General features: G+C 38.6%; 5 protein-coding genes across 7 annotated transcripts in view; 3 read left to right on the forward strand and 2 right to left on the reverse strand.

The window, feature by feature from the left end:
- Positions 1-694: 694 nt before the first annotated feature.
- LOC119724488 (germinal-center associated nuclear protein-like) lies at positions 695-21386 on the reverse strand. 3 transcript variants are annotated; one of them, XR_005270647.1, is made up of 20 exons: positions 21247-21386; positions 20643-20808; positions 19300-19449; positions 18688-18942; positions 17597-17793; positions 16312-16503; positions 12955-13158; positions 11798-11977; positions 11244-11550; positions 10703-10888; positions 9671-9901; positions 8809-8970; positions 8131-8257; positions 6754-6855; positions 5446-5533; positions 4648-4811; positions 3064-3193; positions 2004-2210; positions 1266-1537; positions 695-1188 (listed from the first exon to the last, which is right to left on the reverse strand). XR_005270647.1 is itself a non-coding variant. In XM_038195567.1 (19 exons), exons 1-19 carry the CDS (start codon positions 21339-21341, stop codon positions 1330-1332), a joined length of 3348 nt encoding a protein of 1115 aa, XP_038051495.1. In that variant the 5' UTR covers positions 21342-21386; the 3' UTR covers positions 695-1329. The 3 variants fall into 3 exon arrangements, 2 of the variants coding, with proteins under 2 accessions (XP_038051495.1, XP_038051494.1); XM_038195567.1 differs by having other exon boundaries at positions 695-1537; positions 3064-3190; XM_038195566.1 differs by having other exon boundaries at positions 695-1537.
- Positions 21387-23770: 2384 nt separating this feature from the next.
- Positions 23771-28954, forward strand: LOC119724489 (SLIT and NTRK-like protein 4). Its single transcript, XM_038195568.1, has 2 exons — positions 23771-23959; positions 27356-28954. Exons 1-2 carry the CDS (start codon positions 23957-23959, stop codon positions 28688-28690), a joined length of 1338 nt encoding a protein of 445 aa, XP_038051496.1. The 5' UTR covers positions 23771-23956; the 3' UTR covers positions 28691-28954.
- Positions 28955-39051: 10097 nt separating this feature from the next.
- On the forward strand, positions 39052-42501 carry LOC119724490 (vasorin-like). Its single transcript, XM_038195569.1, has one exon. The coding sequence runs from the start codon at positions 39470-39472 to the stop codon at positions 41447-41449; it is 1980 nt and encodes a 659-aa protein (XP_038051497.1). The 5' UTR covers positions 39052-39469; the 3' UTR covers positions 41450-42501.
- A 9587-nt stretch (positions 42502-52088) lies between these two features.
- LOC119724491 (chondroadherin-like) lies at positions 52089-62882 on the forward strand. Its single transcript, XM_038195570.1, has 3 exons — positions 52089-52267; positions 57432-57615; positions 59164-62882. Exon 3 carries the CDS (start codon positions 59204-59206, stop codon positions 60977-60979), a length of 1776 nt encoding a protein of 591 aa, XP_038051498.1. The 5' UTR covers positions 52089-52267; positions 57432-57615; positions 59164-59203; the 3' UTR covers positions 60980-62882.
- Positions 62883-64758: 1876 nt separating this feature from the next.
- Positions 64759-66735, reverse strand: part of LOC119724492 (germinal-center associated nuclear protein-like) — a 15830-nt gene continuing 13853 nt past the window's right edge. The window contains exon 11 of the mRNA XM_038195571.1: positions 64759-64990. Within this exon, the coding sequence (XP_038051499.1) occupies positions 64780-64990 (211 nt within the window). The 3' untranslated portion in view covers positions 64759-64779. The remainder of the gene's footprint in view (positions 64991-66735) is intronic.

Genomic DNA, 66735 nt, shown 5'->3' on the forward strand with positions numbered 1-66735 from the left:
CTTACATGCAGTTTAATGCTTGTAGAAAATTTATACATTGTAAGTACAAACAGTGTGCACTACTCACAAAATGCTCAGGTAGTTAGGACTAGTAAGTGGCATGCTCACCTACACAAGCCTTATTGCAGGCAATGGAATATTCACTGTAAGTAGTATAGAGATATTTCACATTAACATTGAAATGGACGGCTACAGTGCTCTCATTTTTGGTTAGGATTGAAGAAGGAAGAAATTCCCAGTCTCATAGTAAGCACTGCAGCCGCAGCTTGGTTGCTTGTTTGAAATTCATCTATTGATGCTGGTAGTAAGGGAACCCAACTTCAAAAATAAATAGCACATGACTTTGCCAGCAGTTCAAAGTAAAGGAGCACATCATGAGTGAATGATTTGAACCCTTTGGTCACTCCACTATCCAAAACTGCTCAAGATGTTGGGCATCAAGGTAATATACATGTACATGGTAGTTTTGGGTGGTGCAGTGGACTCGGTGTATCAACACAAATCATTACAGTTACTTAGGGGGGTGTGTGGCCTAGTGGTTAGGGTTCGTGACTCATGATCCGAGGGTCCCGGGTTCGAATCCAGCCGCTGGCCATATATTGTGTCCTTGGGCAAGGCACTTCACCCCCACTTGCCTCTCTCCACCCAGGAGTATAAATGGGTACCGGCATTAGCTGGGGAGTAATCCTGCGACTGGCATCCCATTCAGGGGGAGTAGAAATATTCTCAGTCGTTTCATGCCAAGGAAACCGGAGATAAACACCGGCCTGATGAGCCACATTGGCTCGGGACAGACTTTACTTACTTTTTACAGTTACTTAAGTACTTAAAGGCATACATAGGATCAGTCGCTTCTCATACGTTTTGTTCGTTTCCAATAAGAGCACCACTCAAAATCCGAAGCAGACTGTTCAAAATGTAACCTGTTGAAGTTTAAGCACAATGGATATTACACTTTTTGAGAAAACATTGAAAACATTTTCACAGCCTTTTGATCACGTAACAGGATTTTGTCCATATCACTCTTTATTTCCAAAAACCAGTCAATTGACTGAGTGGTTGTGCACATGTTTCTCTGTTTACTCTGTTTTCAGTTGTCACGGAGCTGTTATATGCCCCCTCTTAATATTTTGAGCAATTTGTGGCTCCAACTTAAAAAAGTGCACAAATAACATACGATTGTATTTCCTTTCACTGCAAGAACTTCCAGGATGATGATATTGTATGCACAGGGATCAGCTCAAATAATGACTAGACATGATTTCAATGGCAACATGTCATATCAATCAATGCATGATAAGACACACCCTTCCATAGCAAGACAACTGTTCAGAGACTGAGCAGACTTGCTAGTCTGAGTTCTGTGAGTCTAGCAGCTTGTCGTTCAGACTCCATAGCCAATGTTAAGTCTTGAAGACTTTGCTCCAAACGTGGTGGGCTTGCTGGGGATTTAGACGAGGAATCCGTTTCAGTCCTGCCATCTTGTGATGTCATTTCATTTGTGCCATGAAGCCACTGCTGTAGTAGGTCATCAAACCTTTGGGGAAAAGACCAAAAAGAATGTGTTAAGTCACATTTTGTTATGATATCAAATCATGAGTTATTAAAATGGCCATTTATTATAGATTCTTCACACAGATATGCCATATCTGTACACTGTGCTTTATTGAGTAGACATTCAGTTGGCAGCCAAGTGCATAAATTTGGGGGGGGGGATTAAAAAAAGTGGATCACTTTTAGGAAATAAATCACCATTTTGCGCACTGGTCTCAAGACAAAGTTTTGTTCAAAAATTCAGTGATGAACTGGTGTATTTTTAAACACTTAACTTAGCATTGAGTAAACCAGGTTGAACAAATTTGGAATTCTCAATCACTTGAAAGTTTGTGACAAAAATCAACACAAACTTTTTAGATTATTGAAAATAAATTGGCATCTGAAACTACCCTACTCAATAAAAATAACTCTGATTTTCAGCAAGACTGAAGGTTCAATGATCTTACATTTTGGATTCTTCTTTTGCAGATGACAGCACAGTCTTGACAGCTTGAGCTGACTCCTTGGCATCAACAGCATACAATGGCTCCCTGTCCAAGACACTGACTGCTGGTTTCCTGATGTCCTTCATCTCAATCATTGTTGCTTCCAGTTGCCTCTCCATAAACTCTGTCTGCTTTTGTTGAACTACAGCGGCTACCTGGGATGCAAATCTAGACAATATCATGGGCAAAAGTCATCATAATCCAGATAAAATATAAATCAAGGTTTTGAGAGACTCTGACTCAAAAGTAAGGTTATATGTCCCATTGTTCTATACATACAAGCAATGGTAACTGTCATGAATCTTAATTGCAAATAGACACTTTTAGTAAGTACGACTATTCATAACATCAAACAAAGTTTGTCAGCTTTTCAATAACAGAACTATTAAATATAGGGGTTGTGATTGATGGTAACTTTGTCATTTTGTGAAAATCCTGCTGTCTTAATATATATAATCAACGTGAATGCAATATAATCAATGTGCACTAGTGAATCACTTAATTACAAGCAAAGTATACAATTGTAAATTTTGTAGATTATAATAATAATAATAATAGTGGATATTTATAAAGCGCACGTATCCACCAGGACTGGTGCTCAAGGCGCTACATCATTATTACCCCTGCTCATTGGGCACATGAAACATTCCAAATACCATCTCAGCTCCCTGGGGAGTATACAGCTCGATGCAGCCTGTTAGGCGCAAGGAAGCTAATTCAATCGCAATAACCATCTCTGCCCTCACAGGTACCCATTTACTCCTGGGTGGAGAGAAGCAACGAGTGACAAAGTGCCTTGCCCAAGGGCACACGCACCATTATGACAAGATTATGACAAGCATTTTTTCATAATGGGTATTTCTTTAAAAGTGGTAACTGCAAACAATTGCTCTTCCATTATACATGTGTCATCTGCATGAAATTCCGCTCAATATATATCACTAAAAATCATAAATGTGATTAAAATGTGTGGGCTTGACCTTTTAAGGACATACAGTTTCTGACAAGGTTGATTTCCTACCTTGGAGGTTGAAGGAAGCTGTCTTCTGTCGTTGTATGAAGAGCTTCTTTCCAGGTCTGAGGGATCTTGAAACTATCAAACTCGCTCTGAATGTAGTAAACAGTCATTTGCTTGCCTTCATCACCGTCTGCTGAACAAAGTAAACAGTGAATTCTGGTTTGATTTTTGATTCTGCACTCATCAACACTTTTATTCCTCACCACAAAATACGATCAGAAGTTATGGGTGACAGATTTGAATATGTTTAACCAGTTCAATAAAGAGGTTCATTTTTAAATAAAAATATATCAAGATGAAAATTTCATTTCATTTCATATCATTTTTATTTTGCCAACTGATACAAACAACACAAAATATATAACAACAGTATAAAAATACAGTACACTAATAATACCAAAAAAAAACCCAAACAAAACAAATCAAAAACTGTAAAAACTGATACTAAGTACAAGATAGCAAAGTGACAAATGGGAGGGTGACAGCTGAGGAACAGTATACAAATATTGACTGCTTCGAGTGGTGCAGTAAAACTAGCCTCCCGAGGTGATCCATGAAGCATTCTTCGCCTCGGGAAAATAGAATACTCCATGGATAACAGAGGGAGGCTATAGAGCTTTACAACACCACGAGATAAAGCAGTCAATATTTGTTTTATAACACCTCTCCCACAGATTCTGCTTGATTTTACGCGATAACTGATTAATTTAATCAAAAATAAAATTAAAATGTACTTCAACTTGAATACGAAATTAGTTGAAAGTTTACTTGCAATGTTCCAAACTACCCCTTCACAAAATGTTTGAACCCAGCTCTGCAGCGCTAACGCTTGGGACAAATATACACGCAACGCACACACCCATGTATGCAATTGACATGGTGTACACTGCAAACGAGATGAACATAGATAAACAGCTGTCTGTTGTTGCTATGCAATATATGTGGTTACTATGCCCCAATAGACTGATCCACTGACCCTCCTATTTTAACAGTCACAGATAGCCAAAATGTCCTTCCACTTCCCCTTGTTATACTTTTAACAAAGGCTAGTCACCAGCAGTCAGATCATATGTCAAGCAAGCACTGTGACTAGTCAAACTCAGTCAACAGACCATGAACAGACAAAGCAGGCAAGTTGTGGTCACAACTGTTCTATCACTAACCTGGAGTTAATAGCTGTATCAAGTTACTTAAACAGTCCCAGCTACATGTAGTCAATCCTGCTTTCTGTAGGCTGGGAATTTTTAACTGTTGAAAACAGTCAGTTGATTAATTTTGACTGAAAGGACAACTTGAAACAGAAGTATGTTTGCATAGGAGGGTTAAGAGCCAGCCACTGTGCAAGTGAGTAACAACATGTGCAGCTATTCAATGCCACGCTACATGTGCCAGCCACGCGTGTCGTACACATGTGAATGCATGTCACATTGTTGTGTCACTGATCACGACTGTGTACAGTCATAATCATCTTCTGGCTTACAATACATGTATATCAGTCTATTGGGTTGCTGTAGAGAGGCAGACTTCAGAGGATTTGGGAAGGTTTCTGCCCAAAGTACCCACAGAGTCAGATTGTCTAGTACTTACTAAGGTCATGTGACTGTACAGTAGACATAACATAGTCGATACATTCCTGTATGATTCTTGTCCATGGTACGTGGCCTGCCATTGGCTCACAGCCTGGTGCATCATAGGCTAGGTAGCAGGTATCTTCAAAGCTACGACGACATTTCTCAAGTAGTCTCTGAACTCTGTCAATTACAAAAAAACACCCAAGGTACAACAATGTGCTATTCAGTGCTAGTCTATCACAAATCCACCGTAAGTCCAGTCCAAAGTCAATCATGAGTCAATTCACACGTCTGTTAAAACTAGCAGGGGAGGAACAGTTACAATGGAATGCTGTTGTCACAGTCCACATAAAAAACCTGTGATTTGACTGAGATGGACAACCTGTGATGGACTGGTGAGAACTTGTTATGGCCTCGACTACAACAATGGTTCAGTTTTTAAATATGGTGTTTAAGAAACAACTAGTTCAAAACAGATCTGTTCAGGACGTTGGTGTCTGGCCATCTGAAAAATTCATCTCAACATTTCTAAGGCTTTGGAGAAAGTAAAGAACATTTTATGTCATGCTAATACTACATGTACATACCACATGATGTAATAAACAGTAATTTCAGTGAAGATATACCGTTTGATAAACTTATAATAACTCCTTCACTTGACTTAGCACATTGTTACTGTAAACAGCCTACAAGCAAGAACCAAATGACTGAATGAACTTTGATGCCTGACATTTATTTGTTTATGATCGAGGCTGTAAGAAAACTGAAACAAGCACACCTTTTTTTCACATTTTTTGTTTATTTCTATTCTTACCTTGCGAAGAGAGGTGCTTTACCCCTATGACTGCCAGGAATGGTGGCAAGGTATCCATGACACAGATCACACACACGCTGCCATTCATCTGTTGAAAGTCAATAATGATTTAACATGTTCAGAGGTGTAGTCTGAAATTCCACAAACAGTTTATGGGATAATCAAGCCAATCTAATTTGAAATTCATTACTGATGTGATACCCACGCTTGTACAAATTATCTGAGATGTAGTTGAGTTCAACACAAGTCCATCACAAGTCCTGCAGTCCCAATTCAACTCACAAGCTAATCACATGCACTGTGACAAGGTCATTCCTTATTTATCGTTCATCCATTGTTACTTGTGACTGATCCATGAACGGACTTGTGATGGACTCAACTACATCCCTGCAAATTATAAGTGTGCATTCCATAACGCAGTCACACCTTAAAATTTAAGAATGCATGCTTCATGCACTTGAGCATGAGAGCACCCCAGTTATGGGGCACCGAAGTGTGACGTCATTTACAACCAGAAAATGTAGTGCAAACGAATGGAGTACGCGCGCGTGTTGGTTCATGTTCTAAATAACGCCCTTAATGTCTTTCACACAAATTTTGTGCGCGTGACCTATTCATTTCAGTACTCCATAGCTACAAAATGTGTTGATGAATAGTTTATAGCATTAAGCATTAAAAGTTGTTTGAAACTGGATAAATATATCCAAAAGAATTCTTGTCCTTGTCAGATACAGCACAGAAAGAGTTTTGCCTAATTTTACAAGTTTATATGAAAAATGCCACACTTCAGTATTTCGTAACAGATGATACTAAGTTAGTGAGGTTTTGTCATCATTTACTCTTTGCTAGCATATTCAGCATGGATCTAGCAGATACCCTGTGGTTTGTAATACTGCTTGTTTGGCCAATCCTGGCTTAACCCAAAGTCCATGTCCTGCCGGAAACCACCTTGCCTGTTACTCCTTATACCGCCCAAAATGGCTAACAGCACTCTATGGTATCGTTTCGGTTTGCGGTAACACCATGTTGTAATAACTACCGCTTAGAAGATATTAGTTCTGAGAAGAACTTGTCCTGCTTATTATCAACTTTGCTAAGTAGTTTTATTGTTCTGATAAGAATATCTTCTAAGCAGTAGTTATTACCACATGGTGTTACCGCAAACCGAAACGATACCGATACCCCACCATGCAAAGCCTCAAATCTTATAGCACTCTATGGTATTTATGAATCATCAAAGAATCTATACAGTGTAGTACGATGTAATAAAATGCTACAGTGTTAAGCAAGATTCATGTCTTTACATACCATCCTCATGAACCAATGGGAGAGCAGGGAGTATTAGTGACAGCATCCTATCTCGTAGTAGCTGCATGGTGTCGGAGGCATTCCAGTCAGGATCTGGAAGCTCTGTAAATCACATCAACGAGCCAGAGTTATAATGACTCCAGCTAACAAACTCACATGACTCAACTCAAGATGTAATTCATGGTGACTCATTCCAATACTTGACTTGAATCTCAACATTCAATGGTATGTTATGACACCATACTGAGCAAGTCTGGAAATTACTCAATCATATGTCATCTGGTTCTCAATCTATCTCCTCATTCCCTTCCATATTCCTTGTCATAAAGACAAAACATAATGCAAGATTTAAATATAGAAGTCCCCAATTTATTCTGGACTTTACAAATTCTTTTTCCACATGCTCTTCACTGATTATCAGGTTGGAAATGAGCTTTTAACAAGAAATTCCATGAAAAAAAATCATGCACACTATTGGTAACTCATTTGTACATCTGATGGGTAACATATTACAATAATTAAAAGGTTTAGCCTCAGGTAAGTTGATGTACCGTCCATGACATTTTAATTCTCCACCCAATCTATGTGGGGTGCTGTGGTCCAATGGTTATGGTGTTCGACTCGTGTGCCGTGGTACATGGGTTCGAATCCTGACCGTGGGAACATGGTGCTTGCGCTCCTGAGCAAGGCGCTTTACCATTATTGCTTCGTCCTTCGGATGGGACGTGAAGCCGTAGGTCCCGTGTGTTGTGTAATGCACGTTAAAGAACCCAGTAACACTTATCGCTAAGAGAAGGGGTTTGCCCCGGTGTTTCTGGCAGTGGCTGCTTAATGCGCCGCAGCACCTTGTAAACCATTATAAAGGTGCTACATAATGGTTCTCATATTTCTCATGTACCTGTCTCTAATAATAGACATAATTTCCAGCGCCTTGAGTACCTAATTGTTGGTAGATACGTGCGCTATATAAGACTTCGGTATTATTATTATTATTATTAGAAGCACAAAAATGATGGTTTAGATTGTTCGTTTAGTTATGGAATAATTACTTTATCACTTTCCAATTATTTTGCAGCCAGACAATAACGCAGTTCTCACAGGGTAGACTGGTTCTGGTCCCCTATCAGAATCAATAATGAAGGGAATGGGAACCAGTCTAGTAACAAGGTGGATATATTTATTCATAAGGTAACCCAAATCAAATAAAAAAAATTCAGAGGGCTGCAGACACTCAAAATAGAAATAAAACCTTTTCTTAGAATAAACATTTATGTGAAATTTAGTACAGGAGAAAACAAATCTATTTTGTTAAACAGCGCGGACATTACATCATTAAGTGATACAATTATCAGTATTGAATGTAGCACCATGCTGTACCTGTCTGATTATCCGTCTTGGTAAACTCTGTAGGTGGCCAGGAGAGAGAAGTCAGGGTACTACTGCTTGCTACATCAGCAAGGTGCCTGACTGTAGCATTGTACAAGTCAATCACATGATGACAACCCTTCATATAGAGAGAAACAATTGAAAATGAACAATTTAATGAAAATCAGCATCAATTACATCATGTGTAGGATTCATGGAACAGATTTGTAATGCTGCTGTGCAATGTAATGATTATTTATAGGTATAAATAATCGTTTTCACAAAACTTGATGTGGCTGTGCAAAGTTGATGGACAAGATTAATTCCAGCTTCCAAGAGCTATTGTTTTCACATCAGTCAAAAAGATAGTTTTGAAATAATTTCCTCAGAATTGGGTGGCATATTTCAAAATCATTACCCTCAGCACATAACTTTGTATTTCTTGCATAAACCTTTTAAATAATCACAATTCATAAAATGGTCCATGTTCAGTTTGCATATTATAACTTACACCAGCTAAAACATGTGTAAGGTTAAGCCAATGTTTAGCGTATCAGTTGTAGACTTGTACACTGTGCATCTTTTGTGAAACATGCCAAAACTTGTTGCACAATTGCATAAAGTTTCATAAAATTAATTGGCTGCAGGCTTTCTCATACGTGAGTTGTTACATATAACATCATGATGTACCTGTTCAGGAAGACCAGCATCCCGTCTTGTCCTGGCATCTTCATGGAGTGGTAAGCTAAAGAACTCGGTCATCCCAGTATCTAGGTAACCCTTGAGAGAGTCCTCAGATAGCTGGGGAGGCTGGGCACAACGTGAGGCAAGCCATTCTAGGCACTCACCCAACTGCAACCGTGAATGATGGACAGACATTTATTAACCAATGTCAAATGTCAAATGTTGATGTTGTAATCTGAAACTTGGTAACATGGTAAACCTTGCCACGGGGTGTTTTCCTGTGCATATTGTTTTATTCCCTATGGCTCATGGGGTGAACTGTCTTGTAAAATAGTGTTCATGGAGTTATGAAAGGATGCACAATACAAAAAGAAGCAGCTGTGATTGGACCTGCAACAAAACCCATTGCATCATTGAATTAGTGAAAGCAGTAACTGTGACTTGAATTGACAGCAGCCTTCATATATTGTCTCTGTTGAAAGTATAGATATGCACAAAGCGCCATGAGGTACGGGATCATTTGTTGTCAAAGTACCATGGGATAACAATAACAAATGAATGCCTAGTCACGGTTCATTTGAACAGCATGTGACTTGACTTGGGACTGGAGGACTTGTGATGGACTTGACTACAGCACTGCCATGGCCTGGTGTAGTGACACCCAGCCAAAATCTGTACAAATAACAGTCATGCACAAGGTGCCCTAGTTTTTTGTAAACTGGTCTAACTACAGAACTTTGATAAATTCTGCATTGAATTCAAAAAGCCAATTAGGCTTTCTTGTTGTGATAGATAGATAAATTAGGCTTTCTTGTGATAGTTGCAATAAGTGGCACTGACGTTATTATTCAAATGTGATTTACATTACCTCTTGGTTATTGACTGGATCCTCTACATCACCATTCAGCTGCATGAAGCAATATGAAGACACTAATCCCATCTGAGACAGCCTATGGAGTCCGAGCCTCTCCACACACATGCTCTGAGCATGCTCAGTAGCTGGCCAATCAAGGAGTGCGATGACTACTGGAGGAGGTGGTGATGTGGGCTTGGCTTGCAAGATGGAGTCCAGCCTGGATTTGGCTTGTTGCCAATAGTTCTAAGGTGGCAAAGTTTGTACATGATTTTTTAATAGAGTACCGAAGTGAATACATCACGTGCACAATTATGTGTGTAAAAGACATTAGTGGTGATTCAGCCCATGAACCAACACACACGCGTACTCCATTCGTTTGCACTACACTTCCCGGCTCTAAATGACGTCACACTTTGGTACTCTATAGTTAAATCCAGTTAAATATTTTGTAAGTTAAATCAAGTGACAACAGAAAGTCAAGTGAACAATACAAAGTACATAGGTTTTACTCAAAAATCTTTTTGAAAATATTCTTGTATGTCCTAAATTGTTTCAAATGGGCAATAATGACTACAAAATGCACATAAGAATTGAATTTAGGAAACCTGAATGACGTCACACTTTGGTACTCTATAGTTAAATCCAGTTAAATATTTTGTAAGTTAAATCAAGTGACAACAGAAAGTCAAGTGAACAATACAAAGTACATAGGTTTTACTCAAAAATGTTTTTGAAAATATTCTTGTATGTCCTAAATTGTTTCAAATGGGCAATAATGACTACAAAATGCACATAAGAATTGAATTTAGGAAACCTGAACATTTCTTTTACACTCTAGTTTCCCACAAACACCCCACAAAACTGATATGCAAGGTAAACTGATGTGAAGGGTTACATCATTATCTCATTGTTAACAGGGCACGCATATTGAATATACACAATTTCTGAGCGAGATTTAAGAACAATTCAGCAGTTCCAGCAAAGTATTGTTGGCCTGCACTAAGTAACAGGAATCTTTGGTTCACAGTTTTTTCCCCAACTGACCTGGTCTTGACTGGGTTGATCCAGTCCAAACAGGATCCCACTGGTTCCTAGCAGCTGATGCCGTGTTTGAGGCTGATGTGTTAGGTCTAGTGACCCTGCCATGACCTTTGTACAGATGCTGAGTGTGCATAGTTGGCTAGGTGAGATGTGGGGGACTTTGCTGGAGTATAGACTCAACGTCTCAACCTGGAGAAGAAATATCAAACAACCAATGTTATCTATAATCCAGCAATCCTAATTTCCCATGATAACATGGCAATAAAAGGAATCATGTATCACACTTTTGCTTTAATGTGATATCATGTTTTGGATCCTGCAATTCATTAGCCCAGAACAGTCAAATGTCAAATCTCTAGGAATTTGAATTTTGACACCAAGTTGAAGCTTGATGTTACCAGTTTTGTTAGGTAGGCCATTAATATTTGCAAACAATGGGATTATCATGCATAACCTGATGAAACTTTGTTTGGCCCTGCGCTCCACCCCCCCCCCTCCCCTTGAAAAAAACCCCTGATATGTTGATTCAAATTTTACCACATACCTGACTATTATCCTCAAGCTGCTTCTTGCGAATTCCTTCAGAAATTCTTCCTCTCTGTAGCTTTGCCGTCAGCCAATCACAGAGCACCTTCTTGTCATGTGACCTACCACTCGGCAAGGAAGCAACTAGTTTCCAATAATGATGCTGTTGCCTCTTGCCTGCCTGTCCAGATGCATGATGGGAATGGAAGGAGTTGCTAAGCATGCTGGGTAGGTCAAGGGGCGACCATGCTTGTTGTTGGCGAAGGTTCTTGAGGTAGTGGACTTTCAGAATGGATCTAGCGATGCTTTCTCTGCCTGTCACAATGCTAGTGGTAACAAGATTTGGGGGTTACACATTTATTGATAAATCTGATGACCACAATTAGAAGACATTACTTCATACACTGTGGCACATTTATGAACCCATCAAGTTGGGATGTCAGTGAAGTTCAAGTGCCCCTAAGTGGTTCTTACTGCTGGGCTGCAATGCGCTCCATACAAGTTTTGTGTAAATTACCAAGAATGACAAGCCTCCTCCCCAAATCCCATTGAATCCAGCCAGACATGTCTTACCCAAACGGTGAGTCCAGCGTGACGTCTCGTCGGTGGTGGCCTTCTGTGACCTCTGACCTCTCAGTTCTACCAGCCCATAGTACCTTCAGTTGCTCAGCAGCTGTTTGGTTGGGCGGTGCAGCAGGGAAGGTCAGTAGGGTGCGCTTGAGATGAATGCGTTTGGTGTAGACCCGGTACCACCTGCCAATCATACATGTTTACTCTATGTTAAAGGCATGGTGCACAAGCAAAAGCAAGTATGTGATATGGCAAAACATCATGTTGCAAATTTTCAATTCACATTTTGACTGGGGAATTGTGTAGCAATTATTTGCTCACAGAGTCTTATTTGCTTTGACCAGTGTCTGACTTACTTTGCTCAGTCTTACCTACTTTGCTCAGTCTTACCTCTATAAGTAGCTCACTGTCTGAACCCTACATTTAGCCAGTTCATTTCTGTAAGGCTGGACGTCTGGATCTATTATCTAAGAACTATTGTCTAGGTTTTTTTCACACATTACAACTACCTGGGAGCAAGCTAACAATAGACATAGTCGTAGCTCTGGAAGCCGTTTTGTGCACGACCTGAGTATCTGGCTATCTATGCCATCACCAATGTCCACACTAACTGTGAAGTATGAGATCCTGAGATCTGAACTTTGAACTATGAACTTTACCTTTGGCCAACCTTACCTCTGCAAGGCCATGTCTGAATCTCTTGTCTAGAGCATGGTCAAGCTGACAATAAACGTAGCCGCAGCTCTGGAAGCCTATTTCGTATACGGTCCAAGTATCTTGCTGTCTGCGCCATCAGCAATGTCCAACCAATCTCTTGGCTGTGAACAATGCACTCTGAACTATGAACCTCATTTTTGGCTAATCTTACTTTAGATAGAAGACTTGACCACATAATACATGTGTATACGGCAATCTCTTGCTTTTAATATCTTATTGGTTGCTATACAATGTGTCTTGGCTGTGATGCTTCCCATAGAGTTTGATTGGTCTACTTCTGCATACTCATGCGTCACGCTTAATGCAATACGTTATTGGTACACACATAGATTTTAAATTATAGGTTGACCCCTACATCACAAGTCAATCTGACAATCGACGCAATGGCCATAATCAGACGTTAAATGGCTGTCCACAATATACCATGTTGAGTCTGTGTTTACCTTTGTAAGTATCTGGCTGTCTGTGCCATCAGTACAGCTCTCTCACTCTCAGCCAATCGTTGGTCTCGTAGCTCTGTCTCTGACTGGATGACCTCAGCAGCTACATGGTGACATTCTGACATGAGGACCTCCTCAATCAGCTCATGATGCAGCTCAGATGTGGCACGCTCAATGCATTCCTGCTTCAGCTGCTGCTCTACAGCTCTGAGAGAGGAAAGGTTTGGAATATGCCAAGTAAATCACTTGGGAATAAAGTATACGTTTTACACAATGTTGTGCATATAGATTTGTATGAGGTCTACGTGGTCGATCTTCATACGCAAAACTGTGATTTCATGTTTAAACAGAAGCTTAAAAACACCCCTTGTTTCAGATTCAAAAGTTACCAGATTTTTTTTCTGTGCTCAATTCTTTTTTTTTGAAAGGAAGGGGGGGTGTTTCTTTACTTTGTTACTCTAGTTCATGTACATGAAATGTCAGTCAATGAGCAACCTTTGTGCACAAATATTTTTAATGAGCTACATGTTTATCACGCATTAATGCTCTGTACTCAAACGGCCTTAACTGTTATATGTTTATATGAGAGTGCTTAAAGTGACACTTAAAGCACCAAAAGCGCCCTCTGTTGTCAAGAATCATTCTCGGAATTTCAAATATTAAAAAACGTGAAGTGTGAACAAATGAATCAAAAAGGGTTGTCTCATTTATTTCGTTGTAACCAACCAACAACCAAGTTTTCAGTGAGTCCTAGACGTATGAGTTTCTAATTTATCTTACAGTAATTCACAAGTTTTTTAAAACAATATAATTTTAAGGCAATACGTTTTCATTATCAATCAAATTTGAGTTAATATAATTTTAAGGCAATATGTATTTTATTATAAATCAAATTTGAGTCAATTATAGTTTGGGTCAAGGTCCCGAGTATAAATTCCTTTATTTACTGGCCAGAGCACTTTCTTTTTCTTAAGTGCTTCCTTCAAAATCTCATGCATAAGAAGAAAATTCCCATCATGTATGTCCACTTTGCATTCAAACAACAGAGGGCGTTATTATGAATGTTCCTACAATCTGCTTCCCAAGGATAAAGATATAAATAGGTGTACAGAAATTACTTTAAAAAGCTCAACAGTAGAGGGCACCAAACCAAACATCGTGTTATTTACTGGAGTACAGATTTGATGTTCACTGTCTTATGACATTATTGGCTGAAATTGACACAGTTGTAAAACATATGAGGGGGATATGTCTTTTTCATCACAGAGGGGTGCAGACCAGTAAATCGGTCCGAAATTGCCTGCGCCGGCCAAATCACGATTTGCATGCCCATAAATTCTTTGGTATTTGAGCATGTTGTGGGCCATGAACTTGAGGTTTTGTACAAAATATGGGTGGAAGCTGTGCACAGGACTGCGAGCTCGTATTTCTGTGAAATGTGGATGATGATTAGGCCCTTAAATGGCTCTATTTTGCAATGGAGCGTAGGCGTCCATTTTAAAAATGGTGATGGGCTTCAGGACTGCTTTTAGGGGTGATCATCTTTGGATGGAATTTTCTCCCAAAAGTCATTGGTTACACCCCAGAAAATTGAACAGGAAATGAAAGATGATGAAATAAGCTTTAATTTGATGTATGTCTTGAATACCTCAGAGACTTGAGAGTATTTTTCCTGAATTTCTGAAGTGGGGTCATATATCATTAGGGTCTATGGAAACTTATTTACTGGTCTGCAACCAGAGAGCGTCATCATTTTAAACTTTATCTAAATTCATGATCTGAAAATTAAAAAAATGTTAGGTCCTCAGGAAAAAAACTCCAATGGTCAGTTTAGAGTAACGCGTACATCTGTAGAATTTTCAAATTAGCAAATAACAAATTAATTTACAATTTATTTACTTTATTGGCATGCCATTGTGTTGAGTAAACACCGTGTCCCATAAACACAGTGCTTTGAAAATGTCAACAAGATTAATGCAAACGTTAATAACTTTTTCTGGGGGAGGCATCTGAATACAATGCACATATAAACACACAATTCACACATGAATGGCTGTAACTTGTTGACAGATACTTCAATGTTAAGATACTAGGTGGGTTGATGAAAAATACAGAAGGGGAGAGGCAAAATCTGTTTCTTTTTGTTCATAACCATCCTTCCATCAAGCATATTTATAGCTGCACTGTACCTTGAAGCCGCCTACACATGGACATTGATAACAACTCGTTATGCAGGCCGAAATTAGCCAATTTACAGAAGTCGAACGATATACCGTTGCCAGATTGGACGGAGTCAAGAAAAGTAGACCACATTGTAATTTTATCGGAACTTTAGTTTTCAGTTAAATAATTTTAGAGTTGGGACAATTTGTCAAGATTGTACACACCAAAAATTTACCCAAAACACCCCAAAATTATGTATGATTTATTACAGTATCATTTATTTACTGTATGATTGTATGACTGTATGATATGATTGGAGCCATATGTGTATTCAACAATTTCAATTCCATTCTTGCAACAATGTTCAAAAGTTTTGATGACAACGGTGGCATATAGCTGTCTGCACACGTTACCTGGCCGCTGTGGGTTGTACCACTTGGTACTTGTTTAATTACTGTTGAAATGTCACATGAACAGAAGCTGTGACAAATGACAATTTATAGGGGTGGATCCAGGCTTAGCTGTCATGATGGGGTTCAGCAGGCATGTGCTTTTTATTTCTGTTAGTTTCCTTTCGTAGACCAAGAAGGTGGATGGTATGTGGGACGGAGGGAGAGCCTTATGTACACCTACATGTTTTTTTGCGGCCCAGGGGAGGGGATTTATCCCCCATTCTGTCACTTATTTCATTCACCTAAGTTCCTCCAAATTCCATAAATTTAAAAGGATGCAATACCCATGGCATTATGGGATTTTAATTGCCCACCAACCCTAGTAAGTTCAGTGGTTGAGTGGTAAGGTTGAGTGGTAAACTTGAGATGTTTTTCTTGTTATTTCTCACAAAAGCACTGAAAGTGTAGCGCCATTAATATAAACTGAAGTTGAGGCTCATATTAAAGCTATGCTCAACTTGTAGAGCAAGAGGTTGAATCCCTACATTACTAGACTGATGAACTAGGCCGTGTGTACTGCACATGTGGGGCAACAACACCGTACCAATAATGCAACACTGCATCTTACAGGAGTGTGCGCCATGAGCAAGTGCATGTATGTTGGACTTTTCTGCATGTTTATCGGACAATAATAATGGCTGTGATTGGCCAATGCACCAAGCGGCAGGGCTTAATAGCTTGGTCAATAGGCCCAGCCATTCATTTCAATTAGGGAGGGAGAGCCCCCCCCCCCATGTACACTTACCTAATCTCAGCAGCACTGATCATTCTAGATTGCTCATCTACTACTTCATCCACTGTCTCCTCCATGACGTTAGTCACGGTCCGTTCCAATCTCTCTTTCCTTTCCATCATGATTTGTCTTTGTCTCTCTTCTTCTCTTGCTTGTTGCTCCAGACGACGTCGATTCATCTCAGCTATCTGAGTCTCTTGATGTCTGATAAGATATAACAACTTTTTTAATAAACCACAAAGGGACTTTTTCAAATAAATCACAAAGGAAACCTGACTATGTGCGTTATAATAAATGTTTCAAAGTTGAACGAAGAAATTGACTGGAGTGGGTTTGAACCTGCATCCTTCGGATTGCCGTTCCGGTGCTCTACCAACTGAGCTATCCAGCGACTATGTTGGCGGTTCCCAAATTTGTCAATGTCTTTGTTCTAGGAGCGCTAGTCAGAAGCCATTTTAAAAAAAGGAACAACCTCAACATTAGTCTGATGATGTGCACTCATCAAGCTAAAACCTTTTCATTACCATGTTTTTTTCTCCCAGAACATTCCATCTAAACATCTCAAGTTATTAATGATAAAAGTATGGAGTTCATATAATTTTGACCACTGGAAAACAACACCCTGTGTAATTTGGGAATGCCAATTAAAAGCTGAAATCAATCCTCAGCCCAGTTCACATTGAGAGTAATTTAAAAGCAAAGTGGATTTGAAAATTATTATTATTATTATTATTAAATGGTTTATTTAAAAAACATCATATCGCAGCCTCGCGGCCGAATTGCACAATGTTTTACATGATTTACAAATATTGTTAAAAGACAATGCTTACATACAAATAAGAAACACGAAACTATGACACATACCAGTAAAAAACATTAAACATTAATAAATATTACATTTAAGGAAAAAAATACATAATCAGCCCTTGAGCTAAAATTATAAATTTCTTTGATAAAATTCAATTTAAAGAATCAATTTTGTATGAAGCAACCACAAGTGATGGTAAATAGAATGGTAAATGTCACAGCGTAACAAAATTTCATGCCATAACAAATCTACTCCTTTTATCAAATTTTTGTAAAAAAGTAAAAACTTGACGTTAAAATTCTGCTTATAACTCATTTTGCTTATAGCTTATATATAGCTTATAGCTTATATGTGCACTTTTGACATTTCATTATTTACAGAGACAGTGGGGGGGGGGGGGCCTCTTGAGACAGTTCGCTTTAAAGCAGAGAGCCCACATGATCTAAAATCGTCACAATTTGCCAAACTTTGAGGACCAGGATGCCCTACCTGTGTTGTTCTTGGTCTATGACGCCTTGTGCAATCTCCCTGATGGATGGTAATACTACTCTCTCGATAGTGCTGTGTAGAATCTCCACTGAACCAACTTGAATGAGACGTAGCCAGCCCAGGAAGCTGTTACTAAGATCTCGAACCATCTCATCAATCACCTCCAAGAACAAGCCTCGTGCAGCCTCTTTTATCTCCTGTCACAAATAATATTATGATCTTATATTTAACAAAACTGAGAAACAACTTGACACAGAACATCAAACTTTGAACTCGTTCTAAAAAGTAAACATTGAAAGGGGAAATTATGACAGGGGATGATATGACTGGTTATTGCAAACAACTAGCAATTATCTGAACTGGCAAAAAGTCAGTGTTGTAGTCGAGTACTTTTTTCCGAGTACCGAGTACTGTTGAGTACTTAGGTAGCCGAGTACGAGCTCAAGTATGAGTACTTGTACCTCTTGAGTACAAGAACAGGTCTCCGAGTACGAGAACTTGTACTTCCGAGAACGAGTACGAGTACAAGTACTGTACTTCCGAGTATGAGTACGAGTATTTCTGAATTCGGCCAACCGGCACATGGTTCATTGTGCGTAATTGCGGCCCAGGCCCAGTCAAACCGATATACAGACCATAATGGCTAGCTGTTTAAATGTGTTTGTCCGGACGTGCACAGAGGAAAATCAGAAAACTTTGATTTCTCCACAAGCCAATCAACCATTTCAAACTGAAAGTATCGATAAAATAAGGCCGTGGTATATAAAGTCAAGCTATACCATTCCCCCCCCCCCCCCCCCGAGTACCGCTATTTGAGTACGCGTACTTTGATAATCGAGTACAATTTCGACATGTCAAGTACGAGTACTTTGCTGCCCCAGTACGAGTACCGTCATTTCGAGTACGAGTACTTTGACATTCGAGTACGAGTACCAGTACGAATACTCCATAAAAAGCACTCGAGTAGTACTAGTACTCGAGTACGAGTACCAAGTACGAGTACTACAACACTGCATGAAGTGATCGGACATCAACCTCAAATCCCTACTTTGGAGATGATGTTAGTTCTATAGGATGTCGTGTCTTCATACCGTGCTAGGGTAGAGTACTTTAGTAGCTATCTGTGGGACGGCTGTCGGAATACTAGTTGGTACTGTCATGATCTGGTCATCTGCAGGTTTGAGGATGCTTTCTGCAAGCTCTGCCTTCTCTGGAACAACATCTTTGCTCTCTGGTGCTGCTGTTTCCGTAGTGACGACTGTGTAGCCCTTGTAGAGGCCATTCTCATCAAAACTTGACGAAGCTTTGTGGAGGACATCTGGTGGTAGTGGGCCGCCATTGACTACCTGTGAAAAGAGAAGATGGTTACTTGTAATTTGCTCATTTGAAAATTCTATGGATGTAACTCTAAACCGACCATCTTTTTTTTTCTTCTGAAGACCTCACATTTTTTTTTAATTTTCAGATTAAGAATTTAGATAAAGTTTAAAGTGATGACAAAAATAATCAAACTTTTATAAACTAAAATAAGGTTGATTTATCTCTTGGGCGTATGTAGTTAAAAGTCTTTTAATCTGCACTCTCTGTGATAAAACAGACAAGAAAAGTGAACTGACAGTGAACACACAATCAAGTCTTTAACTATCTGGCTATAACTGTAGGTTGGGGAAACTAGCTTGGGAACCTCTAGAATGAATTGTCACCTCTCCGATGGTCATGGTATTCTTGGCTTCAATGATCCTCAGTGATCTCTCAGGTGATGGAGTGATGTCTGGATGTTGGAAGGCAGCACGACTAAATTGAATCATCTCATCCTCTACAGCCAGGTTATGAGACAGACAGAACTCTAATGCCTGGAGGCAGCAAATATACAACCATGAGTGACATTGAGTACTTGTTTAATTCTAACAGAGGATTTGGATTCCACCTGAGTTTGGCAAAAAAAAGTATGCTCTTTAAAAAATGGAAATATATATCTAAATGAAGAATATAATGATGTACATAAATGCACAGACAACGAGCTCAAACAATATGGGTGCTTACAAAGACCCAATATAATTTTGTTGTCAAAGCAATTTACTGCTTGACTTAAATGCGAATACAAAAACACCATGGCTTCAATATTTCAATAGCCAAAACTTGCAGATATTTTGGTAACCATAATAATTTTTGTATAAAATGTATAATTTGATATATATCATAATTCGAGCCAAGGGCAGCGTGGAACGTTTTTGGTGAAAAGAGATGCATGCACAAACAGTAGATGGTGCTTTGTAACCAATGTCGAGAGCCCAAGTGCTGGTTTGCAAATGGGCAGCGCAAAGTAGGCACAACTTATTTTACTGGCCTCTTTGCATGAGCATCAGACATTATCAGCAATGCATTTGAATGTCCCTCCCAGTGGGCGCATGTCTGTAAATAGGCCAAAAATCCATCCACCGAGCTCATGAACAAAAGTTATATCCTCAAAATATCCTATTTTTGAGAGTTCTGAGAGCCATAAAATTGGGGAATTGAAGAGATATGGTAATGAACCTCTTGCCCGGACTTGGGGCTTCCAATTCTGAGCATTTTGGATGCAACCGGTATTGTGCTCGAAAGTGGTGCTATTTTGCCATGTTGTGCAGGGAATCGTTTTTCAAGATGGCTACTTTTCTGCTTTGGGGAAAATAGGGGTCGTCTTCTTTGGGTGAGAATATCTCGAAAAGTCAATGGTCAACCCACCAAAAAATGAAAAGAAAGTGAAAAATGACATGTTGATCATCATTTTTCTGGGCAGCTTGAAAACCTGAGAGAGTTCCGAGTATTTCTAAAGGAATTTTGAAGTATGGGCATTTAGCACTAGTGTCTAATTGTATTGCAGGGTTGCACCCCATTGGTTCTCCCAACTCTCCCCTTTGTAACCATTGACAGGGTCATTGTGCTCTCAGTCCATAGCCAAAAGTTGACAAAAGGTGAAGACAGAGGTAAGAAATCAAGAAAGGAGGTCTGTTCCAAGGTATTCTTGTATAAGTATTTGGTGGATTTTCAGCAGTTGTATGTTTACCTGTGATTGGTTATCAAACGCCAGTGTCGTTGTGATCTTAGCCAATGGGAAGCGAGATCCTCTGGTTTGGCTGACGGTGTAGGCTTTGTTCATCACATCTAATGCCATGTTCCGTACTTGCATGAAGTAACGATGCATGATGCAAGCATTCAGATATGTCGTAGATCTGTGGCAACAGCAAATGTTGGATATTTCATACAGCAAACAATGACAAAATGTATTACGTTATTACCCCTGAACATCAGGCTAATGATTATTTCCATAAAGTTCAGTAATTGGACAAGTAAAGCCCGTACAATATTTAGTGCATTCTGGGTTTATTCACTCCCAAGCTACTGAAGACAGAGAAGCTCCCATTATTATGCAGCCATAAAGGGGCTCATTCTTGTGTGTTAGCTCCAGCCAAAAAATAAGGATGAGATTGTTAATTTGAAAACTGTCTGACAATTGGACGGAAGATCTAAAAGATGCATTTCTTTGTATACTGATAATATCTTTCTCTCAGATTCAGAAAGTCTGCTTATAAACTTAAGTCTAAAAAACTTCAAACCTTATCCTGCTTGGCAGAGTGTGCTCCAATCTCTTCACATGATGATCAACATACCTGAGTAGTTTATAGAACTTGACATAGTTGTTGCTGCTAACAGCAGAGAAAGCTTTCAGAGCAAACTTGACTGGTTCAGAGCTCCGCACCTCCATCCTATATTGCTGCACTTGCCTGTTGAAAAAAACCCCACAATTGATGATGCAGAGATGATACTTTTACTTTAGAAGCTAAAACTAAGAATAGATTTGCTCAGTGGCAAAACGTTATTAAGAAAGACAAAATCATCCTTATCAATAGGTTTGTGAACGGACCCATGTAGCCCTACTTGAAAAATTACATTAAAAATATAATTTTGATACAAACTTTCAAGGTATGTTATACCTGCATGTAGGTATCAATGACTAAAAATAAAAATAAAATGGCACATTACAACAAATCACTCACTGTAAGGAAACATTGACAACCATTGCCCATACTGTATCAATTTCATTAGCTGTATTTACTCTTCATTGTAGAATAGCAGAATTTCTTTTCATTAAACCATTCGAAAATCCACTCATTAGCTGTTATGTAAATGGCATAAATATTAAAATGCATTTATGCCAACTGCATATGCACTGGTGTTTTTTACTGTTGACTGCAACATTGGGCTTTTTGCCCTTCACCAATGTATTTTATAAACACTGTATATTCAGTGTTGCCCCGAGTAATTGTAAAACAAAAATCACAAACTATTTGGCTGGGATTCAAACCCATGACCTCTTGCTTACTAGTGCAGACAAGTTACCACTCAAACACCGGGTTTGGCTGGCTGGTTGGCCAAATCTGATATAGCAGTGGGTACCACAACCAAACTATTCATAAGATGGAATATTGCCCTTCACCAATGCATTTTATAAACTCTGTATACTCAATGTTGTCCCCAGTGATTGTAAGAACATTTTACAAACAACTTGGGTGGGACTCGAACCAACAACCTCCTGCTTATTAGTAGTGCTGATTTTAAGAAAAAAATTCAGAAAGTACTTGGGTGGGACCGACCGACCGACCGACTGACTCCCCGACTGTTCGACTGTCTGACTGATCAAGTGACTGACTGATCAAGTGAGTGACTGACTGACAGACCTACTTTCATTTGAATATATTGTAGGATTAATACCCACTAACGCAAATGAAATGGGTAAATTAGGCCCACTTTGCAAGCCATATGCACGAAAAGATTTCCAGTGAATAGCCATTCTGAATTTTGTGCTTGCCTTGTCTTTCTATATATCCCTACAGAGTGATTATATAGAGCAGAGATCCTTCACTGTCACTATAAATAGCATGTACAAAGTATAGGCTAGAAAATTGCAGTTCAAAACAAAATTGATGGAAAACAGCATTACAGCTTTTTCACACAATTCAGATCCAAAGATCTTTGTAGACACTATTTTAATCGTGGGATTAACTCCACGACCCATTTCAAATATTTTTCAAATTTTTGAATCTTTTTATAGCATTGTTTGACGCTATTTTGTTGACATTCAGTCTGAGTGACACTCCTAGAGAACAATGCTAAGGGATTGGAAAAACCCGATCTTTACCAACAAATTGTAATGGTTTAAGCAAAAAGCGTAAACAACTTGTCAGGGCCAAAGAGCACAGTTTGACAAACAGATAAATTGCCAAAGTGCAATGCATGAATGGTGCCCAAATACGGAACCAGTAATAGTTAGCCGCAGAAGTGTTGTTGACATTCAAAAAGAAAAAGGAAAAACCCGGTAACGGTAACCATAACACATCGAAGGTGGGGATTGTTTGTTATATTTACACTACAGGATTGCCATGAACCTTAGTTGCAGAGCATCACCATTAACCTAGTTGAGTGCATCACTGGCTCAGATTCAACAAAACTCCTTCTAGGCTTGGGTATGTATGGGAAGATTGGAAAAATTCCAACAGCCACATGGGTTAGCTGGGGTGACAAAATAATTACCATACAATGAAACACTCTGGACATGCTCAGAACTTCTACTACTAGCTGCGTTGGTTCTTGGCAAGGTCCCAGATCCATCTCTCCACAATATTTACTTAACAAAGATGCAAAATAGGGATCACATCCAAGAATTCAATCTGTGCATGACTATCACCATGATCACTATATGCAACAGGGTACATAGTTTTAAAAATCCAACAAAGTCTGTAAAAAAAAACCATGCATTTTTATATGGTTGCCAGGGGTGGGAGGTAGGTTGGGTTTGTTATGTATTTTCTTTTTCTTTTTAAATTTATTTTCCTCTTTTTTTTGGTTTGACATTTCTTAATATTTTGCTCTGATTACAAGGTTCAATGCAACTTTGGAATCAAGACATTTATTACTGGTACATGAAGTAATTGCTATTTTTATATGAATTTTAGTACGAAAAAGAAAGTATTTTCATGCAACTAAATTTAATCATGAGTAATAATACCTGTGTACTCAACAATAAAAGCTCTGTTTTGATAAAAAAAATCTTTTTAGAAGCTACCCTGGATGCGCTGTGAACTTGGTAAACAACCATTCAAAGCAAGCCATTCAGCAAAGTGCACTTGAGCATAGGCAAAGTACAAGTATTGTTGAGATTGTACCACACACAAAGGAGGTATGAGCAATACGCCCATAAAAAACACCTGGAATTTCCAAAAACATGCAATGACCTGCAAGCGTAGGAGCACTTCAGCATTACTTTTCGGGTGTCTTCTGACGAATTTCTACCCAAAACCTGGATAAACACGGCAGCTGATCATGGTAAGATTTTGTCATAATGATGTCTTAGTTTAATAGTACGATGTGTGCTCTACTCAGCTACCGGTAGTAATGTATGAGTAAAATTGTCACTGCTACATGTACATGTATGTAGATTCCAAAGGAATACCAGATGTACATCTTTGTATTACTCTGTTAGCTACATGTAAAACTCTCCAGCTTTCAATTATAGCACCATTTCTTGCTGGAAAAAGGTTGAATATTTTATAATTTTTGGGAAATACAATGCAGCCAAACTTAAAACCAATTCAGTATTGATGCAAAGTAATACTTGCAATAAGTTTCAAGTTTTAAAGAGTTCATAATTAAATTTTGTTTCCCATGAACCACTTTAAGTTAAAGCCACTCAAAATTAACTCATGCTAATTTACTAATGGATCACATTAGATCACTTAAAGAATTGAAAGCCATATGATGTGTAAGGCACCGGTATTAACCAAAATGAAGGGAAATTATTAGGCAAAATAAGTTAATTGTGGATATGTGTTGACCATAATTTTGAAATGTTAGTGATAGAAACTTATTCCCGTATGCGGGTGTACACATGTACACTTCAGACTCAGACTTGCCCAACAGAAGTCTGTTTTTTATCCAAGCAACGCCCGTATTTCAAAACTTAACATGCATATGCATGACATCAGATTAGAATCTACATGTACAAATGTATACATAAATAAATCTTTTAATATTTAAATTTACATTTTACAATGAACTGACGCTGTTCAGCATAGTTGGACGTCATCAGTGTATATTTACATATTAATGAGCTGACACTGTTCAGCATGGTCATTGGTTGGACGTCATCAGTGTATATTTACATATTAATGAGCTGACACTGTTCAGCATGGTCATTGGTTGGACGTCATCAGTGTATATTTACATATTAATGAACTGACGCTGTTCAGCATGGTCATTGGTTGGACGTCATCAGTGTATATTTACATATTAATGAACTGACACTGTTCAGCATGGTCATTGGTTGGACGTCATCAGTGTATATTTACATATCAATAACACTGTATGCCAGTGCCACGCTATGATATTCATGCATGATACACCCGTAGTTGAACTGAATTCAATGGTTCACTGTAGAGTATAAAAGCAAACTATTTTTAATATCTGTACATTGTACCTATGGACCATATGTCACTCTCACAACAGGTGTGTCCTTACCTTCAGTGTACTGGGGAATATGCGTAATAGTGAAAACAATTATGTACTTTCACATACAATATTTCACATACACTATACCATCAAAGCTGCCAGCAACAATCCCTGGCATTGATAACATATCAGTAAATATCAGTCATTCAGTATTGCAACTAACAGATGCAATACTGTACTTTCCACAACAAACATGAAACATTTAAAGAAAAATCCCTACAGTTATTTTGGGGTTACTAATCCATTGCATCACCTCAGCGAAATGAAATTTATATAAAATCGAGATTGTTCCTAAAAACCACACATTCTGCAGTGTACATGTAGTTGAATGATAGCAATCAGCTGTGCAAGTTGTACAATTGTTGGCAATCCTCTTTCCTGAGATTTTCGTTGTTTTTATCACCCAACCATGAGACAGGTAACACATTTTGAATGTTCAGATTTAATTTCTGTCTACTCTCTGCATTCCTGCGGTCATCCTGCATTACTCACCATTACATTACTCTTACGTTGGGTTCTCTGATGGCTAACATTGATTCTACTTGTATGCTCATTGGAAACACTTCTGACATACACAGCATTGATAGTAATACGATTACCAAACTCATGCAAAATGGCAACAGCAAACAAAAGCTTCTAATTGGACCGAGTTCAGTGTCACGAATATTAACCCTCCTGCTGTCTGAATAGACACAGACATTAAAAATAACAGCGTTGCTGTTGAAACCCCTCAGCCAGAGTCAAGTTATCATCCGGAAACCATTAACCTTTAACTCAACGTGGTGACCTTGACCTTTGGCCTTTGACCCCAGAACCAGTCCCAACATGCCTGTACCAATGGGAAACCCCCTACCGAAGTTAGACACCAACATTTAATTTCTAACTCAAGTTATCATGCGGAACCATTTACATTGAACTCACCACGGTGACCTTGACCTTTGACCTTTTGACCCCAAAACCAATCCCAACTTGCCTGTACCCAAGGGCAAACCCCTACCTCAGTCAGACACCAAAATCTCATTTCTAACTCAAGTTATCATCCGGAAACCATTTACCTTTATCTCACCATGCTGACCTTGACCTTTGACCTTTTGACCCCAAAACCAATCCCAACTTGCCTTCTCCCAAGGGGAACCCTCTTCCAAAGTTAGACACCAAAATCGCATTTCTAACTCAAGTTATCATCCGGAAACCATTTACCTTTAACTCACAATGGTGACCTTGACCTTTGACCTTTTGACCCCAAAACCAATCCCAACTTGCCTACTCCCAAGGGCAACCCTCTACCAAAGTTAGACACCAAAATCTCATTTCTAACTCAAGTTATCATCCTGAAACAATTTACATTTAACTCACCACGGTGACCTTGACCTTTGACCTTTTGACCCCAAAACCAATCCCAACTTGCCTACTCCCAAGGGCAACCCCCTATCAAAGTTAGACACCAAAATCTCATTTCTAACTCAAGTTATCATCCGGAAACCATTTACCTTTATCTCACCATGCTGACCTTGACCTTTGACCTTTTGACCCCAAAACCAATCCCAACTTGCCTACTCCCAAGGGCAACCCTCTACCAAAGTTAGACACCAAAATCTCATTTCTAACTCAAGTTATCATCCGGAAACCATTTACATTTAACTCACCACGGTGACCTTGACCTTTGACCTTTTGACCTCAAAACCAATCCCAACTTGCCTACTCCCAAGGGCAACCCCCTACCAAAGTTACAACCCCAAACAACATTTCTAACTCAAGTTATCATCCGGAAACTAAGCTGCCCGGACGGACGGACGGACGGACAGACACACATACATCCGGACGGACGGACGCCCTAGGCGATGACAATACCCCTCGAGCCTCTCGGCTGAGGGGTAAAAAATCACTTCTCTTCCCCTGCCATGTCTTTTACACAGGCTAGTCACCACAGACCGATCATATTTCAAGTAATTGGCACTGTGAGTCAAATTTAGTCAACAGACAAAAGCAGGCAAGTGGTAGGCACAGCTGGCTTATCAATCACCTACAGTCAAAGCAAAGCTGTGTCAGGTTATACTCACAGCCACTTAATCCTGCTTTGGGAGCAAATGTATCAACCAGATGTGCCTTGATTGAAAAATGCCTCAACATTACAAGTATTATGAATAAATATGACACATCAGTTGAATGGTTAATTCTCTCAAAACCATTTCTTTGATCATTTTGTTTTCACAGCATACCAATATGTGGTACATTTGGACACTTCTCATCTGCTCTCCAAGCATTGTCTACTCACAAACAATGCAACCACCCCATGAGTGTTCTGCAGTCTGTGAGTACACTCACTGGGCCCTGGATGCAGACTGCAAGAATCGCAACTTGACCTCCATCCCAGGCCAGTGCAGCCAGGTCGTGACCTTTGACCTCCGACACAACCACATTCGAATACTTCCCGTCGGGGCCTTTGAGGAGTTTGTAAATCTTCGCTACCTGGACATCGAGATGATGGAGCTGGAAACTATCACACCGGGAGCATTTCAAGATAACATTAATCTCGTCCACATCTATATACAAATAAATCAACTCACTGTAATCCGTAGTTTCACCTTCAAAGGTGTTCCAAATCTCAAACAGCTTTTTCTGAACAGCAACAAGATCAAAGTGCTTGATCCAGGAGCATTTGAAGGCATCCCAAAACTGGAAACTCTGTTTCTTAGCGACAATGACATTTCTGAAATCTCCTCTGATCTGTTCCGTAATCTGACCAAGTTACGTTATCTCTATCTTGAAAACAACCACATTTCAGACATCCCTGAGGGGACCTTTACTGGGCTGACCAATCTCAGACACCTCAGCCTAGCTGGTAATGACCTGGTTCATATCCCAAGTGGACTGTTTGATGATTTGAAGCACCTTAGGGCCCTCAAGCTATCCTACAATCACATCATCTCCATCAATCCCCTCCCCGACTTGCCCAGACTCAATCACATTGATCTCTTCAACAACCAGCTCACTTCGGTCTCAAATCTGACAGACTTTCTCAAAGCACCCCGAAGACGGCGAAGGTCAAATGGGACAAAGAAATTCACTGAACTATTTCTGGCCAAGAATCCACTCAACTGTGACTGTGACATTGAGCCCCTACGCATCTGGTTACAAGTGCATCGTGAAGAAATTCGCAACCATCACCGCGCCAATGCAACCTGCGCCTCGCCAGCAGAGCTTAGCGATGTCAGTCTCTGCAACCAACAAACACCTTTCTGTACACTCCATACAAGCACTCAATTATCCACTGATCATCCCGACACCAAAGCCCTAACCAGAGCAGCTTCCCCGTTGATTCATATCTCTGATGAGGCTGAGTCTACCCTCATGCCCATTACCATTGTGGTTGTCAGTATCTCAAGTGTTGTCTTGGTCACATTACTCATTTTGACAGTGTACATGAAATGTAGGAATGGTAGGATTCCATACCAAAAGCACAATACCAAAGGAAGCGATGACGATTACAAACAAGCGAACATTACTGAAAATCCCATGAATAAGCATGCGAAGTACAGTGGCATGTAATTCACTGTCATGCAATAACACAATACAAGGCTTATATCTATCAAATGAATAGTACTATTGCCAAATACATGTAGGAAAATGGCTTGTACTGGTATGTTATGTGTACAACATCTTGCAAAATGTATAAAAGTGCCTTAAGTGTTACAGAGTTTTAAATGTACAAAGTTGGCAAAGTGTTTATGATATGCAGACTTTTTTAGAACTACTTTAAAAATGTATAAAAAACGTTTTTTGTGCAAGGATAATTTTTGTTTCAAGCAATACACTAAAATTGTGAAACTCGGTACATGCATATGGCTTGGATTCCCGCCCCCCCCCCAAGATCTCGGCCATCGAGTGACGAAAAATTGTGAAATTCGCTACATGCATAGAGCAACTCATCATGAACATACCCAAGAAATTTCATGCCTATAGGTCAAAGGGTTTTGGAATTTTGGCTAATTAATTATTCATATATATGAATGGTAATTCTGCTCTGTGTACACGACGTATATGGGAAAATTCAGTTTTCACGTCGCGTAGCACTGGAAAATGTTTCGCTACGCGGCAACCCCTGGTCCAATTTTTAAGCTTTTGGTATCAAAAGATGTGCAAGGCTCGGGGCTAAAAAGTCACAACAGCTTAGGTCACGACCATTTTTTGTTTAAGGCTATCGCGAATTCCACTCCCCCCCCTGCCCCCCGGCCAATAATACAGTACATTGTAAGTGTATAATACCGATGGGTCTGTGCCTTCACCAAATCAAAATTGACAATCTTCAGGAAAATATAAGTTTGAAATCAAGTGTAATGTGAATTAAAGAAACCTAAGTCTTCCAAGAGTGTATAGTTTTTTGAAAGTATTCCAGGAGTGCTTTTAACTGAAATAAGCAAATATTCTTCCATGATTTGTTTTTATTGAGTACATGTAAATAATTTTAAAAGGTGTTGTTGCATTTAGGTCTTTCAACATTTCATAATTTTAAACTGAACATTATAAATGTAACTTGAAATAATAGTTAACATACATGTATGTATTGATGATGAAACAAATAAAATAGTCTTGATGATTTGGTGTTGATACCTTTGCTCTAATGTATTCATATAACTTTATACTTTTAAAAAGTTAATGCATTCAAAAATTATTATATATTTTTTATAGGCCTACTCGTAATGTGCCAACAGATAAGGTGTAAAAGGAGAATATTAGTTACAGTGAGCTGCCAAGGGGTTTTACTATAAGTTTTCTTGTTTGTGACTTGCTTTATCAAAGTAGTCTTCAAGTTTGTTTGCTTAAACTTGACAGTTGAACAAAACAAACTAAGACCAAATTGAGCACCAACTAAGCAATGGATTTTAATTCTACGTGAGAGTGGCAATAAACCATAAATCTGAGAAGTTTGCACTGAACTGATACCACCTTGTGTCACTGATGATATTACTTGCTGCTTCGTGTCTATCAGATTTTCAACTGACCATGCAAACCCTTAGCCATCTGGCTCAGACATCGGTACTAGTCAGGATGTTGGTTTGAGTCCTACATGAGCAAGATGTCATATTCCCTCAGACTCTAAGAATGTAATGAGTATTGAATGCTTATTGTTATTGTCAAACCAAATCAAGCAAATTGTAGAGAATGTAGTCAGCTGACTGGCTCTGATTTAATGCAAGTTGTCTGAATATCTCAGTGAATGGAAGAAACGTAACTTTGATTCAAGCTGCGTCATCAGATGTTAAAACACATAACAAGAAAGTTACACAAAAGGAGGATTTAATCGGCTAAGCAAAAAATGTTTTTACTTTCTCATAGCGTACAAGGGAAGTAAAAATCAAACTTTACAAAATGAAAAAAAATAAGGAAATATGCTGATCTGAGGAAGGTTGCAAGATACAGCTGATCTGTCATCATTCAAACACCATCTTAAGACTCATCTTTTCAATCTTTCATTTGAACCAAAGTGACGTACAATGTACTAGTGACCGGCACCTTTGAATGGTCCTCTAGATAGGCCCTACTGTGCGCCTTATAAATTCTCTGTAATTATAGGTTTTCTCGGCCAATTTCCTGAAATGTTCATTCACTTCTGAAAATTGGTCATTCGTTTTCGTCAGAATTTGAATGCACGTCTTTAATCCCATTTCAATTCGGAGAAAGTTCAATCGTATTCATTGTCCATGCATTCGGTTTTGATAAACAAACGGCCAATTACGTTACCTGGGCATTCATTTACGCAAGCATACCTTTTCTAAATCGATTTCAGGTACAGCTTATTTGATTTGATGGTTAATGAAAATAAAACCCCTAATTGTATCTGGTGCCGAAAGCATTAAAAACTAAAAGTGAAATAGAATGGTGAATGTTTGAAATCGCCCTCTAAAATCAAAAAAGAATTCTTGTAAACGAATCTGAATGGACATCAATGAAAGGTGCTGCTCAATCACTTAAATGATTGAACTGATTCTCAAATTCAGACGAAAACGAGTGACCAATTTTCAGAAATGAATGAACATTTTAGGAAATTGGCCGGGAAAACCTATATTATTATTATTCTTATGCCTACTGCAATTAGACACAAAATCTCCTTGCACAAGTGCATACATGGTGCCAATATGTACTTTTAGAAAAAAAATCTAAAACAAGGCAATTGCAAGAGGACTTACATACAATCCTGTTCTAGAGCACGATCGATTGTTTGAGCTATCACACACCTACGTGTACTAAGAACAAGCTGATGTACCTGATCATGATCGGCTGGGGCGGATTTTTGTTTGGGTTTGAAATGTCGGGAGGAGTAATGTCAAATGGGTGAATTGGGGGAAAAAACAACAACCCAAGGCTATAGAAATAATAAAGTGCAAAAGACATGAAATACGAAATATCAGCCACAATAGGCTGACAAAACTGACAGATTACCCTGTAAGGCTGTAACAGTCAAATTGAAAGTTTGTTAAGAAGTGTCATCTCCGGGGAAATGGGTGTTGCAATTGGAAGAGTAACTGCAAATCCCAAGAGATGCAGTGAAGGCCTAGTCCCTGAACTGTCCCTTAGGTTTTGTTAAAGCAGCCCCGGTACACCCTTCCCACTCCTTTAAACCCCCCCTCAAAAAAAAAAAGGAGGACGATGACAAATATGGCCCATATATGCATTTTCAGGTACAATCTTTGAAACTCTCGGGATCACTACCTCAACAATTTCAAAGAAATTGATGCCATTTTTCCTGATCCTTTTATGGGCTAAGATAATAAAAAAATGATATACATGTAGATCAATTCCACGTTTCTTTTTTGTGTATGGACAGCTCACCCAAGTGCTACTCACGAGTGTAAACAATTACAGAATTCTGCCTCTTTTGGGATGGGGCCATTTTGTTAAAAGGGGGGGGGGGGAATGGTGTTAACAGACAATCTAGCCGTTACAGGTACATGTAATACTGGTTTGGTTTTTCCTCTCAGTATAGTGAACAGGGGTGGGCAGAATGTGTAGATGTCAGATCATCAACTTTTTGTTCCCCTTTGAGGCCATGTCACTTTTTTCATAAAAAGGGGGCACATCTTATGAACAAAAAATCAACAATCTAATCCAACTTTTGACTTTTTAAGACAGTAACCAAACAAACCCATGAAGCGCATTACTGTCTCTATGAAAATGTAACTGGTATTTCACTGTTTTTAGGTCTAAAACTCCAAAACTGTTACTGGAAAGAGAGTGATTTCACATAAAAAGCCAACTTATGTTTTGTCTGATATTGGCGAAATGCCAAGTGTATGTACATACATGTACTCTTCTGGGGTAGGAAAAATGGTATCAAGTGGATTTGGGAGTCATCCTCCCAACTCCATCAAAATCCATCCCCCCCCCCCCCCCCCCCCCATTTTCGGTGGAGTTTGGGGGACTTGGTCCTGCGCAGGCCTGGTTTGACTAAATATTGATGGAGTATGATAGACTTGGGGGCCTGAAGCAAAGCCTGCATCGGAAGCAGTGTGATTGATGGATTTTGGCGGACTTGGTCCAGTACTTAGTGAAAGACAGTAGGGAGTTAGGGTTAATAATCACTTAAATTTTCAAATAATTTTCTCCCAAAATTGCATTTGGGTCAAGTGACTATCTGCCCAGATGAGAAATCCAGAGCATATATATGGGTAATTCCACAAAGTTGGGTACAGAATGTGTGACATGAGGGTGAGTTTTTCAAAATAATGTGAAGAGCACTAAAATAACTTTTTTAGGTGCTGACATATATGTAGTGTCTAAAATAATAAACCATTTTGAGACATCTTGTCAAACGTTTTATTTTTAACAGTGTTGTTTATTAACAGATGCAAAGCAAGTTTCACATGTAACATGGACACCAAACATGAGGAATCACCTTTCCCATTGTTATTTTATAGAATTGATATGCTCCAAGTATAGAATGTATTTAAAAGGGCTTGATAAGTACATTAATTAAATTCATACATTTTTTGGCTAATCGTTATGAGATTATTGAAATCAGCTGTTGTTCACTCACATGAAATGGGCAAATTATATAAATTTGGCCCTTCATACATATTTTTTCTTGTATTGTCTGTTCCAAAAATGTTTGTCTACACCAAACGTGTAAAACACAAGGAAGCAAACCCACACGTTCAACTTATTTTGCCATGTTACCATTTCTTTTACACAAGACAGTATCCATGCAAAATAATTTTGTGGTTTCACATGTAACAATGACACCAAAATATTGGTGTCCTGTTACACGTGAAACTGATATATGGATTATAAGGTAATAAGCTTTAAACTTGATAAAAAATGAGTAAAACTTCATTTATATTAGTTAAAAATGAACAAATTTGAAACATCAGCTGAAGATGTGAGTGTGTTTAGCTTTGAGACTCCCATATTGGACAGGGTTGGGTTTCACATGTAACATGGATGCCAAATTATTGAACGTTCTGATTACATCTCAAGATGTGATGCCTAAACCATTTTGCCGTCCCCATCCTTCCCGTATCCCGTCCCTACCCTCCCCTACCCCACCCCACCCTCCCCCACTCCATTCCCACCCTTTTAGTACCCATAACATATTGGACAGGGTTGGGTTTCACATGTAACATGGATGCCAAATTATCGAAAGTTCCGATTACATCTCAAGATGTGATGCCTAAACTATTTTGCGGTCCCCATCCTTCCCGTATCCCGTCCCTACCCTCCTCTACCCCACCCCACCCTCCCCCACTCCATTCCCATCCTTCTAGTACCCATTACATAACAGTGTTGTAGTCGAGTCCATCACAAGTCCCTGCAAGTCCATCATAAGTCCATCACAAACAATTCAGTCTTAATCAGGTAATAAACTTTAAACTTGATAAAAAAATGAGTAAAACTTTATTTACCGGTATATTAATTAAAAATGAACAAATTTGAAACATCCGCTAAAGATGTGAGAGAGTTTAGCTTCGAGACTCCCATTATTGGACAGGGTTGGGTTTCACATGTAACATGGATGCCAAATTATCGAACGTTCTGATTACATCTCAAGATGTGATGCCTAAACCATTTTGCCGTCCCCATCCTTCCCGTATCCCGTCCCTACCCTCCCCTACCCCAACCCCCCCCCCCTCCCCACTCTACCCTCCCCTTCCCCACTCCATTCCCACCCTCTAGTACCCATTACATAACAGTGTTGTTGGATGCATTGTTCCTTGGATTAACCATTCCCAAATGGATGAATTTACTGAACATGCTGAAGCCTAAATCAATGCAAATTATGAATTTATTTCTTAGGGGAAGATTTTTTTTTAGTTTTGTACTATTCATTCTTATGTGTTTTGTTTCTTTTGTTTGAAAAAAATGTTGAAATATCTTAATTCAAACCAGAAAAAGAAAATCACATGATGCTCCACCCCCATTATGAGAATGGAATGGTCTGGCGGTATCCTGGCCTGTGACCAATCAATGTTGACACTTCCCCTCTTATTTTAGACTAACTTCAGTAAAAATCACCAACTTTCGAACCCCCTTCAAACAGATAAATGAAAAGGACCCCATTTTTAATAGATCAGACGTTGACCATCCAACGCAGGCAAAAGCACAGGCCAAAACACAAAATCGTACCACACCGTCGCATGGAAACCACGTCGTGATATTTCCATTACGATGTGCAATGTCAGTTAGGGTTTCGGGACACATATTTAGCGTCATTTGTGAAAGCTTAGCCTCTTCTAGTCCGAGTAACTTGGACCCAACTTATCGCCTTTTTTAACATTTTGGACATGGTCTGGCGATAGTGGGGTCCAAGCTAATACCGCGACCTGGACAACATCATCCTGTCACTGTCCCAAACCAACATTTTCCAACAAAAAACATCAGATTTCACCTTCAAAACGGCCTCCAAATTACTAGATATGCCACCTGAAGTACAAGTAGACATCGATGATTAAGATGGTTGTACTTAAGTTTACTTACGATCCGGAAGAAAAGTGAAATTTTCCGTTCATTTCGGAGAGCTCCCCTCGCGATCTTGAACACGTTAAATTTCCGATCGTGTTTAATGTTTGAACGACGCGATTTCTTCTACATGCCCAGTGTACATTCAATGGTCCCCGTATCCCGTGTGCGATTCCGTTACCGAGCGCGCGCGATGCACGATTATGATAATGAGTCACGTTTGTAAACACATACATGTGCATTTTGAACTGTAAAAGGGAATCGGGAACCAGCTTGAACTGGTACCCGCCATAAAAGCTGCGCTAGTTCCCGACTCCCTATTATCGTTTGAAATGCACATGTGTTTACAAACGTGATCCAGTCTACTCATTATCATAATCGATGCATCGCGCGCGCTCGGTAACGGAATCGCACTCGGGATACGGGGACCATCGAATGTACGCTGGGCATGTAGAAGAAATCGCGTCGTTCAAACATTAAACACGATCGGAAATTTAACGTGTTCAAGATCGCGAGGGGAGCTCTCCGAAATGAACGGAAAATTTCACTTTTCTTCCGGATCGTAAGTAAACTTAAGTACAATCATCTTAATCATCGATGTCTACTTGTACTTCAGGTGGCATATCTAGTAATTTGGAGGCCGTTTGACCGTGCATGAACATGTTTTATGCCAAATCACGGAAATGGAATATCACGTCGTCACGCGGTTACCATTTTGTTTCGTATCCATTCCGTAGCTGAAGTGCAGGTTTTAGCGTGTCAACTATACTGCAACAATTGTTTGAGATGTTATTCATGTTTCAGCATACACAGGGAGTAGTTCTTCGGGATTACCAGGCACCGTGTTGATAAATCTGTAATCTAACCCTTGTTTGTCCTCCCCGAATGTGGTATACCTCGTAACTGACATCACACCGTAAAAAAATGACACCAAAACTATTGGCACCCACGATGGAAAAGTTGCCGAAAGCACGCGGGTTTCTTCTTGCAACAAAGCAAGGGTTGCATCCGGGTACTTTGATCGCAAGACGTTCATCCAGAAAATCTATAGAGGGCGCACGCGCGATCGCATTTAATTATCACGTCGTCACGTTTTTTAGTGGATGCGAAGTCAACTACCAGTGAGTAACCACGGTTGTTTTTTAAAAATCGTGTAGTTTTTTTCATGATTTCTGGTTGGATACGAATGGAATGCTACTGTTTCTCGTGGAAATCGTTATTTGGGTCTTCTAAATGACTCTGACATTTTACAATATGTCGGTAAATTTCGGTTTCACCTCGCAACATTGCTGACACGAAATGTTACGATGGGCGCTGAGACTTCCGTGATCGATACTTCAGAAATGCAAGACGCATGGAATAAATAACAATCAGGGAATCGTAAACGGTCTATTGGTTCAACTTTATTTGCAAAACATTATTTAAAATATACTCTTGGGAACACAGAATCGTACATTGAAGACCGAGTATGTTTCATGTCACAAAATATTCTTAAAATAAACATGGATACCATGATATTTTGGTGACGTAGTTTGGGTTTCGACCAATTGGAGGTCCCAAAAATTTTTTTTTTCTTGTTCGCCCATTCATCCTCAATAAATCGGGATCGATAAAAAATGTGATTAATTTGTCAAAAAAAAAAATAACAGCACTTTGTTTTCACTGGACCACTGTCACTGATGCATTGATTGTGTACCCAACTTCATGGAATGACCCACATGTATTGCATGTTGGGGGATTTTTAAAAGATTGCAACTTCCCATGCAACAATACAATGTTCTTTCATCGCTAACCTTCAGAATGTTATTCTCTGAAATCATTCCTCCTGAACTAGTGTGAGAAAATTAGAATTTATATTTTGACAGTGCTGCTTGTGCAAACATTACAGATGCCTTGAAAAAATAATATAAATGCTGGGTTGAAATGATATCATTTCAAGTCATGTATGTAATTGCAAAATTGGAATAATGGATTAACCATGGTCTAACCGGTGACTGCTCTATGTTCCGACACCCCTACATGTATGTTCCAACAACCTAGATTGTGTTACTCCCGGTTAGGGTTAGGGTTAGGAATAGGAATATGTGCAGTCGGAACATAGGGGTGTCGGAACATAGAGGTGTAACCGGTCTAATCATAGTAATCAACTTCATTTGCAATTGAGCATCTGAATATACCAATTTAAAATCCACAAATAAATTTTGTCTTTGCTTAAAGTTTTACATATTGCTCATATATATCTGAAATGATGAAATTATCACACAAATTCAAATAGTTTCACTTCCTTTTCAGTATAGCAGTAAATTCAATGAACCAAGTATAAACATGCTTAAGTATTGAACTCACTGTATATATTTACACACAAACCAGGAAGGTTTCCTGGTTGTCTCATTAGGCATTGTTACCAGTTGTTTTGGTTTCAATCTTTAAAGGGAACTGCAGGATATTTTGTACACGTACATGTTATTCAAAAACTTTTGTTTAGTGAACAAGATAAAAAAAATGTTTGGAGAGAGAATCCTTCCACACTTATTTTACATGTACATGTACCGGTACAGATGTACAATGTAGAACAAGTGGAAATAGAAAGTTGTTGCAATGTGCATGTCCCTGAAGTAAAATGTTCAACTTAATACATGTACACTAAACAATCTTTCCCATTTAATTAACACAGTTTTCCATGACTAGTAGTTTCCTTGTCTGTTGAGTGTTCAGATGGAACGGGGGAAAATGGGGAATTTTTCAAAATAAAACTCCTGATTGTGTGCACCCAGACAGTATTGTGTGTACCCAGACAGTATTGTGTGTACCCAGACAGTATTGTGTATGAAGGTTAAATCCTGGATTTCTTTTAATACTCCATTTTTGTAAACATCACAGCTTTGCAAGCTCCAGGCAAACATGAAGTTCTCTCAACACAGGCTACATTGTATGCAAATCACACTGAAGAGCAATTCAAAGTTTGTAAATACTAAGCAAAAAAAGAAAGAAAAACCTCAAAAGCCTTCGTAGAACTCACCTAAATTTGGCATTGTTGAACTTTGTCTTATTTCTTACGATAACCTGAACAGTGATACCGGTATGGTCTAATTTGATCTCCATGGTCAAAGTCAAGTCCATCATAAGTATGGTCATAAATAGACGTAAATCACAATCAGGTCACAAGTAACAATCAATGAACAATAAGAAGAATATCTTTGTCACAGTTCGTTTGAATAGCTTTTGACTTGACTTGGGTCTGGATTGACTTGAGTCATGGTGAATTGTGATGGACAAGTGCAGGGGGGATCCAGGATTTTTTGCGGGGGAGGGTGGTGTTTCATCAGAAAATCATCGCTGAAATGTAGACAGTTTTTTTTGGTTATGTTCGGACACATGGTTTTGTAACATCAAAAGGGGGATGGGGTTGGGGTGGGAGCTCGTACCAAAGGGGGCGCTGATTACTATTAACGCTATATTACAGAACAGTGTACAAATACCCTCTAACCAAGCTGGCTCTGTCCGTATTGTATGCACAAGCGGACATTATTACCAGTACATTTTTGTTTTGACAGAGCTTCGGGGGGGGGGGGGGGGGGGGGGGGGCCTGATCCACCCTTTTTTCTTGGCCTTAGTGCTCAATGTCATAAAAAGCCAGAGAAAAGTGCGCATTGCAAACAATGCATTAATTTTATCTTAAGAGTTCAAAGGGGGAACAATCTTTACAAAAAGCAGAAGAAAAAAAATTGTGGGATATCAATAGACTTTAATCAAGACCAGCAACTGCCCTGGTTTTCTAGGCATCAAACAGTGACCCAGGCTGGGTACTCAAACTGGGAGTGTTTTGTAAACTGCACTTCACCTGTCACGCAACCATTTAGGCAGATTTCTAGTACAGGTACTCACCGTGATCAATAGGGTACACTGCACAACAACAATACCTGTACCTATATCAAAAGCACGTCACACCACGTTTCTCAAGGTAGCTTTGTGGGAAAAACCCAACTGCCACCATGGGTCTTTAGTGAATCCTTTTACCATAAAAGGAAAGTCTCTCGCGTCAGGTCCATGGAAAGCATTTCAGATTTGGCAGACCGGGAGAGTTTCTCATTTTTGTTTGGCACCTGGAATTAGGCTGCAATTTTAGTGAGCATATACATTTTCAATGTATGTACAATCGAGAATTTAGGAGGCTTACATTTCTATGTATCGGTACTGATTTCAACAACTCATAGCTTTGGAATAACATGGGAAGATGCAAAGACAGGGGTCAGACGTGAAGGCGGAGGCAGAGTAGTTAGTTCAAAGCAGTCAGGCTAGAGCTGAGATGAGCATCTTAAATAGACAAAGCAAAGTTAAGCTGAAGCTGAACATAATATACTTTGCCAAGAAAAAATGACCATGATTCTAATTACTGTTTCATCTGTTTACTTTACAGGGGTTAATAACATCGATCTAGCCGACAGCATGGTACTTGGGCATCTCATCATTCTTATTCTTAGCTCTCAAGTCATCACCTCCAGTGCAGCACCGGCATCCCAAGATGCTAGCTGCAACACCACCTGTGGTGGTCTGGATGCTAACTGCGTTAACCAAGCACTGACCAATGTGCCTCTTGGATGCAGTCCCTTCATCGAGATGATGGACCTCCGGGAAAACAATCTCAAGTATCTGAGACCTGACAGCTTCATGAGATACAGACACCTGGTGTACCTAGACTTGGCACATAACAAGATCTCTAATATTGCAGCAGGAGCATTTGAGGGGTGTGTCTCACTCAAGAAAGTGTACCTGCAGGAGAACCTTTTGACGGAGGTGGGCGAAGGCACATTTGAAGGAGCATCAAATCTCAATGGACTCTTCCTGAATGCTAACAAGATTTTGCGGTTACTCACTGCTGCCTTCCATGGTTTAGATAACCTACAGTACCTTGACATCAGTGACAATGACCTTCAGTCCCTCCCACTTGGAATCTTCGATGACTTGGGCCAGCTCAAGTTTTTGAGTTTGGAAAACAACAACCTTCAATCACTCCAAGGATCCCTTTTCGATGGCTTAGTGAATTTGAAGAAACTCATCCTGTCTAGAAATGACATTGTTTCAATAACTGGCTTCCCATCATTGCCCAATCTCAAGACACTGGATCTCTTCAACAATGACCTACAAGACATCACTGACCTAGCAGACAAGATCAATGGACTGGACCACTTGTACTTAGGAGAGAACCACAACATTATCTGCATGTGCTCCATTAACTCAGTACGTGTGTGGCTTCAAAGTCACAGATCAGATGAAGCTGCCAACAGAGTAGATGTGACATGCCATGCCCCACAGCATTTGCACGGTCTACAACTTCACAACATCTCAAAGTATTCCTTGTGCCCAAGGTCCAATTTCACACCATCATTGTCCACTACCGAAAACTCACCTTCTAAGAAACTACATGTAGCAAGTACACTGATGCATGTAGTCAACATGGGAACGATGGAACCAGTATCCAAGACGGTGACGTTCACCAATCATACAAAACAAAAGAAGACATGGGATGGTCACTCCAAACCTCATAGCATAATCATGTATGTCACAGTTGGGACTGGCGCTCTTCTGATTATTATATTTTTTCTGATTCTTTTAAACAAGTGTCTTGGCATGCTTACCCGGAGAAACCAACAACAGAATCGAAACATTATACCAGACCAGCAGAAAGCTCCACAACAAGAGCAGAGTGTACCAATGATGCACATTACAGTCAATAGATTCAGTCAAAATGATGGGGCTAATGAGGTTGTCCAACCTCGCACCCCAGCAAACGACTCAGCTTTTGGTTCTCAAGCTGATCTTGATGTAGTCACTGAGATGACCCAGTTGAGGCAAGATCCAATCTTTCAGGCTGTATCCACCAACTCAGATGATCCATTCTACATGAGCATAGGAGACTTGAATGCACCTCATTGCTCACCACCACCGGGCTTATCAAAAGAGGATGACTTGCCTCCCCTGGAACAAGAATGGCCCACTACAAATCCTTTCTTGAGAGATCTCACACACAACAATCAAGCTTATCCCAGCCCAGGACAATATGTCCCACGTGCAACGTGCACCAATGCTTCAAGAAACGCAACCCCTCCCATGTCTCAGCCTGTGCATCAGCTTTCCCCCATGCCACCCAGAGAACCACTACAAAGCGTTCAAGCAGCTCCACAAGATGTCACACATTACATTCCCCACTGCCAAATGTTTCAGTCAACAATCCCTACCCAGACCCAGATGCTAGTCCAGACTCCAGAACACAGCCTGCAGCATTTGAATATGAGTGAAAGCACAAATCCTTTTAAGAAAGCTACAAGCAAAAACCCCTTTACTTCATGTTCCTGAAATGCCAACGAAGCAACAACAAAAAGAAACCAAAACAAACAAACAACCCAAAACAAACCCAACAGTCAAAAACCAAAATAAAATTGATTGATATTAATTGGCAATAATGATGCATTTGATAATCAGATAAAGACTGAAAGGACAGCACATGGAGTCAACCAGGTAAAAGCTTGGGAGCTAAACCATTAGGATATGACAATTTGACAATTATGTTGGACTAGCAACCATGGTAAGAGTACATGTAGCTGCTGATAGCGAACTGCATTAATTACAAGCATGCTGAGCATATTCAGTTACTTTTTAAACTAACTGCCACGATTAAGGAAAACTCTTCCAATTCCAAGTGAAGTGCCAAGAAAGAATTGAATGTAGATTTATGAATAACTCTGCTCTGTTGCAAATTTACATGTAAATAGTTTAGTAAATAGATACCGGTCCACATCCAGGGTGAATGCATCATTCTAAACTTGAGTTATTTTATTCAAATATTTTGAAAATTTGTAACACTGCCGTTAATGTTTATATTTTAAGTTTACATTTGAAACTACTCAGTCTAAATTTGAGAAAGAAATACAGTATACTTATATATAATAATGTATTGATTAATTTGGAATATTTTGAAAATGCATAACACTGCCATTTGTTACTATTTTAATCTTAAATGTGTGATTGGTTCTTAGAAAACAGCTAAAAATCATGTACAGAATTTTGACTCTCTTATCTCGTACAACCTACATGTAAAAACAATCAAAGTTCATTAAAATATTGAGGAATTTAGACTAGGAAACAATAAACTGCAAGAAGGTTAACTAAAGCAGGCATCAATAACATTAATGCATTTGTAGTATTCATTCAAAACTTTTCATTTATCTGAAACATTTCCATGGAATTGGTTGTTGATTGAATCTTGTAATTTTGATGTACTATTCACAGAGATAAGCAGAAATTGCTTAATATTTTTGTACAATTTTGCAAAATATGTATTCAGTTTTTACGTTTTTTAAAAATGCTGTTTAAATGTTGCAAAATTAAACTGATAGGTCTTTGTGCATCTGGACTACGTTTTATTTCGAATAATTAAAAAGACTTTGTTGAGAATTAAACAGGTGTTGCTGTACGCAAAGTAAATTGTAATATATTTTTAGGACAACATTGTTATGACCTGATACAAGCAAAGAGATATTTTAAAGATGAAAGTGGAAAGTTGGAGATATAAAAAAAATGCAATTGGCAGTCGCATCAAATGTTACATATGGACTAACTTGGGAAAAAACGCAGACTTCTCTTCAATTTTCAAGGAAAGGAGAAATTGTACAATGGAATACTTGATGTGTAATTTCGTACATGAGGCGAAACACATGGAGGGAGTCCTGGGGTTTTTTTTTGCGAATGTAACAAGAAAACTGTTTGGGCTTTGGGCATCAGTCATTGGTTGAGCATTCTCACAACCTCAATTATGCCAAAATGACGTAATTGTTCTGACATGAGAACCAAAGTTTGTGGCCTGTGATGTTAGATTAAGCAGACAATATGTTTGTTGTCTCAACAAATAATGAATCATATTCTCTTACTTTTGTTCACATAAAGCCAAGAAAACTTGGTAGCTCAATTTTTTTTTAAGAATATGGAAAGCAGGATGACTAGTGGTGCGAAATATGTCAGATTTTTGCTGTGAAAATAATGTTTGACTGGATGTAACAGATCGAGTGTTGTCTGGTCCATGTAGCACTCCTTAACCCTAAAAGGGCCGGGGGGGGGGGGGGGGCAAATCCGCCCCCCTCGACTTTTTCTGCGATAGCCTTGAAAAAAAAAATTTCCGCGACCCGAGCTGTTAAAACTTTTTAGCCTTGAGCCTTGCCCATCTTTTGATACCAAAAATATAAAAATTGCCGCGCAGTGAAAAAGTTTCCGGCGCTATGCGCCGTGAAAGCTGAATTTTTTCATATACGTCGTGTACACAGAGCAGAATTACCATTCGTATATATGAATAATTAATTAGCCATATTTCCAAAACCCTTTGACCTATAGTCATGAAATTTCTTGGGTATGTTCATGAAGAGTTGCTCTATGTATGTACCGAGTTTCAAACTTTTTCGTCACTCAATGGCCAAGATCGGGGGGGGGGGGGGGCAGAATTCTTGGACTAACAAAGCCCCTCTTATGGGAAATGTGTGCATTCAGACTATTGAACCTTAAGATCAAGAAACCTTCAGACTATCAAACCTTTTGACAATAAAAAACGTGTAACAATTTTTTTTTGTGGCTGAAAACAGACATGTTGCCATTTTTAATTTTTCAATTATTTTAATTTTTTTTTCTTTCATGCGAAAAAAAGATACAGGAATCCTACCCCCACCAAAAAGCCCATGAAAAAGCTGGAATTTCACTTATAGTTAAAAAAATGTCATCTCTGCTATGAATGCTTGAAATTAGCATAAATCCACTCAGGATCTAACGAAACTGTAAGATGTGTTCAACACATCCTCACTTCCTTAGCAATGCCGCTGAACTCATCTTAACAGTCTGAGGGTCATCTTATCTCATTAAATGTGAGTTAATTTGTATAATCGTTTGGAAATCATTGCAATATGTTCTCGTTAAAGATGAATAATTTCGAGGAAGAAAACTACTATAGAAGCAGATTTAAAAAGATTTCTGATATGTGGGTATTTAATAAAAATAATGAGGGATACGCTGCTATTGGGGTCAAGCCACAATTATTTGGCACTGACACTACCGTGCCAATTTCATCATTTTAACTGCAAGTAAATGTAATCTTACTTTTGTTTTACAGCACAACAACCCAATTTAGTGGACACAAAAGGATGTTTGTTGTCCAGATCAATAGAAAGCCTCCCTTCAACTACAGGTGAACAGACGGGATTCCCCCAGTTCTTACAAATGTACTTAATAAAGCAATTCTATGATTTTTTGGGTGCAAAATTACATCTCCAGCCTCTTGGAAAACCCCATCTCTCTCCTTTTTTTAAGGGAAACAAAAATGAACAATATAACTTCCAAACAATGTTATATTGTAAAGTACAATGCAAAATTTCGCATTAAGTCTGACATGTAAATAGCCACTTAATTATACAAACCTCATAAAGTATCAGAACAAATTGATTTAAAAATGATTGTGTTGAAACAGATCAACAATTTGAATACAATACAATAAGAAGATAAGTGCGACCTTTACAAAAACTATTATTTTGGTATCTTGATGTACATACTTCTATTTTTCAGATTACCAATATGTAAACCCAAAATTATCCAGTGTTAAACAATCATCAGGACAAATTATAGGCTAACTATGTGTTCAGCTATTTACATGTAGAATGTAAAACAAAAATGGGCCTTGATGATCATGAAGCAGCATTTTTCTGGTACTTTGTGAGTTCCCGCCCTGCAACAATTAACAGCGGCGTACATGTATTAGATTCTGAATGTGAAGAAACAGTGCAGAATTCAAACTGTGTGCTCTTACAACGAATATGAGAATGATGTCTTGAGAACAAGTATTAAAGCAAAGAAAAACAAACGAAATGTGTATTATCTTCACACAATGATTTTGGCTCATAGGTGGCACAACAGTGTTGTCAAAATATACAGCTACTGCACACACACATCAATAACAATTGGTACCGGTATGTACAATAAATTGGATAAATAAATTGTTGTCCAGATCAATATAAAGCCTCCCTTCAACTACAGGTGAACAGACGGGATTTCCCCAGCTCTTACAAATGTACTTAATAAAGCAATTCTATGATTTTTTGGGTGCAAAATTACATCTCCAGCCTCTTGGAAAACCCCATCTCTCAAGGATACTCCTGTGAATGAACTTCAAACTGCTATGAAAATGATGTCAGAATAATTCCATAAGAATCCGGGAAGCCAAGTGGGGCAGGACATCATAAAGCATGTTGTTTTTAATATTGGAAGGGGTTTAAATAAAAGTCATGATAAGATAAGTGTATCATTTATCTGAAACATTTCCAAGGTATTGGTTGTTGATTGAATCTTGTCCTTTTGATGCACTATTCAGAGAGATATTCAAAAAATTGCTTACAATTTTTGTACACTTTTGCAAAATATGTATTCGATTTCTACACTGTAAACATGGTCAAAATGCTATTCAAATGCTGCAAAATTAAACTGATGGGCATTAGTACATCTGGACTATGTTTGAGTTTGAATAATTAAAAGATTTTTTTTTAAAGAGGTTTTAATTAAACAGGTGTTGCTGTACGCAAAGTAAATTGTAATAAATGAAAGTAATGAAACTGGGTACATGCATAGAGCAACTTTTCATGAACATACCCAAGAAATGTCACGACTATAGGTCAAAGGGTTTTGGAATTATGGTTAATTAATTATTCATATGTACGAATGGTAATTCAGATCTGTGTACACGAAGTATATGGGAGTTTTCAGAGCGAGTGGCACGGACATTTTTTTGGGTATTAAAAGATGTGCAAAGCTCGAGGCTAAAAAGTCATAACAGCTCGGGTCATGAATAATATTTTCACGACTATCGCGGAAAAACGGATTCCGCCCCCCCCCCCCGGCCCTTTTAAGATTAAAGATGAAAGTGGAAAGTTGGAGATAAAAACCCCGCAAATTGGCACTTTCATCAAATGTTACACATTGACTAACTTGGGAAAAAACGCAGACTTCTCTTCAATTTTCAAGGAAAGGAGAAATTGTACAACGGAATACTTGATGTGTAATTTTGTACATGAGACGAAACACATGGAGGGAGTCCTGGGGTGTTTTACGCCAACCTAACAAGAAAACTGTTCAGGCTTTGGGCATCGGTCACTGGTTGAGCATTTTCACAACTTTGATTATGCCTAGATGACGTACTTGTTCTGACGTAATGAGAACCAAAGTTTGAGGCCAGTGATTTTAGGTAAAACAGACAATATGTTTGTTGTCTCAACAAATAATGAATCATGTTCTCTTACTTTTGTTCACATAAAGCAAAGAAAACTTGGTAGATCAATGTTTTTTTAAGAATATGGAAAGCAGGACGACTAGTGGTGCGAAATATGTCAGATTTTCTTGTGAAAATAATGTTTGACTGGATGGAGCAGAGTGTTGTCTGTTCCATGTACCGGTAGCACACCTTAAAGTTTCCCCTGCTTTCTTACTTTGTAATATTATTAACCTAAATAAACAGTTCTTTTCCATCATAATTTAATTCCAGAAATGCTTTCAAACATGCCATGTTTGAAAACGTAACACATGCCATGTTTGAAAACACAACAGCACCAGGTGGTTTTGGTTGGCTTTTTATTGCACCTGCATGAATTTGTTTCTGGTTTATGGTCACAATAAAATACACCTCTGTATAAGCAATTTGAGCCCTTCACCTGACTACCCTTGAAGAAAAAAAAAGACATACATGATACATGTGTATAAACAACACCCTAATAATAAATTGTTATGGTTTCCAAGTATCATGATTTACGTGAACTCAAAATCCCCTCAAAAGCTTTTAACACTGCCATTTGTCTTTACATTTGAAGTTAGTAAATGTTTGCAGAAAGTAAGTCTGAAAAAAAAAATCTGAAATTCCTTAACATGTTTGTCTCCATTATGTTATCCAATGACATTCAAAGTAAAATTATACTTTTGGCAAGGAAAAAAAACCTGAAAAACAAACAAAGGTATTCAAGTAAAGAGACAGAATAACGTAGTTGAGGTTTCAAAAAGAAATACTGGCAGGGTGATGATTATTCAAATTAGGTTTTGCCCTTCACCGACATTTTTTTGTAAACACTGTATACTTACGGTAGTGTGCTACCTCCCGAGTGAAAGTTGGAAAAAGTCACTCGGGTGGGACTCGAACCCACGACCTCCTGCCTTCTAGTGCAGCTGTCTTAGCACTCGACCACCGCGCTAACGGGATCGGTTGGCCGGTTCGAATCTCATGCACATACATAACATAGCAGCGGGTACCGCATAAACTATTATTAGATGGAATTTTGCGTCGGGGTGATATTATTCAATTAGGTTTTGCCCTTCACTGACGTTTACAATTTTTTTTTTTATACACTGTATACTCAGTGTGCTACCTCCCGAGTGAAAGTTGTAAAAAATCACTCCGGTGGGACTTGAACCCACGACCTCCTGCCTTCTAGTGCAGCTGTCTTACCACTCGACCACCGAGCTAACGGGATCGGTTGGCCGGTTGGAATCTGATGTACATAGCAGCGGGTACAGCATAAACTATTATAAGATGGAATTTTGCTTCGGGAGGATATAAATCAAATAAGATTTTGCCCTTCACCTTTTTTTTTATATATAATAGTGATGATTATTGATAGATTCTCAAAATTTAATGTCCTGTTTGAAAAGATGATTACATTACTCGATATTTTGTACCATTTTCAAAATGTATTCTGAAAATTGCTTTACAAATATGTTCTTAAATTGAAATAGCATATTGTGTAACTAAATTGTGTGTGATTTTGAAACATTAAAAGATATTTAATTTTATGTCGGCATATTCTGTGACAATATAAACCAGTAATCAAGTCTATACTGCAGCCTAATGAAAGCCTACATTGCCCGCCCCCTTGCCAAGTTAAAAATTATCTGGATTTTCTCCTTATTTTACGGAAATTTAAAAAAACTTATTTTAACTCCATTTGGCAGTTATATCATTCCTTTCAAATGTTACTCAGAGGTGGTCTAACAGCAGGTGCAGCACCGCTTCACCTTGTACAAGTAATGACAATAGGCAGTCTTACAATGGCTAAGCGTCCTGAATGATGATTGGAAAAAAAAAAGGAATTCCCCATTTTCCCCCAGCCTACAGTCGCACTAAAAGCCTATTCAAGATCAGTTGGCCTGAGGTAGATTGAGTTATTTCCTCTTCGCTTCAAAAAAGTATTTGAACTCCTATGCGTCACTGTGTTTTTTTCAATTGGTTACGCTGATATTTTTCAGTATCATGAGTAGCAGGTAAAACAAAAAACCTCAAAGGATCTGGCTGTATTCACGCTCATTCACCTACATGTGTATCACTAGTCGTGTTTAATACGACACATAACAATAGTGAACAGGACGGCGAAGCCACTGTCACCATGGTTATACAGATGCCTAGCAACAACATGCCAGGTGCCATCCAGTCCAGTCGGCAACCGCACTCACATATTGCCCCATTGACTTTGTACATGAAAGAAACTTGTGATGTGAAATTAATCAAAAAAATCCAAACCAATCCAATGAAAAAATAGCAGGTCGGTGAAAATGTTAGCAGGGCAGCCCGCAAATTTTATTTTCCCAAACAAAATCGGACAATATCAAAAGATTCATGATTTCCAAGGCTTTCGAGATATTAAAGTTATATACAGTCGGCTCCCGTTATAACGAGGTCCGATGGACTTTCACAATACTGTCGTTATAGCCGGAACCTCGCTAAAACCGGAGCGCAGTTTTCCCCATTCGTTGTGCATAAGGTACGGTACATGTGCGTGCGTGTTTTAATCGTGTAACGCACGTCCGAAGACATGAAAAGATGGTCATTTGTTGGTATGTACGTCTGTTAACAATGTATATTAAATATTTAACAGATGGTGATGAATAAATGAAATAAATAAAATACCTTTAAGGGAACATTGTTCAATATTTGAGCACCTGAATCCGGAGGAAAAGGCATCATCGCTGAGAAGAATCAGGCAAGTAGGTCACTCGCACTCGTGCCGAGTGACATTTTGCTTTCATTTTGCATTTGCTGGAATCGGGCGAGAGAGGGCGCCAATACATGCATTACTTCCGGGTTTTAATGACTCCTGATCCTTAGATGCCTTTTGGTTGTTGACTTTTTGGAACAGTTGGGTATTATTGTTTCTGAAGGGATTCTTTGAAATTGTAATTATTTCGGTTAACTATAGCGCACATTCGTGCCAAGTGACATTTTGCTTTCGTTTTGCATTTGCTGGAATCGGGCAAGAGAGGGCGCTAATATTACTTCCGGGTTTAAGTGTCTCCATGTGTAATTTCGCAGCAATTGGTGATTATTGTTTGTCGGGAGGGATTCTTTTAAGATAATAATAATAAATAAACAAAAGTAATAATTTTGGATTAAAATTTGTACAATGTATATGTGGTGGGGCGTTTGAAGATCTTGGAAACCTGTTTTCATTGGGATTGTTTTTTCGGCGGGGCCGGAGGGGTTCTTAATTTGTTTAAGATTTTTATTTTTTTATTCTTTTTTGGGGGTGGGAACCACGGTATGTTTTAAACTTTATTTTTTGAAGACAGACTGAATTATCTCTTTTTGGAAGTTGTGGTGGCTCTGAAAAGAGCCTTTTGTTTTGTGATGCTGTGTTCTTTACTTCGTATTTTTTTTTATAGCCACAAGCCAACAATAGGGAGCAATTACGCACCCGATGTTCGGGCGGTAGTACTAAAGGCTATTCCTTACAACGTTAACACTTAACTCCTGAGCGCCCCCTATTGTTAGTTTGTAATAATATAGAAACGTGGTACCGCAGTCGTAAGCAAACTTCAAACCTGGTCGCGCTAAGGGAAACCGCAGCGGGGGATTAGCGACTAGACCAGCGGTCCACTGCGCCGATTATCACAGTCCCATTGAATTTATTTATAAAGATCGGCGAGATGAAATAACGTTGGGTTGAAGTCTTTACAAAGGTACATTGATGGGTGAAGCTTAAGTGTGTTGCTTGAATTGGAAGACGGGAGCATGATACCCGTTTCGGGACAAAAGGTCTGTCGTTGACAAGCTGCAATGCCCGTAGTTTTGAAAAGATGTCGTTGTAAATGGGTTGAGAACAATGCTTTTCCTCGCATTGGGTCGGCCAAAATCGTCGTAATAGCCGAAGTCTCGTTATGTCCGTGCACGTAATAACCAAATATTTCCCCATAGTAATGTACACAAATTGATCGGGACTGGGAGAATGTGCTCGTTACATCAGGGTTATCGTTATGACCGAGCTCTTTATAACGGGAGTCGACTGTAACAAGGAATAACGATGTTTAAATCACCGACGATTGGCAGCTGATTCGTGGACTGGTTGGAAGTAGTGCTGACTTCTAATCAGGTGATCCGAGTTCAAATCTCAGTGAGCATTTTTCACTTCTTCTCATTTTACCTTTTAAATAAATAAAGTGAGGAAGGAACATTTCCCACAAGACGTAAAGCCTATTTTGGGTTTGTGTTCTGGAAAACAAGGCATTAGATAAGCATGCAATGGACCAATCAGAAGATTGGAAGCGGATGTCATTTGGGAAAAAAGATTTGCCGGATGCCCGCCCTGCTAAAACCCCTAGTGGAGACTACCGAATAACAGGTGTAATCGATCACGTCCTAACCCGTGAATGTGCATATTATTCATTCGGTTTTCCTTGATATCAAGTGAAATTTATTTATTTAATTTAATCTTTTTTTATAACATCTTTATGGTCTTAAAGTTTTACATGGGAAAAATCAATATATCGAATATTGCTTGATATTACATTTCTGATATATATCGATTATCGAACATTCTGATATCGACGGCGTTTAATAGTGCACGCAGCACGTGCAGTGTGCTCAACCTAAAAAATACTAGTTAAAATAATGGTTACTTTATCAGTCAAGTTTACGCTAAATACTGACACAAATTACACTGGGAACCCCCACTGTTCAATAAAGTCCCTATAAAAATAACAGCTATCAAAAGTAAATATTGGGTTTTGTGTAACGAGTGTCGAGTTAGATATTAAATGTAAGATGAAAGTCCACCTACAAGTAGGATCAATCGAGTTCACCAGATAAGATAAAGAAATTAAAGCATTTATTAATAATTCAACCATCATAAACAATTTCAGTACAAATGTTCTGGCACAGGGCAGTTGCTAGTGACCACCAAAGAGTTACAATCTGTGCATCTTATCCAAATAATCTGGGCACCAAAGGGTTAACAAACAATGTATTTCAGTTGTAATTTGTTATTGTTTGATTTTTAAAAATTGTTTGTGACTTTCCAAATGGTGCCTAACAACCCGTATATAACAAACACGAATGGGCCTTTCCGAAAATTCTCTGTAGTGTGATCATGGTGTGATTTTCAAGAAAGGCCCCTACAACAAAGAAATCAGCCGTTAGTTTTGCCCGCCTAAAGTGAAGTAAACACGCAACAAAGAGGCTACCACTGTAATTGCCTATTTCAGTTCCAGTACCTCACAATTAGTAAATTTACACAAGTGTTACTGAAGGTGAAATATTCAAAGTCACAAATCTCTGTCCCAAGTTGTAAGGCTGGTGAATCTCTCCTCAAAATTACGACTTTTGTTTGAATATACACCCTACTATGAAAGGGGATTTTTTTTTAAGCTACTCCCACCTCTTCTTAGCATTACTTTTCCCCTGAGCTATTTTCCCCCTATTTGCATCAGTAAAATGCTTGATACCGGTATGTACTGATTGCATGTTTTTTTTTCCAAAAAGACAAACATTGCGATGAATAATAAAAAACTTTTAAAGCAATTTCCCACGTAAATGAAAAATATAGCAGTATTTACCCTTCCTAAAATAGAACCTTCCAAAAAAAACCAACGCGATTTGTTTTTTTTTATACTCAGCCAGGCACTGGGGCCAAACAACAATAGCAGTGATAGTAGTGTTGTGCCCACCAATGGTAACCACCTGGATGTGTGTACATGTACATGTACATGTGTGAGATGGTGTGGCGTAGTAGTAAATCAGAAGGGTCAGGTGGCTGGAGCTGCCAGCTGGGGATCTGCAGCAGCCTTAGTGATGACCAGATGAGTCATGCTTAGCTACTCAATGTACAGCTTAAGCAGGTAGGTGGCGGTTGAAATGATTTTTTAATGAATACAAGCCAGTATGACCAATGCACAGCACAAAGGAAATATTGCAGTGCAGCAGCAACAAAGAGCAGCAGAGCTACGTGCACAACAGCCCAGCAAAGCATATGCAAATGAAAGGGGGAAACAATATTAATAGTGCGTCTAGTGGCAGTGCAAAGCAGAGCATTAATGCTTGAAGTAGAGAGCAGCATAATAATAACATAGCATAGCACAGCACAATGCAGCACAGAGCTTAAACAGGTGCAGCACAGCAAACAACACAATTGACATGTCAAACACAAGTTGCACGGATGCAAAAGTGCATTTTTACATGTACCAGTATACATGTTCCTAAGAATAATAAAGCCCCTAAAACTTAAAAGGAAGCACAAATTAAACAGAAGAGTAGGCAATTGCATACGTTTGCAAAAGCGCAACATGCCAGAATATACATAAACCACCATAACTGCTGGCATATAATAGGGATCGCAGCAGAGCAAAGCAAAACATCAGAGGGGATCCAAATAATGGTTTCCAATTTGGTAGGGCAGTGCCAAATATACCGAATATTCAATCATCCACCAAAAATAATTTGTATTTGAAAAATGGGAGCTGTATCATAAAAACATCCACAATGGTGTTTTATTCTATAGGCTGCATGGTTCATTTAATATTTTGTCAAATACCACACCTTTGTGAAAAGCCGTTGTATAAATGTGCATGATTTAAGAGCTTCAGTGAGGAATATTAGCTCAATTTGAGATCTGTCAAACATCATCAGTCATCCTGCTACCTCAAAAATACATATCTCAATACAATAATTTATTCCTATTTAAAAAGTTACTTAAACTTACATGGATGTATGCAGCTCTTTTTCAATTTTTGACAAGCACAGGTGTGTGCAATTCCCAATCAGTGACAAGTTTAGGCTAGCGAACATGTAACTTAGTATTTAACTTGATCACCGTAATTTGAATATTCAATCAAGTCTGAGTTAGCACTTTCAAATGCTCATTTTTATATGAAAATACAGAGTACTAATTCGGGAGGGTGTGCAGCAAAGTAAGGGCAACTTTTTTCATTTCTATTGAAGGTGAAACTTGGAGAAAAAAATCCTTTTTCCTCAAGGCACTCTGTACATGTACAATGTAGGTAAAGCAACTCTAAAATGTGCAGTGCAACGGCTTAGAGAAATATAATGGTGTGAGCTCTAACACCTAAACCATATGCCATCATTTTGTAGTAATGTAGTTCAACCATATGTTACCACTTGCCACATTTCAAATGTACACGTATACCGGTACTGCATCAATCAATATTGTCATTTTGTGGAGTGATGCAATAACAAAATTCCCCTCACTATAAAAGACTTTCACTTGTACAAATTAAATTATGCAATCATGCATAATTGCACAATTTGTGTATGTGTGAACACTAATAAATAAATGTTTCAGTTGAATTTAAAGTTCTTTTACATAGTTGTTCTTACCAAATATAAAGAGTTACCATTCTATATATATGTCTGTAGTGTATTAATCCATTCTTGGATTTACTTTGCAATATTTTCATCATATTTCACAGCATGGTGATGGCTGCATTTACATAAAAAGATAGTTATGAGGTAAAAAAGAAATTAAAATAATTTATCAAATTTATGCATACTTTTTGGTGGTTAAAATTTGAATAAACATGAGTGTCAAAATTAGCCTTGAAATGAAAACAGGACTTTGAAATGTATCAAGATTTAAGTTTTATCAAGTTTTTAAGTTTAAAATGCATGCAGTGTTACACGTATAATGGGCCAATGGGGCATGAGATACACAAAGTTGAATGTGGGAACTATTGTTGTTTATGCGCAAACACCACTTTATGAAACTTCTGACCAATCATATTCCACTCTAGTACCTGGAGCTCCAGGGGATCAGTAAGTAGACCTAGAAGAACAAATACGCATGTTTGGCAAAGAGCCAGGATGCCTATGGTTAAATAAATATAAAGCCTAGATATGAGTACAATAGCACTGAGCTTTGCCCAAGTCAAACTTAGGTCAATTGGTGAAGGCTGCAGACAGCATTGTAATGTCAAAATACAAAAAGGCTGAATAACAAAGTCTCTAAAGTCTAAGGGCGCCATCACCATGACAAGATTTGTGGTTAGTTAAAGAGGTTGTGGAATGCTCGAAGACATTTCCGTAATTTTTGGTGCATTCCTGTTATGCTACTGTGTATGCTACTCGTGTATGCTACTGTGCATCGGAAGTCCTGTTTATTACGTCACGATTTACTGTGTTTTGTATGCTGCCCGCAACGACGACTTTTACACAGTTGCACGTTCGGGTCGAAACTGGACCTGAAAAACAGCTCTCAAAAGTACCTTTTGTACTCATTTCATGACAGAAACAATAGTCGTTTTTATTTCATCACACCTTAGGCTACATATACCCGAAAAATGACGGAAATGTCTTCGAGCATTCCACAACCTCTTTAATCTTGGTTTTTACCAAAGTTAAACATGATGTTGAATGAAAGAAAACACTCACTAGGCAAACAAATTGCATGGGATGTGATCAGTCATTTTATCACGCTGCTTTCATTTTCTCTCCCCCCCACCAAGCTTTCACAAAGAGTTCAAATTTAGTTCCCTTAAAAAAGAAATTTGTCATGCACGCTGGATAGAGGGTGAAGTTGTTTACAGGTTTCCAACATGCAATCAAGTGAGATAACCCCAGGGTCATGACAACAAGGAAGCTAGGGATTTTTTTTAAGTCGTTGTCTACATGTACCTAGTTCCCAGACAGCAACCCCATTGAGGTCTTGTTAAACTAGTATAGGTCACAAGCAGAGATTGATGCCACAGATTGCCAGTGCAAACGTTCAGAGAAAAAAAACTGTTTTTATAACAGGAATGCACCAAAACAAATAACAACCCAACCCCACATACATGTATTTAGTATGCTTAAAAGGTAAAATAAAAAAAAATAAAAAATATTTATCATGCAGGGTTGAAGCCAGACATACTAGAGGTATCAATTAAGTAGCTACATGTACATAATGCATGTACATGTACATGTACCTGGAAATTCAAAATGTTTCAGTATCTGAAAAGTATTGTAGCATGTAACAGTTTGGGTTTCATCATAAAAATACAGTGATGAGAAATTATGAAACCAAATACAGTGATGAGAAATTCTTAGAGCTTGGTAAATTATTTATGGCAATTTCTGCCCAGCAACGAGTGACCCTGCTTGCCATGCACCAATGAGGAAACAGGACTAGGGGAAATCCCCTAGACTGTACAAATATAAAAGACGACCTACAGACTGTGATCATTGGACCCATTGACGTGCATGTACAATGTTGAACAATGTATGGAAGAGTCCACTTTCAGAATAGGAGTGCTACTCTTAAGCAGAAAGGCGGGAAATTCGGTTATGGTCAACGGCTGTTTGTGTTGATAAATATTGATCAGTTATCAGTGGTTCAGTCATCTGACTTATATCTCCCGCCAAATTTATACCGTCTGGCACTCAGTGAGTTTAACTGATATCAGTCACAAATAATAAAGGAGCGGATGTTTATTTTGTAGTGTACTACTAACGGATGTCTAGTGATATGATCAAGGAGCTAGTATAAAACCTTCATGATATGATATGGCGTATAATGCACAAAGCATTTGAGAAAAAAAAACCTTTAAGATAAAGGCTACTGGGTAAAGTTCGTGTACCAATATTTTAAAATATCAGGTATACTTAAAAGTAGAAATTAAAAAAAGTGATCTGAACCCACTACTTTTTCTGCAATAAATCATATCCAAACATGAATGATGTGAATAAAAGAATATCAAGAACATGTGTGTATATATTTGCAATACATATTTATGCACATGTACATGCAGTTGAGTACAATTTAATTACTGTTGTTGTAACCAATTGCAGCTTGTGAAAAATACTGTACATGAACAGTTGAGGTTTACTCAATTTATGTTATACGAAGTCCATAGTATAAAAGCATTCAAGAGGTTTATAAAGAACAGGAAAATCCCAAGGATTTCCCCAAGCTTGACATAAAAAGGGATTACGTGGCGAAAAGTGACTATACTTCCTTTTTGTACCAGTAGTCACAGAGAGTTTCTATAATTGTGGTTTATCTATTGATGTGGAAGGGAGGAATATTCGGAACAGACACTAATTTCATTACAAATTAAAAGCACGTGAGTGGAACAAACCCAAACTGTTCAGGTTAGTACGGTACTTCAATTGTAAAGTTTGAGAATGAGGACCACACACATACAATGTACATTACTTGTTTAATCTCTGACAAGCTTATAAAGTTTGTCCAACAGTTCCATAAATCAGGTTTCTTATAAATAAAAAAAATAACGTGCAAAGTGTAACTGTAAGTCAAATTTCTCTGAAGATAACACCTTTAGAGCTTACATGCCACTTTACATTCAATGCTTAGAGAAATACACATGTTGACTGCATCTAGCCAAGCGAATAGGATCTCTCACGTCATTGGATCTATCATTTGTTTTTTAAAACTGCATTTTTCCCTTCCATTTGTAAGTCATTGGGGGAAAGGAACAATCCATGAAACAATTGGCTGAGGGTTTGAGGGTCACTGAGAGCCCCAAACCAAAGCAACCTGGGCCTAGGCCATGGCATGTATGGTACCTGTATGTTTGTGCCTAAAGTGTAGTACATATATGTACATGTACATAAGTACACATAGAACAAACTTTAAAAAGGCTTTATAGGCCTATACCATTACTGTAATAACCATTTTTTGTTCCATACACTAATATTTTATATGTAAAAACACATTTACGATATAACCTCACAAATTCCAGATATCAGAACAGATTCTTAAAAAACCTGAAATCTGGAAAACTCCTGACAAATCTCAACCCTGACCGAGATGTCTAATTTCATTTTCATTATTATGCATGCAACATGGAAACAGGGTGACGACTCATAAGAACTGAGACCGAGGGCAAAGATATTTTAACCTGTCTATTATTATTATTACTATCATCAGATAAACAGATTCCATACAAAAGTGAAAATGAAAGTAGTTTTTGTTTTAAAACTTGGCAAATAATTTTATTATAACAATCATTGACATACATGTATCCCACCATTTCCTCCTTTCGAATCCAGTGTTTAACACCTGGACATCTGAAGCAGGCTGCCAGAAGTGTTCCGCTCTCAGACTCAAGTAGCCAAGAGGCAATACATGCATGAAGGACAAAGTGATCTTCATTTTGTGCCATCCATGCAGTTGGTTTGTGAGTGTTGCGAAAAGAGTTGTGAAACAGGCTTGCACAGTGCCACTAAATCACAGGTAAGTTACACGTAATTAAAGGGAATATACATCATTTGCTTTTGCTGTAATTTTCAGAAATGGATGGAATTGGGGGGTTGGAAATATAAAGCAAATATAGTTACACTGACTTTTTTGGAGGTTTTGGGTTCGAAAATGCTATAAAAACCAAGAAAAACGATCATTTTCCTGTAGTCTGGTTCCCTGACTCCATATAAGAAGAAACAGAGCAGTTTACATACATTGGGGAATTGTAAGGTCAGGGAACCAGTCTAGCTGGCTCGTACCCGTTCATAGGTTTGTAATCGATTGCAAACAAGTGCAATGGTCAATTGGGGCCAGTATTTGAAAAAAAAGCCAGTTGTTTCCAACGCTGATCGGCCGATCAGCGTTGGAAATTGATACAAAAATACCACTTTTCTTGAAAATGACAGTATACCAGGTGCCATAATTTTACAGGATGCTTTAGACTGTCATTTACCAACATCCTATTAAGGTATTTCGCAAAAACTTGGTAGTTTTATTTTTCGATGTTTGCAAATGTTGTATATTCCCTTTAACTTATTACCATACCTCTCATACATGTAAATAGTCATACTGGGCATGGAAAAACAATCCATTCAGCATCGATACACATGCTATGGTACATGTAGTTTACTGTACCCAGTTACATTACCATATCCAACAATTACCAGTACAGTCCACCCCCCCCCTCCCCCCGAGGTTATCAAAGCTCATCATAACATGAACAATGGCCAGTATCTGGTTACAAGAACAGGTCTGTGAGTGATCACAAGATGACACTTCTTCCCCACCCTCTTGTGGTAACTATCTATCGGGTGCATAGTCGTGAACTAGAGTTCTCATTGCCAGTCAATATGTGCATAATTTAAAGGGAATATACATCATTTGCTTTTGCTGTAATTTTCAGAAATGGATGGAATTGGGGGGTTGGAAATATATAGCAAATATAGTTACACTGACTTTTTTGAGGTTTTGGGTTCGAAAATGCTATAAAAACCAAGAAAAACAATCATTTTCCTGTAGTCTGGTTCCCTGACTCCATATAAGAAGAAACAGAGCAGTTTACATACATTGGGGAATTGTAAGGTCAGGGAACCAGTCGTACCCGTTCATAGGTTTGTAATCGATTGCAAACAAGTGCGATGGTCAATTGGGGCCAGTATTTGAAAAAAAAGCCAGTTTTTTCCAACGCTGATCGGCCGATCAGCGTTGGAAATTGATACAAAAATACCACTTTTCTTGAAAATGACAGTATACCAGGTGCCATGATTTTACAGGATGCTTTTCACTGTCATTCACTAACAGTCCAGCAAGGTATTTCAAAAGGATTTGGTAGTTTTATTTTTTGATGTTTGCAAATGTTGTATTTTCCCTTTAACTATTCCCTTGGAACACTGCAGTTCATTTTCGAGCTGTCTTAAATCTAAGTAAAAGAATTTTTTGTTTATTATGTCTACTTGATAGACGCACAACCTGACTTACTATGCGATTAAAGGGTGAATATCTCTACACAAAAACAAAGTTCTCTTTCTGTTATATTTTCAGCATACTATGACTTTCTTCACGTAGCCAATCAAGGAACACCATGGCATTCCATTGTCTCATCATCATTACCACGGCTTCGCAGGTTGTCAGCATAGTTCTCCTTGTCTGCACTATCAGCGGGGTAGATGCATCCCACGATGTCGGTTGTAATGTCACCTGTGAGTACACAGCATGGGCATTGGATGCCAACTGCAGGGATCGTGGTCTAACTCAAGTTCCCCATGAATGCAGCACATCAGAGATGGTTGACCTACGCAACAATGAACTTACATACCTCGGGGCCGGTAGCTTTGCAGGGTACCAACTGCTGCAGTACCTCGACCTCGAGTTCAACTTCATCAGTAACATTACAAGAGGAGCCTTTGACGAGTGCATCTCACTGAAAAACATCTACCTGCAATTCAACTCTCTCATTGAGGTAGGGGAAAGGGCATTTGAAGGGGCGTCTGATCTGAAGAAGCTTTTCCTCAACCAGAATAGCATAACATACATACACCCTGATGCCTTCTGTGGCTTGGATGGACTCACTGGGTTATACATTGGCCATAATGAAATCACTAGGTTGCATGCTTCAGTGTTTCAACATACACCACACCTACAGTATCTGCACATGGGTAACAACGGCCTCACAGAATTCCCTACTGGCATCTTTGACACGTTGACTGAACTCGTTTACATCAATGCAGAAAATAATAACCTCAAATTTCTGGATGGGTCACTTCTTAAAAACTTGGTTAATTTGGAGGAACTGAACTTGTCTCACAACTTGATCCTCTCAATCACTGGTTTCCCAATATTGCCCAATCTCACGATACTAGATCTCTTTGACAATAACTTACGAGACATCAGTGTTTTGGCAGACAAGATCAATGGACTAGATGAGCTGTACTTGGCTGAGAATAACAACCTGACCTGCACATGCTCAGTAGATCCCATCAAGAAGTGGGTGATAGATCACATGAAGAATGAAGACGTTGAGACCCTCAGAGCTAATGTAACATGTGGCTGGCCTCAGGAATTGAGAGGTTACCCACTTAACCGTGTCACAATTTGTCCAGGGCCACAGATTTTTGGTTTTGTTCCAGCTGCTTCAGTGGTACCATCTACCCAGATCACTTCAGTCAAGAGCATTGTGACCACTGACTATAACCTCCAGGCAGTCAAGCAAAACATGAAACAGAACTCTCAGCTGGATCCTGTCATCATCTACATTGTGGTCGGGGTGGCCACTTTTATCAGTGTTGTTGTTGTTCTTATCGTCTTGATTAAGTATTTGGATTGGCGTACACACAGGACTCAGCAGCAACAGCAGGCCACCAAACAACAGCGACCAACACAGCAACAGCAGCAGCAGCAGCAGCAGAGCGTGCCCCTGGTGCGTATTATCCCTAACAGACTGGTTCAAGATGATGATGGAGCTTATGAACCAGTCCGTATCAGACCTCATTCACCAAGTGACTCAGCCTTTGGGTCTCAAGATGATGTCCTTGCAGCTCAGGAGAGAGATGCACAGTCTTGGATTGACCCTACCTATCGGGTTGCACCTTATGGTTCAGATGACCCACAGGAGGTTCAGCATTCTTATCCTCCGTACATGACCATGGAGCATTTGAACGCACTCCACCCAACACCACTCATTGATGAAAGCTTCACTTCTATTGAAGAACCTCCCCCACAACAACCAAACACTAATCCCTTCATAAACGACATGCCAGAGGATCATGTCATTTTTAATGCATCAAAAATGCTGAGATGCTCAAGTCAAAATCCTTTTCAAAATAATGCAAATACAAATCCATTCATAAATTGTGCTTAAGTACAATAAAACACAAAATAAAAATATACATTGTACATGTACAATGAACTTTACTCACGATTCCATGATTTTGTTCACACACTTATATTTACAATGTATGTATCAAGATCAGTCTGGTAAGATTCCAGCTAATGCATATCTGTTGTTCAGTATCTGTTCAGCACTAATTGAAGTTGGTCTCTGGCTGGCAAATTCAGTTGTGCCATCACAGCAATCAAATTCAATCAAGTGACTAACAGTTAAGAATACCCTTGTTACTTTGATACAGTCATGCTTTTACTGAAGGTAACTAAATGAACCTTGAACCTTGACGGTGATTGATATATACCAGCTGTACATGTACATGGTACCTACACGTATCAGTTACTTCTTCCATCTGTTGATGCAATTTGTCTAGTCACAGCATTTACCAGAATGTAAGCCGACTGTTTTTCGCTAGTCTGTGTACAAATGTATTGCAAGGTAAGTGGAAGAATATTATGACTGTCTGTGACTGATCAAACAATAGGAGGGTCTTTTTTATTAAATTTTTTTTTTTAACAAATGTAAACAACTTTGTACATATGCGTGTTTCTTTCCATATAATTTAGATACATGAATGTAAAAACACTTTGATTTTGGGATACGTGTACATTTATTAATTTTCTAAGGAAATCAAAGACACCCTTCAAAAATCTAGTGTACAGTGTACAAAGTTGAGTCCGTAAAAATTGAGTCCCAAGTAAAACACAAATCAGTACATCATCCAGCCACAACAGCAGATGAACAATAATGACCGGCAAGGAAAGTTGTTCATATGAGTAGTGAGTGACTTGGAGGACTTGTGACTGAGTTATGACAGATTTGATACACATTGTACTTCAATGTAAAAATGAGACTTTCATTATGTAAGGACACACAAGTGTAGTGACATTCCTGTTTTTAATAACACTGCCATGATATACGTAGACTGTACCTGTACAAAGTGATCATGTGACAACTTTGTCATTGTATTCAATAAAAGCAGTATATATGCCTTCTGTAAATAAAATTTTGTAGTATTTTATATCAAACTTTATCTGCAATTGTATATTTATAAACTGGTACTGTACCGGTATATCATATCTCTCCTGATCTTTTTGCCAAATAAACAGAATGGTACGGCAATCCAGAGGTTGCAGGATCAACCCCTGCTCCAGTCAATTCCTTGCTTCAATTTTATAATGACAAATAACTGAAAATAACTGTATAACAAATAACTGAAAATACCTTGCCTTTTAAAACATGATGATTTATATTTTTTTATTTCTGATTTACAATGATACTTTTAATAAAAATCTTCTTGTGTGGTTTGCAGAATTATAAGAGATGTATAACTGACAATACCTTGCCTTTTACAATAGTATGCTTTATATTTTCTGATTACTGATTCACCATGATACCTTTAATATTAATGAAATGTTCTTGTAAGGTTGCATGTTCCTTTTTTATCCAACACTATAGATTAATATACTGCTGGTACTTAACATTCCTACTCTGGCTACCCCTTTTATGTTTGGAATATTCATTTTATTTCTCAGGACCTTTGAGATTCACAGATGAATTATAAGTTTTTAAAAGCAATATGCATACATGCAGTTTCTACTTAATGCACTCGTAAACTGAATAATTACTGCACTCCATTTATTTTGCACATATCATAAATCGAGTTTGTTTGTTTGTCTGTTGTTTGTTGGTTGGTGTTATTTGTTTGTTTGTTTGCTTTTTGAAGGGATGTGTGTGTTTTTGGAGGCTTTACATTTGAGTCTGTTTTACTATGCAGTACATTCCAACAAATTCATTGGCATTTGTGTACAGTCGACTCTCGGTAGTACAAACTCTGTTAATACAAAATTCTGGTTATAACAAACATAAAGCCTTGGTCCCGACTGTGCATTTATGTGCACAATGAATGGGACTGATGTTCCAAACAATTTGGCTAGGTCCGAACGAGATTGTATTAACGAGACTCGACTGTACATGGCAGCCACCATTTTGAAATGAATTGGCCAACTGCACTCCACACTCACTTTTTGCACTTGTTGTTGGCAATCTAAGAACGCAGTTCTCGGATCACTTGAGAATGGGGTTTCATTCCACTTACGCCCACTGATTTCTAAACGTGATTGAACAATGTGCATGGGCCTTATTCACGAGTTGGCCATTTTTGTCGAGTTCCCTGAATGTATTTCCTTAATTGTTCACTGTTGAATGGGATGGCGCCAGACTCTTTATGCAGGCACAATGCAGCCTTATTTTACTGTCACTTTTTTTTTTAAATATGGCTTTAAACGTTAGGGAATGTTTAATTACAAATTCTAAATAATTATTGAAGCAGACTGGAATTCATCATAAATTAACTTGCTTTCATTTCTCTTTGTAAGTTCCAAAATTTAAGATTTTACCTAACTTTCAATTCAATATGGCCAACTCACGAATAAGGCCCATGGAGAAGACCAGTGACATGTGCCCTAAATCATTAATTGTTTGTAATTGTTGCCATGCTACATATTGCCCTCTACAGTCTATAGCATATGATCCATACTGACATGATTTTTAAATAGTCTTTCTAACAGCTATGTACAGTCTCAGTACTCTTAAAAGTATGAATGTAGCATTAGACATGTGCTTGTAAAAACAAATGGTTAAGAGGATTTTTTTAACTTACTGTAGAAATGTAGCAGTGATTTTTCAACTTTTCCTGGTTTTTTGGGTGTACATTGAGATTTAATAAAAAAATTTACTTAAACGTAACGCACATCCTCGTCTTGGGATTTCAAAAAAAGAGTGTTTATTTTTGGTTGATTATATTTCAAATGTTGGCCTGTGTCACAGGACATCCACATGATGTCGAACATGTACAAGAATATTGTGAATAATCTTGTTATTGCCAAACTACACCTTGTCAGTGCAGTTATGATCATTTGCATATTTCCCAAACCGAATCTGAAGCCGAATTGATCCGTAACCAAACCTGAGGCTAGTCTATGGAATATCCTCTTGCACAGCAAAGGTCTATGATATGCGAGCAGATTCAGCGATTAATTATGCAAAACAAGACTGCGTCTTGACCTCCAGATTCTGACCATTCAACGTGCGCCTTCTATCGGGTCTTCAGCAACCCATTGTTGTACTACAAAAACATGGCAGCCAAATTGACCAATCAACAGCTCACTCCATATTTCTGATCGTCACAATTTCTTAAGTAAAGTCTGATTGGATCGTGCACGGAGTTACATAAAATTTGCATTGCTCAGATATATCAGACGTTAGTTAGGCCAAAAAAAAAAAGTCTTCGGTTTCTGGTATGCGCACGCGTCGCCGTAGCCATGCGCGTCGGCAAAATGAAAACGTTTTTTTCAATGTAAGATGATGTCTCAAAACCACCAAACTCACTGGTTTGACTGGAATCCTGCTGCTGCACAAATTTAACATGTTTTTAGATGGGGTTACGATCGAGTATAAGCTTTATGTGGCCTCTCTGGACTCCCACATATTTGCACTAAATTTAGTCGGGCACCATTTGCAGTCATCAGCCGATATTTGAAGAAAAAAAAACGGTAAAAAAATAAATTAAAAAAAAGCCGCGTCGCCGCACCACTTTTGGGGCAAGCTCCATACCAGAAACCAGAGACTTTTTTTTTGGCCTTACGGAGAGGGCTCCATTGGACTAAGGGTGATACTCGGACTAACCTGGGGGTTGTTTTGCAGCACTGGTTGGAACTGTACACTAAAAAAAAGTCTTTAAAAAAATAAAAAGCAGGATACAAATGTGAAGCCACTTACCTGAGGATGTCCCTATCATTGAGATTAAGCAGCACATCATAAGCCCTGAACTCAGCTTCATTGGGACACACAACCCCCTCACTAGCCAAGTCATGGTAGAACTGCTTGAGTGATTGCATGCATTTAGTCAGGTTCTCGTTGTTGATCTTGGGATCTATGGTGCTTCGGTCCTCCTCACATAACCGATGAGAGCAGAATATGTGAAACCTGGAGCAATGAAGAGATGTGAAGTGCTTGGATGATTATGGTGTCTTTGTAATTGAATATCCCAGTATTTTGTTAATACAATAAAACATAATGGGAGACATTTGGAATACTTGGTTGCAAAAAACACATCCGTCCTTTTTCTATTGTTTGCGTCATTTTGCACAGACATAACTTGGAGTAAACATGATGTAAACAACTGAAAAGGACCGATATGTTTGCTGCCACCGAGTGTCTCCAAAGTCGCCCGCTGGTGACACACTCCCCAAGTCAATCTTGGACACTTTGAATTTTTGACACATATTAAAGGGAATGTACAACATTTGCTTTTGCTGCAAATATGTTATAGCAATTATTGTTAAACGGACTTGTTTCACGTTTTGGGCTTGTAGATGCTGGAAAAAACATAAAAAAAACAATATTGTTCTTGTAGTCTGGTTCCCTGACCCCACTTAAGATGAAACAGGGCAATTTGGGGAATTGTAAGGTCAAAGAATCAGTCTAGCAGGCTTGTACCCCTTCACAGGTGTGTAATCAATTGCAAAGAAAATGCGGAATAGTTAAATATAAAAAACTAGGAGCAGTTTTTGAAAAAAAAGCCAGTTTTTTCCAACGCTGGTCAGTCGACCAGCATTGGAAAAATACAGTCTTTCTTGAAAATGTCAGCACATCAGGAGCCACGATTTTACAGGATGCTTTAGACTGTCATTCCCTAACAATCCAGTAAGGTATTTCGTGATAATTTGATCATTTCGTTTTTTGATGTTTGCAAATGTTGTATCTTCCCTTTAACAGAAACATTTTTCTGCTTTGACTTTAACCTGAAAGCATGGATGTGGGATGTCAATGCATTGTGAATGGGATTGCTGATGTGTGTAGGCAATGACCGTGGCACATTTGGCATCAACATAAGGACAAAGACAAGGAGCCTAGAGGCATAGGGGCACAGTGAGCTCATCCAAAGGACCTGCTCCCCATCCCTTGAAAATAATTTACTGAATTGTAAACTGCACAATCTCATGATTCTTCTTTCCACACACTTTCCAAAAGTTTGGACAACAGACTCTGCTCAGATAATTATAATTTGAAAGTTTGCATGGTGAAGTAAGAAAGCAGTTGCACCATGCAATAAGAAATCTCTTTGCAAGTTTGTGTGGCTCGGAGAACAAGCTTGATCGGATCTCGGAAGCTGCGGGCCAACAAATTCGTATTCATTCATGAGTCACGTAATTGTGCCATGTAATTTCTGGAAGGAGTAGTCTCTTCAGTTTAAAAAAAAAAAAATTCAGGTTTTTTTATCCCAGTGACCCCATGATGACCTTTGACCCCAGCTTGGTCATGTAACATATTGGGGCTGGGCTACTGATACTTTTGACAAAATTTGGTTGAAATCAGTCAAAATGTGTAGGAGCAATAGACAATGTCCATGTTTGTTACTAACTAATGCGCCTATCAATTGTTGGGGGGGGGGGTTGACATTTGATATGTGCATAACTAACAGACTAACGGAGAGACATGATGATTTGTTGAGCTAATATCCCACAGCTAAAAACCGGGGGAACTCTGTTTTGGACAGTATGCTCTGTTTACAAGACAACAGGCACAGCACAATACCCAAAATTGTTGAGTTTTCACCGATTCTTCTATAGCACCACACAAACTCACAAAAATGCATTTCTGTTTCACATGGTGCAATTGCAAACTGTACCCTATTAGGTTATGCTCAAAAACTTTACTTTCAAACTTAC

The sequence above is a fragment of the Patiria miniata genome, unplaced genomic scaffold (assembly GCF_015706575.1).
Source record: "Patiria miniata isolate m_02_andy unplaced genomic scaffold, ASM1570657v1 HiC_scaffold_18, whole genome shotgun sequence".
NCBI lineage: Eukaryota > Metazoa > Echinodermata > Asteroidea > Valvatida > Asterinidae > Patiria > Patiria miniata.

Bases quoted from the DNA above. Each gene is read 5' to 3' on its own strand.
- LOC119724491 (XM_038195570.1), top strand. From the start codon at position 59,204: ATGGCATTCCATTGTCTCATCATCATTACCACGGCTTCGCAGGTTGTC.
- LOC119724490 (XM_038195569.1), top strand. From the start codon at position 39,470: ATGACCATGATTCTAATTACTGTTTCATCTGTTTACTTTACAGGGGTT.
- LOC119724488 (XM_038195566.1), bottom strand. From the start codon at position 21,341: ATGGAGGTGCGGAGCTCTGAACCAGTCAAGTTTGCTCTGAAAGCTTTC. The intron at 5,534-6,753 runs GTATGTAAAGAC...GACTTTCAACAG, and splicing joins CCCATTGGTTCATGAGGATG to ATGAATGGCAGCGTGTGTGT. The intron at 2,211-3,063 runs GTAGGAAATCAA...GATATTGTCTAG, and splicing joins AGCTTCCTTCAACCTCCAAG to ATTTGCATCCCAGGTAGCCG.